Source organism: Musca domestica, unplaced genomic scaffold (assembly GCF_030504385.1).
Source record: "Musca domestica strain aabys unplaced genomic scaffold, Musca_domestica.polishedcontigs.V.1.1 18, whole genome shotgun sequence".
Classification (NCBI taxonomy): domain Eukaryota; kingdom Metazoa; phylum Arthropoda; class Insecta; order Diptera; family Muscidae; genus Musca; species Musca domestica.
Window position 1 is genome coordinate 12,053,366 of NW_026712238.1, and position 60,948 is coordinate 12,114,313.

The following is a 60,948-nucleotide window of genomic DNA, read 5'->3' on the forward strand; positions in this document are numbered from 1 at the left end:
ACCTAAAGACCCGAGCGAGTAAGGGACCATCCAGTTTCGTATTGGAACGCGGCTTATAAACGTCTGTTAGTAAAGGAGTAAAGTTAAGATGTGTGCTAAGTAGAGGACTAACTTTGTATTGTCGTATGTGAATTATTAAATATAGCATTGTGAGCCTTGTAATCTAAACGAACCCTCATTTTTATTACAGCGCCTACATGAGATGAAATAAACCCAAAATTGCGTAACAATATATAACCAGTAAGGAAAGGTCAAAAGTCGGGTGGGGCCGACTATATGATATCCTACACCACTATGCGTATTTAGTAGAGCTGACGTAACAAAAAATTTTATATTGGGAATTTATGTGAAGTAGATCATACCAACTATGAACCTTATTTGAATTCGCATCATGAGTAGTGGTCACAATTTGGAAATTATATACAAATCTGAATCGATTTTAAAAAAATTTGACGGATCTTTTGGTACCTCTTTTACCAAATAACATTGCTGATATGACTTCGATAAGGATTATATAAAAAATATTTATTGGAGTAATAGATATACCTCACTAAATGTATGTCAAAGTGTATGTCAATTTGGGCTGATTTTACATATATGGTGAACAAAAATCTTAAAATCGGATGAAGATGTATATAAAAATCTGAACCGATATCGAGATGAATAAACTGCAACCACTTTCAAACTGCTGTCATTTCTAAGCCACTCGTCCGACAGCTGTTAAAATTATTCCAGTGACAGCTCATTATATTGTTCACAATCGTACAAAAGCATTTTAGTGAGAGTTTTCCAGAAAAAAAGTTATTCGTGATGGAATTGAAGCGTAATAGTGTGATTTGTTTATATTTGGTTGGAAAACCACAAATAGCTATCGTTAGAGCACTCCAGCATTTAATTATGAATAACTTATTTGTGTCTATTAACATCGTTCTTTACCGTGATACTGGTAGCGTAGCCCGACGTCAAGGAAGTGGACGGAAGAGACCAGCTACATCAGTAGAAATGGCTTGAAAAGTAAAGAAGCGACTTAATCGAATCCTACGTCGCATTGGCCGAAAAATGGCTCGTGAGCTGAACATATCGTAATATTCCGACATATTCGGCAAATATTGAAAAATGAGCTCGTCGTAAGGCCATTGAAATTCCAAAAAGTGCAAGAACTTAGACCGCAACTGAAAGAAAAAAGACTCAAAACAGTTGAAGAGTTGCTTCGCTTGGCCGAAAGTGATGAACTGTCGAATTTGGTTTTCTTCGATGAGAAAACATTCTTTGTCCAGCAGTTTGTAAACAAATAAGATGATCGTGTTTACTTGCCAAAGAGCTCAGCTTAAAATGTGCACCTTCGGTTGCCCACCAGAACTCAAGCGCCTGCCATGGTGATGGTGTGGGCCACCATAACAGCCGATGGTCGTTCTCCGCTTGTATTAATCGACCGTGGCATTAGAATAAATGCCGTATATTATCGCGAAAATATTCTGGAGGGTGTATTAAAGCCTTGGGCACGCAAACATTTTGGCCGCAGGCCTTGGACATTCGAACAGGACTCAGCACGCGCCACCCAAGAATGGTTACAAAATGAGGTCCCTTGCTTCAATTCCAGCGTACAATGGCCACGAAAATCTCCGGATACCAATTCGTTGGACTATTGTGTCTGGAGTATTTTTGGAAAGCAAGGTTGGCACTAAAAAATACCAAAGTGTCGATCACCTCAAGCAAGCGCTTCGCCGGGAATGGGCCAAAATACCGCTGAGCAACATTCGGACGGCATGTGACGGTTTCATTGGCCGTTTGAAGGTCATAATTCGTGCCAAAGGTGACCAATTCGATCAAATCTAAACTTATTCTAAAATTTGATGCTATTTTCGACATTTTTGCTTTCATTCAATTAAATTCAAAAAAAAAGGTAAAAATTATGGCGTATTAGTTTGTTGCAGTTTTTTACCTCACCCTGTATATCCTCCGAGTTGATATAATTTAATTTTGGAAGATAATTTCATTCAAATGTTGACCGCGACTGCGCCTTGAATGGTCCATCCGCTTAGTCCAATTTTGGCATACCCTTTCCAACATTTCGGCCGGTATCTCACGAATGCATGCTTACAATGCGCCAATTGAAGCGGCGCATTGTAAGCCGTTAAATCGCACCATCTAGGAAACCGCTCTAGCACTTAAAATGGTCCAATTTTGGCAAACTTTTTCCAACATTTCTTCGGGTATCTCATTAATGCCGATTCGTCTGTATAGACGTGAACTTTAATATAACCTTAAAAAATAGACCACAGGAGTTAAATCGCACGATCTAGGGGTCTATTAAATAAAATGGTCATCGGACTCGCCTCTCTATAAGTCCCTTCTCCGTCTTTTCTAAAATATACGCCATGCAAGTCAAGCTCTTGCGTTTTGGACAAAAAAAGTTAGATATCATCTCACGGTAGTGCTCACCATTCACAGCTACAGCAAAAAATGAGCTGACCAAAAAAAGAAAGAAAGAAGATGAGTTATGGCTCAATTATTGACCAAACTGAAAATGTTTGACAGTCAAACGAACAAACATTTAAAAAAATCACTCTTAAGGTAAGCTTCATCCTCCTCGAAAACTGCTCCAAAAACATAAGAATTTTGATTGGATCAATTAAAATCTGGTATTTTGGGTCGTAGGGAATATACAACCGTATCTCTAAAATACTCCTTTTGACATGCTGCTATGTTGTCTTAGGCAGTATTATTGGCGGAAATCCAGGGTAAATTTGTGTGAAACACTTTAACCTTCAGTCAAGCCAGTAAATAGGTCTTTTTGAAATTTTCTTCAAAAATATTGCAATGACTGTTTTTCCTGCAATAGCTGCTTGGATATGTGTCTTCTTGATGCCCTTATGGCTGTTTTTGTTTTCGTCCTTACTTTATGGCATTCAAGACATAGAATTTCATAAACTTAATGTTTGCTAGACTGACAATGGAGACATTCTCACTTACTTTTCGAACAGTTCTTGATTTCTTCTTAGCTTCTTTTACCATGAACGATTTTGCTAGCCATTTTCGGTATATCAAGTCATCAGTAATATATTCTTATCAGGTGGATTTTTCATGCAAGTTTAAAAAATCAGAACTTTCTAACTGACAGTATGTCTCTATAAGCTCCTTTTTATATCATTTCACATTATTATTAACAAATATTTACTTTCAACATTAAAAACATTGTCTTCATATTTACTTTATTCATATTTTTTATTCTTTTAAGCCAGCTGTCGGTCTCCTATGCTTCTCGTGTCCAGTAGATTTATAACATGACATGATATTACTTTGTGTGTGTCCAGTTTAAAATCACTTTATTATTTTTTATATACTTTGTCAATTTTCACTTAAATTAAATTGCAACAGCAGCAACAACAACAACAAAATTTGCATACATATCTTCCACTCATGGACGAACAGACGAACAACCGACCGGCTGAATAGAGAATGAAGTAGAAAATTATTTATAACTTATGTAAATATTAGTATGGAATTTTTTAATAAATTTTTGTTTTGTTTTACTTTACTTTACTTTCTGTTTTAACTGCAATAACCGAACACTGGCTTTGCATAGACCTTAACTGATATTTACTTTCGCCCCTCCCACCCCCTACTCACCACTTCAAACCCAACATCATGCCATAGCCATCGCCCTTGTCATCATCATCAGCTCAATCTTTTCCTCATCAACATCAGCATTTAATTCTGTTGTTCTTCGGTGTTATTCGCCCTCCCCCAATTTTTGTTTTTGCGCTGGGTTCTGCACTTTTCCCATCTATACTGGAAATTATCTGACATCATTCACCTAAAGCTTTAAAAGTCATTTATTAAATTTGTTTCTAAAGTGTTGCGAACGAACATCCATCCATCTGCAACATGCACGTGTATGTGTATGTACTTCATTGTAAATTTACAAATACTCGTATATTGAAATGTAGGTGTGTGTGTGTGCGAATGAGTGTTGTTTGCTATGTTTTATGGAGAAACTCTCTCAAACATCCAGTGTTTTATGTGAATCAAAGTGTTGTATATTTTTAAAAGGATATCATCGCTTGCTCGAACTACCTCCCCCCCCCCTTCTCGATCCCTCCCTAGCCAGGTATGTTGAAATATTTTGCAAATACCAAATTTTGCAAACATATTTCATTGCAAGAGTATCTATAGCAGATGGCAATGGTGGTAGAATGGGTATCTAGCATCGTTTAAAGGTGTAGTGCTTTAATGGGTTTTTGTGGAAGGAAAAATGCAACACCATGGCATACAATTCTCAAATTTAGTTCGATTATGTAGTGAATAATTTCAAAGTAGGCTTTTATACGACAATTATATACAAGACAAGAAGAACTTACACACATGTGGGGCACACAGGACCAATTCTCTTGACATTAGGTAACCACTAAATGCTAAAATATTTAGCAGTCACTTGCCTAGATCCAAATCATCCCAGATCGATTCGAATCCGATTTGACTAAATACTAGTAAGTGTCCGCTACTTCGTCAGTGAAAAGTCCAGCTTAAAATGTTAGATTCGTCTTTTCGTGTTAGGTCTTTCTTGCTCAAAATGCAAAATTTTTTCAGTTTGACAAATGTTTTTAGTCAAAACTTCATACATCCTACTTAATTTTCAGAATTTCAAGGCTTTACCTATTATTAAAATTTTTCCTTTTTGGGAAAAATAATAGAAAAATGTTCACCTCACACCAAAAAAATCTTCAATTTTTAAGTTTTTTCCGAGGAGGATATTAGTAAAACCATTGCTCAATGGACCCACATCCAATTTTTCTGTCGAAAACTATCTTAAGGCCTCCATATGTTAATCCTAGAAACCAACAGTGATTTCAATGTCAAATTTTCGAATTTCAGCTCTATCCCTTCACCCAAATTCCGAATTTAATAACATTTAGTACTCATATTCACAACAAGTTATCCAAAATTAGTACCATTAGTACTTTTCAAACGATTATGGTACGCATTTGCAAAACCACCACCAAATCTCAACACCAAGAGAGACCTCAATATCAAATTTGAGATTTCCAGCTCTATCCCAACACCCAATACCAAATTTAGTAACATTTAGTACTCATATCCAAAACAAGTGATCAAAATTAATAACTATTAGTACTTTTCGAAGAATTTTAGTAGGGATTTGGAAAACCACCACCTAATACCAACAGAAACCTCAATATGAAAATTCGGGATCCCAGCTCCATAGATTTACCCAATACAAACTTTTAATACATTTAATACCTTTCGTAGGCACCAACAGTTATTGCAATATAAAATTCAGAACTATCACAATATTACCCAATACTAAATTTAGTTCAATTAAGTATTTTCCATACGTTCATAGAATGCAGGGTGAGATAAAAAAACTGCAACCAACTTCAGACTGCTGTCATTTCTAAGTCACTCGTCCGACAGCTGTTAAAATTATTCCAGTGATAGCTCATTATATTTTTTACAAGCGTACAAAAGCATTTTGGTGAGAAAAAAAGTTATTCGTGATGGAATTCAAGCGTGATATTGTGATTTCTTTATGTTTGGCTGGAAAACCACAAGTGGCTATCGTTAGAGCACTCCAGCATTTAAATGTGAATAAAACATTTGTGTATCGTAACATCGCTCGTTACCGTGATACTGGCAGCGTAGCCCGATGTCAAGGAAGTGGACGGAAGAAAACAACAACATCAGCAGAAATGGTTCGAAAAGTAAAGAAGCAACTTGATCGAAACCCGCGTTGCAGTGGCCGAACAATGGCTTGTGAGTTGAACATATCGCAATAGTCCATTCGGAAAATATTGAAAAATGAGTTCGGGGTAAAGCCATAGAAATTCCAAAAAGGGCAAGAACTTACACCGCAACAGAACAGAAAGAAAAAAGACTCAAAGGAGCTAAAGAGTTGCTTCGCTTGGTCGAAAGTAATGAACTGCCGAATTTCGTTTTTCCCGTTAAGAAAATATTCGTTGTCCAGCAATTTGTAAACAAACAAAATGATGGTGTTTACTTGCCAAAGAGGTCAGCTGAAAATGTGCAGCTTCGGTTGGCCACCAGAACTAAAGCGCCGGCCATGGTGATGGTGTGGGCCGCTATAACAGCCGATGGCCGCTCTCCGCTCGTATAAATCGACCGTGGCATAATAAGAATACCGAATATTATCGCGAAAATATTCTGGAGGGTGTATTAAAGCCTTGGGCATGCAAACATTTTGGAAGCAGACCTTGGACATTCCAACAGGACAAAATGAGATTCCTCGCTTCATTTCTGGCGCACAATTGCTGGAACATTTTGGAAAACAAGGTTAACACTAAACAAGTAAAAAAGCAGTAAGTTTGGCCGGGCCGACCTTTGAATACCCTCCACCATTTGGAACGAATTAGAAAATTTTCAAAAAAATAAAATCCATTAAAAACTCTGTTAAAATCTTTAAAATACCTTATATCAGAAGGTGCCGATATATGAGGGAATATACGATAATGTGGACCTATATGGACAAATCTATGTATGGGGGTAAGGTACTCACAAGAAACTCCTTGTGTGGATTTTCAGATAATTCCATTGGAAAATGTGGCTAAAATCATCAAAATACCGAATATCGGGGGTACCGTCATATGGGGGCTAATATTTGATGCTGTTTCCGACATTGCTTGCATTCATTCAATAAAGTTTAAAAAAATGCAAAAATAAAAATGAATATCAAATACTGATCTTTTGTAATCGCGATAAAATTTAAATGTCTCCCATTTTCATAGTGTTCTAAGGTAGAGTTGTGCCAATATAGCTCATATTTCAGTACACCAGTTCCAAAAAGTATGAGTGATTTCATATATTTCATATCATTCATACGAGGAGTTTTCATACAAACGACCAGAGTCCCCGGAACTAGATAAGGAACTAGTTCGTTCCATCGAACTTGATGGGCACAACCCTATTCTAAGAAAGTACAGCCAAATTGGGTTGACCGACACAAAAATATAAATCATTAAAAAATGGAATTTGGAAACAATGTAAGCATCTAAAAAAATGTACATACACCTTCTCTTAGCTTTTTTGGTGCGGATGATTTCACGACTAGACTACACTTCCTGTTCCAAGCTCGGAGTACACACTCTCATTACCATTTGCAATTTTCTTGTTTGATGATCTTCTCTGGTACCATGTCTTCGTCTCTATGCTGAAACCTTTAGATACTGTTGCTGCTGGTAACTGTTGAGAATTTCATCTACAATTTATGCATCATATATAGATTTTCCATCAACCAAAAGTACCCACTCGACATCGTCGTCGCCATCGTTCTCATCGTCGCATATAGAACTTATTAAATCAATGTAATGATGAAAACTTTAAAGTTAGAGCATACCATGTGCCAATGTTAACCCGGCAAACTAGTCAACCAGGCACCTAGTCAACTTCGTACGGGACCAGGACCAACATGGCCATATGTATATCACCACCCCATCATCACATGGCTAAGGGACGAAAAGTCCCTCCATAACATACTGTGGTATCAGAGTCAACATTAATTCGAAATAAATTGAAAATTATTGCTAGTTTTGTGTTATTTTTTGGGGGGTGGGTGAAACGTGTCTTCCATGTGAAAATGTTGTAAGACTAAGGAGAGAGAAAAATTATGTACAACATATCAAGTATACGGCATGGTGTTCCACAGAATTTGTAACCCACGTTTGCTTTAAAGCAGTATTTATGATTTAGGATCTAGTCATGGAAAATTTATATTAGAGGGTTGTTTTTACAAGTAAGTTCAGTATCGTAGAACCCGTCACCGTTTCTCCATTTTCCTTCAGATATCTTTCTGTATATTTATGAAACAGTAGTGAAATAATTGACTGACCAAGAATGAACACACAAACTAAACGACTGAAGCTAGAATTTTGAAGTTTTACACAAGGGTCAGTCTTGGTGGGTAGGCGTGTGATAAGGCTGTAATTTTGAAAATTCGTACTTAAAGGGTACGAAATTTACTAAAATGTACTAAAATTTGAATATTTCGTATTGGACAAAGGGAATGAGAATTATGAAATGGAAATTTGGAATGAGATGTACCAAAGAATTTTCGAAATTGCGAACTATAAGTTAACGATAAATTCGAAAATGGTACTAAACTTCTAAAATCGTACCATTTGGTACTAAGCAGACAGATAGAGCAAAAGCTTGAAATTTGGTATGAGAATCGAGTTTGGAAAATGAGTTTGAAGATGGTTCTCGGAATGTGTACTAAGAGTGCGAACTGTACCACATGGTACTAAATTTGGAACAGTTTGGTTTATGATAAACGAATGGAGCAGGAATTTTGTATTGAATTGTGGAATTTTGTATTGTGGAGGGATAGGGCTGGAATTCCGAAATTTTATGTTAATGTCTCTATTGGTGTCTGTGGTTAAGGTACGGAAATTAGTATAGAAATGTGCACAGCATTCGTTTGAAAGAAATGAATGGTACTAATTTTGATCATATCATTGAGAGATGTAGATTATTTTGTATATGCGTAGTAAATGTTACTAAATTTCATCTGGGCCGAACTTTTAATTCACTTCACCATTTTGAACGAATTTGACAATTTTCAAAGAAATAAATCCGTTAAAAATTCTGTTAAAATCTTAATAATATCGAATATAGGCATTATATTGGGTTCTATACGAAGACTTGAACCTGCATGGGCAGCTTTTGTCATGGGAGATTACTATATTCAAATACGTAGCTAAAATCAACAAAAATACCGCATATAGGCAGGTACCGATATATGGGGCTAAACGAAGACCTGGACCCGCATAGACAATTTTCTGTTATAGATTGTAGTACCCTTGAGTATCTTCAAATGAGAAATATGAAACAATTCCGATGAACAATCAGCAAACTACCGAATATTGTGGATACCGTTATATGGGGGCTATACGAAGACGTGAACCTGCATAGACAATTTTCAGTCGTAGGTTGTAATATGGGCTTTAAACTTTAAATGCGAAATTTGTAAAAAAATCTGGTCAAATGTCTCTAGAATCATCAAAATTCCGAATATCTGGAGGTACCATTATATGGGGCTATACGATATCATATATCTATATTGGCAATACTCTTCCAGGGGGTAAAGTACTCCGAAGGAACTCCTGGTGTTGATTTTCAGACAATTCCAATGGAAAATGTAGCTAAAATTATCAAAATACCGAATAGAGGGAGTTACCTTTATATGGGGTATATACGATATCATGGATCTATATAGGCAATACTCTTCTAGGAGGTATAGCTCTTAGAAGGAACTCATTTTGTGGATTTTCAGAAAAATTTATTGACAAATTTAGCTACAATCATCAAAATACTGAATATCGGGGGGGTACCGTAATATGGGGGCTATACGATAGTTGGACCTATTTAACAATTTTCTTCCAGGGGGTAAAGTACTCAGAAAGAACTCCTTGTGTGGATTTTTCAACAGTTTCATTGGAAAATGTGACTAAAATCATCAAAATACCGAATATCGTGGGGTACGGATACGGTTGGGGGCTATACGATATAGTGAAGCGATGTAGCCCATCTACGAACTTGACTTGCCTACACATAAAGGACTGATCTGTGCAAAATGTTAGCCTTCTATCTTTATTCGTTTTGACTCTAGCGTGATTAAAACAGGCGGACAGACGGACGGACGGACAGGGCTAAGTCGTCTTAGAATGTATGTATTCAAGAATGTATAGACTTTGGTAGGTCTAAAATTATTATTTCGATGAGTTACAAACGGAATGACGAACTTAATATACACTCCATACTATGTATGGTGGAGGGTATAAAAATAAGTGCCTGGGAGATCTGCAAAATCTCAAGATCTATTAAATGTTTTTTAACGGACTCTTGGACCCAAAAAATCTGCAAATCTATCGAATCCCGGATTGGACAAAATGGGTATGTTCGGAAGTCTTAGACAAATCAGTTGTACATAAGTTCCATAAAACTACCATATCACTGTGTATAATACACACATATCCAATAAACGGCAACATTGTGCACGGTGCAAGTGGCCGGGCTAACTTAAGGGACCAGAGAACAAGCACCAAAGGAACCCATTACACAGCTAGAAGGTGTGTTCCATCTACTCTTAAAGATAAGTGTTAAGTAAACGTCGTCCGTGCATGATGTGAGTGTGTGTACGTACGTGTGTGGCTACATGTTTGGCTATGTATAGGTGTGTGTGTGTGTTTGTGCGCCAGATGATGATGGTAACACGAGAAAAAAACACACACATACACACAACGAAGAAGGGAAGAAACTTCTCAACTCTTAACTAAAAGATGATGCTGCAACAACATTTCATTTTCCTTTAAGTGCCTGGTCGTGTTGCTGATGCTGCATAAAATTCATTTTGACATTGCTGGAAGAGCTACAATTTGAAGCTGGAGATGTTTGGTTGCCATGGCTGTAAGGCTAGATGACTGGCTGTCTGGCCAACTGCTTGGATGCTGGGTAAAGCAAAAACTTTCATTATTTCAGGGGGGGGGTCCTTATTTAACAATAAAAATCTAATAACCAAATTGGACGTTTATAGTGTTGCCCATTAATTTCAACGCCTTGTTGTCGATGTGGCCCTTCTTGCTGCTGTTGGCGCTGCTGTCGCTGCCCTCACACTCCAGCTCACGTCTTGGTCGTTGTCAGTGTCGTGCATGACAGAAAATGTGGCGTATTGCATACAATTAACGACAGCCGTGGCAAATGAAATAAAAATGAAATTCTGGTAATTTTTGCCTTTCACTCGCCAAGTGATAGGTATATGTATGAGTATGACATTGTCCTTGTCGTTACTTTACTTCATGTTGCGTTGCGTTTCATCGTCTTCGTCCTTCAATCTTTGTTGTTTTGGTTTGACATTCAATGGTGTAATGTCTTTCTATGGACGTGGTGTGGTCTTGTGCATTAGTGTGTGTGTGCGAGTATTTCATTAATGTCAACCGTACATGATATCGTATGATTTATATTTATTCAGTGCCATGAATGTTACTCATACGACATGTATAATACATATTGTATAAATAGTGTGATGTGAGAGAGATTTAATAATCCTTTTTTTTTGCTGTTGCGCTCAGATTCCCATATAATGTTGATGTAATTTATAGAATAAACTTTGATTTATAATATTATATATCATCGGCCATAAGGTACAGGCGAACAGGCAAAGGGGTCATTTAATTGTTTTTTTGTTTCAATAATCGATTGGAAAAAAATATGATTGGGGAATTTTCACATAAATATACATGACTTCACACGAAATGGAGGGAGTTGGAGCCATCATAAATCATAGTTAGTATAAGGAGACTGATTGCAAAATGAGAGCCTATATAAACCTTCCACCATACATAGTATTGAGGGTATATTAAGTTCGTAATTCCGTTTGTAAGTTATCGAAATAATAATTGTAGACCTAACAAAGTATATATATTCTTGATCAGCATTAAATTCTAGAACGAATTAGCGCTGTCCTTCCCTCCGGCTATTGTAATCACACTAAAGTAAAAACAAATTAAGATTGGAATCTAAATTTTTGCACAGATCAGTTTTTTGTCTGCTGACAGGTCAAGTTGTAAGATGGGTTATATCGTTCCCGATATTGTACCTCCCGATATCCTATATTTTGATGATTTTAGCCAAATTTTTCAATGGAATTGTCAGAAAATCTACACAAGGAGTTCCTTGGTCCACGATATTGTACCTCCCTATATCCTATATTTTGATAGTTTTAGCCAAATTTTTCAATGGAATTGTCAAAAAACCTACGCAAGAAGTTCCTTGTACGCAAGAAGTTCCTACGATGTCGTACATCCCCCATATAACGGTACCTCCCGTTATTCGGTATTTTAATAATTGTAGCAAATTTTTTCAATGGAATTGATTTAAAATCCTTAAAAGGAGTTCCTTGTAAGTACATTACCCCCTGAAAGAGAATTTTTCTGTATAGGTTCACGATATCGTTTTCGGTATTTTGATGATTTAGCGACATTACAGGGGAAGAAAAAAAACGGCAACAAAGACAAACGCATTAATTTTTTTTTTAAATTTTATTGAATGAAAGCAAAACATGTCGGAAATAGCAACAAATCTTTGAATATATTTAGATTTTTTCGAATTGGTCCCTTTTGGCACGAATTATGACCTTCAAACGGCCAATGAAACCATTACACGCTGCCCGAACGTTGCTCTGCGGTATTTTGGCCCATTCCCGGCGAAGCGCTTGCTTGAGGTGATCGACACTTTGATACTTTTTAGTGCCAACCTTGCTTTCCAAAATACTCCAGACACAATAGTCCAACGGATTGGTATCCGGAGATTTTGGTGGCCATTGTGCGCTGGAAATGAAGCGAGGAACCTAATTTTGTAACCATTATTGGGTGGTGCGTGCTGCATGTGATGGTGCTGAGTCCTGTTGGAATGTCCAAGGTTTGCGGCCAAAATGTTTGCGTGCCCAATGCTTTAATACACCCTCCAGAAAATTTTTTTAGCGATAATATTCAAAATTTATTCTGATGCCACGGTCGATTAATACGAGCAGAGAGCGACCTACGGCGGCCCACACCATCACCATGGCCGGCGCTTGTATTGGGAGATGTTAAAGGTTACTACAACCCATTCGAAACAATTTTGTACACAGGTCCACGTCTTAGTGAAGCCCCCATATAACTGTACCTCCCGATATTAGGTATTTTCATGATATTAGCGACATTATTTACCGGAATTATTTCAAATATCGTATTTGTGTGCTACAGGCTATGACAAAAAATTTTTATGCCGGTCCAGGTCTTCGTATAACCCCCATATGACGGTACTTCCCAATACTCGATATTTTTATGATTTGTGCGACATTATTCACCGGAATTGTAACAAATTTCGTATTTAAAGTTCGTAATGAATACTACAGCCTATCACAAAAAAAATCGTATGTAGGTTCACGTTTTCATATAACCCCTATATGACGGTACATCCCGATATTCAGTATTTTGATAATTTTAGCGAAATTATTCACCGGAATTGTTTCAAAATTTGGTAGTTCGAAGTTCGTAGTGGGTACTACAGCCTATGACAAAAAAAAATCGTATGTAGGTTAACGTTTTCGTATATCCCCTATACATCCCGATATTTAGTATTTTGATGCTTTTAGCGAAAATGTTCACCGAAATTGTTTCAAATCTGGTATTTGAAGTTCGTAGTGGGTACTACAGCCTATGCCAAAAAATGTTGTAAGCAGGCCCACGTCTTCGTATAGTCTCCATATAACAGTTTTCATTTAAGTGGTAGTTTCCGGAAGTTTTTTTACATTGTTCAAGTTCCTTCCAAATGGTGGGGGGTATTTAAAGTTCGGCCCGGACGAACTTAGCTTAGCTTTTTTACTTGTTTTCACCCTGTATATGGAAGCTATATCTAAATTTAAACCGATTCTCTCCAATTTCAATAGGGTTCATCCTTGGGTCAAACAAATATTGTTTGCAAAATTTCATCTCAATCGGATAATAAATGCGTCCTGCATTTTGTTCACAAGAATGGACATGGACGGACGGACGAACGGACATGCATAAATCGACTCAGAAAGTGATTCTATGAAGATCCTCAAAAGTAACCAGTAAGGAAAGCTCAAAAGTCGGGCGGGGCCGACTATATGATACCTTACACCACTATGCATATTTAGTAGATCTCTCGTAAAAAGGTTTATACAGGGCATTTCAGAGCTCTATGAGATATTTGGTACAAAATCAAAATCTATCTAATTCTATAGTGCATTTTACGAACTATACCTATCTCTGAACCGGGTTTCTCCGAATTTTACGTATTAGCTTCTAGACTGAATTCGGTCTTATGTACGAAAATTCAGGTGATTTGGGCTGATATTGACCATTTAGTGCACATTTAACCCGAAATCGGATGAAGATATATATGGGAGCTATATCCAAATCTGAACCGATTTCGATAAAATTTAAAACAGTTATTCCTGTGCTCCATCTAATACCTGGTACCAAATATCACGGTTGTGGAACGAATATTACGAATGTAAGGGACTAAAACACTAAATCGGATGAAACATATATATGGTTGCTATATCTATATCTGAACCGATTTTCACTAAATTTGATATACTTGCTTCTAGGCTGAATTTGGTCCGATGTACTAAAATTCAGTCCATTTGGACTTATATCGGCCATTTGGTGCACAATTAACCCGAAATCGGATGAAGATATATATGGGAGCTATATCCAAATCTGAACCGATTTCGATAAAATTACAAACAGCTATTTCTGGGCTGTATCTTATATCTGGTACCAAATATCATTCTTGTGGAGTGCATATTAAGAATGTGAGAGGTTTAAACACCAAATCGGATAAAACATATATATGGGAGCTATAGCTGTTTCTGAACCGATTTTCTCCAAATTTGATATACTTGCTTCTAGGCCGAACTCGGTTGGGTGTGCCAAAATTCAGGTAATTTGGACTGATAGTGGACATTTGGTGTACATTTAACCCGAAATCGGATGAAGATATATATGGGAGCTATATCTAAATTTGATCCGATTCTCACCAATTTCAATAGGGTTCGTCCTTGGGCCAAAAAAATATTGTTTGGAAAATGTCATCTCAATCGGATAATAAATGCGATCTGCATTTTGTTCACAAGAATACATGGACGGACGGACGGACGGACAGACGGACTGACATGCATAAATCGACTCAGAAAGTGATTCTATGAATGTTCTCAAAAGTAACTATGGGTCTATCTCGTTTCCTTCTCCATGTTACAAACAAATGCACAAAGACATAATACCCTTACCACTATGTGGTGTAGGGTATAATTATGGGTCCATCTCGCTTCCTTCTCCATGTCACAAACAAATACACAAAGACATAATACCCCTACTACTATGTAATGTAGGGTATAAAAAATGAGCACAAATATTAGCTAAAAACGCCGAAAATTTAATATTTAAGGAGTTTTGGCCATTTTAAAGTTTTTATTAATTCGTTTAAATTTTAACCATATTTTGAAAAAAGTCTCATTTTCGTGACTATCTTGAAGGTTAAAATTTTCAATCAAAATAATCCTCACATTTTTACCAGTAATATTGCCGAAGACATTATATGTACCTAAATGCACAGATTCCAAGAAATCTTAATCTCAAAAATTTCAAAAGAGGGAGGAACCTACCTCCTCTATTTAATTTACTTTGCAATGTAAACATTCAAAAAGCCGATACACGTGTCTTCTATTTTTGGCTCTTCGTTCATAATCTAATAGATTTTCCTGTAATTATTTTTTTTTTGTGTTGACAATATTACATTATTAAATTCAAATTGGTTATTTTTCCATTGTCATTTGTCAAAATCAGCTCACACTTACTAAGACACCATAAATACCCGAAAATAATACAAGCATACTTGTTGCTCAAAGAAACTGAACACTTACATACACATGTATGTATATCCATAAAAGATAATAATATAAACATTAATTTGATTACCCATACAAACATACTAATCCCATTCAATTAGATTTAATTTCTATTTTCTATAATTGTATATAGCAGTAGTGAATAATAAACATTACTATGATTAAACATTTAATTAAAAAACAACTGTTTTTCGGCTAGTCCTCCTTGCATGCATTTGTTTTGTGTCAATTAAAGATAGAAATGATATAAAGAAATGAATAGATTTATTTAAATGTTAATGTCACGCAACGTGAAATATTGTTGGTGTTGAAAATTGAGACATTAAGCCTTAATCATATTGTCTTTAAAATAAAACAAAAACGTGGTAACAGTTACAAAACAATTATTTTTCCAAAAAAAAAAAAAACCCAAGGGAAAAACTTATAATTAATGCAGAAAACTTTATGTGCCCACATAAATATTTCACCTAAATCAACAGTTTTGAAAGGGAATTAATATTATGTTGAAACTATTTTGTTTTGTGTCTTAATAATAATGATAAATTACAAACAGTTTAGTCCCAAAAATAAAAAACAAGAAAAAGTTGTGAACAAATATTTTTATCATTACATCACTTTGGGGAAAATTATTTTTGGCCAAACATTCTGTTCCGCTTCGAAATTACCCCACCTTTTCTTATCACTAGTCTGATACTTCTCTACGATCAGACCATTTTTCTATATTCGTATATTTTAATAACCTCAAAACTTTCTTTCACCAAGGCAAAGGCAATTGGTCTGAACTAAGGAAGTTTACCAACGAAAATTGTCCAAACCTTCGGATGTTCGAGTAGAAGAAACATCACGAAATCATCCCAGATACGGTCAAAACGTGCCTCATCGAAATAGCGGTTTTAGACCCTAAGTCTCTTTGGACCAAATACGTTTCAGGATGTTTGGGGTCGATCTAGCGTTGTCCGTCCGTCTGTCTGTCTGGCTGGTGAGCACAATAACTCTCGAAGGGAATATCTGATTTGATCCAAACTTGGTACATTGTAATGGAAAATATCGGACCACTCCTTCTGGTACCTCCCCCCAGGAAGTCAAAATTTTGAATATCCATGAAGCTCAAAATACGGGAAATTAACATCCGATTCCATTCCATTCCAGACTTGGTACATTTCAATATTTCAATCAACACAAGATCTGTTATAAAGATGGTAGAGATCCGACCATTCCTTCTGGTACCTCCCCCAAATAGGGCTCAAGATTTTGAAAAATAAAACGCTTAAAGAAAGCGATATAAGTATCCAACTCTCCTCAAATTTCACACATCCAAATATATTTTCTAACGAAGAATATGTTGTTAAAATGATATGTATATGCGAACCCCTTCTGGTACCTCACCCACAAAGGGTCACAATTTTCATTACTTTTATCTGTCATAATCTGCGAAACAAGTCAGCGATTCTTTATAAATTGGATTTTTGTTAATATTTTGATCGGATATAGCTCCCATATATATCTTTGTCCGAATTACCTTTTATTGTGCACCAAACGTGTAATATTGGTCCAAATGGGATGGAATTTGGCACTTTCGACCAAATTGAGCCTAGAAACAAGTATATCAAAATTGTGGAAAATCGGTTCAGATATAGGTATAGCTCTCATATATATTGTTCATTCGATTTGTTATATTTTTTATTTGTTATATGAAGCTCTACTAAATGTCTAAAGGCGTGTAGCGTATCATAAAGCGGCCCACCCGACTTTTAGACTTCCTTTACTTGTTTAAATAATTGAGGAACATTACTCCGAAAATATTCAGCAACGGTACCCCCGATATTTAATATTTGGACTATTTTAGGGACATTAGTCACCGGAGTTGTGTGAAATTTCGTATTGAGAGTTCGTAATGGGTACTGCCGCCTATGACACAAATTGCGTATGCGGGCAAACGTTTTCGTATAGTCCCCGTATAACGGTACATCCTAATTCGCCGGAGTTGTTTCAAATTTCATATTTAGAGTTCGTTATGCGAACCAAAATCTATGCCAAAAAATTGTCTATGCTCCAGGTCTTCGTATAGGTCCCATATATCAGTACCTCCCTATATTCGGTATTTGGACGATTTTAGGTTTAATAATCACCCAAATTGTTTGAAATTTCGTATTCGAAGTTCATAATAGGTACTACAGCCTATGACAGAAAATGTTCTATGCAGGTCCAGGTCTTCGTATAGCCCCGATATACGGGCACCTCCCTATATTCGATATTTAGATTTTTTCTTTTTTAAGTTTCGTATTTAAATATTTTAATGGATATGCAGGTCCACGTATTCGTATAGATCCCAATATAACAATTATATTCGGCATTTTTCAGATTTTAAGAATTTTTAACGGATTTTATTTGAAAATTTCAGGTCCACGTATTGGTATAGATCCCAATATGACAGTTTTATTCGGTATTTTTAAGATTTTAAGAATTTTTAACGGATTTTTTTGAAAATTTCAAAACTAATTTCAAGTGGTAGAGGGTGTTCAATGTTCTCCCGAAGATACTGCGTTTTACTTGTTTTTTTTTTTTCGCTTGGGTTATAATTTGTTATTTAGGGTTCCTTCTGAATAGTATAAGTGTATACAAATACACAGGTTTTATGTAGCCCCGACAGCGCCCTATTTCAGGCACACATTTTAAAGGTTGTAGCCGCATTTGTCAACGGAATTGGTTTCTCATTGAATTCGTCAACTTTGTATAAAAATCGAAATAAGTTTTGGTTTTGGTATATCCCTTATATAAGAAACCGCCCGATTTAGATATCTCCTCGAATTCGATATTTTTAAGGATTTTAACAAATGTGACCAATGTCTTTTATATTAAGGTTTATTAGAAAACCAAATGTGTGCTCCAAAAATTATTCGGATTTATAGCATTTGAACATATTTTCAAATATGTTCCCTCTCTAGTAATGAGCAGTAAGATTTGACTCGGTTCGGTTTCTGAAATTCAATCATCTACATTCTTCAAATTTAAATCCACACTTCTCATAATGAACCCATTATATTTGATATAATAGCCATGTGGCTGTTAGACTTCACCAGATAATACGTTACACAAACAGTCTTGGACTTGTCTTGAAATATATACTCTTCTTAAACCTTAAAATAATGTGGCAAATGCACACATACACACAAATACCTCACATACCTATATTATAAGAAGATATACTCTTCACAAGGCTGACTGATATCCTTATAGTATGTGTGTGTATATGTGCTGTATAGTTAGTTGAAGGGATACAACAGATGACATTAGAATTTATGGTTTGTTGATGTAGCCCCAGTGTTCGCACAAACACACTCAAACTCACACACACACATCATAACTGACTTGCTGACCAGTATGGCTATTGACATTGTCCTGAGTGTGTATATTTTATAGTTCCATAGCCATGTCCACATCCATTCATTTTGTCTGCCAGCAAACATTAGTGCAGACTTGAGAGTTCAAAGTCATTGCTCTAAAATATTTAGTAGCCGAAAAAAAAGAAGCTATGCAGACATCAATTTTTGGGGATATGTATTCTCACAGACACATACATTCTACACATTGCTGCTTTTTTTTTTTTTATTGTGACATTTGTCATTTCAATCCTCCGCGCTATTATAAATTTGTAGCAATTTTAGTTACGAGTTTTTTAATCCTTTAAATCTGTAGCGCTCTGAGAAGAAAATCACATATCCAAAAAAATGGTTTTGAAAAATCTTGTCTTAATTTTTCAAATATTACATTACAAATCTACATCCAAAATACCAATTAAAACTTGTGTTCTAAAAGATGCACACAAATTGGGTGTTACAATAACTAAACTTTAACAAAGTCAAGCTAATCCCTTGAATTTTAATTTTTCGCAATTTTTTTCATGTTGTGTGCATGGAAATTCCTTTGATATCCTTATAACATTCCTCTAGAAAGGTTAATAGCATACTAAAATGTATTCGAACAGAGAATGTAAAAATGTGTATATTTGTATTTTCGAAAATTTTCATTTTCGAATTAAGAGAGCAAATACTTAGATTTTCTCTTTTCTTTTTGTAACTAATGTCTCTTAAAGAAATGTAAATTTCCACGTTCCAAATTGTGTGTTTGCAACATGTTTGGTTGGTAAAAGGACGAAAGAGTTCATCAGTGTTTTGATGTTTTAATCAACGTATTTCGAATGGAAACTGTGAAATTTTTGTCAGGAAGAGGGTTTAACGGATTCAGATTAATTAAAAATGAGTCAGTATTTATAAAATAATTTCGATGTATCCCTTTTTTCGAATTCTTACCAAAATGGGTTTCATCTAGAGTTAAGTTGGGCCGAACAGTTAATACTTTCCACCATGAGAAATATGTAAATAATGTCCAAATCTCTTGAAACATTTGGTTTAGGTTTCTAAAACCTGCAATCTGGGGTTAGTGTTACCTGAGCAAACCTTTACCAAAACATAAAATTTCTAAAACTTTAAAATTTCTCAAGTTGTGAGACACTGTTATACAGGGTGAGATAAAAAACTGCAACAGTGTCAAACGCCATAATTTTTACATTTGTTTTTAATTTCATTGAATGCAGGCAAAAAAATGTCGGAAATAGCATCAAATTTTAGAATAAGTTTAGATTTGTTCGACTTGGTCACCTTTGGCACGAATTATGGTCTTCAAACGACCAATGAAAATATCACACGCTGCACAAAAATTGCTCTGCGGTATTTTGGCCCATTCCCGACGAAGCGCTTGCTTGAGGTGATCGACACTTATTTTAGAGCCAACCTTGCTTTCCTCTTTGGCATGTAAACACGATCATTTTGTTTGTTTACATACTGCTGGACAACGAATGTTTCTAATCGGAGAAAACCAAATTCGGCAGTTCACAACTTTCGGCCAAGCGAAGCAACTCTTAAGCTCTTTTTTAGTCTATTTTCTTTCCGTTGCGGTGTAAGTTCTTGTAATGGCTTTACCCCGAGCTCATTTTTCAATATTTGCCGAATGGAATATTGCGATATGATCAGCTTACAAGCCATTTTTCGCCCACTGCGACGCGGGTTTCGATAAAGTCGCCTCTTTACTTTTCGAACCATTTTTACTGATGTTGCTATTTTCTTCCGTCCACTTTCATGACGTCGGGCTACGCTTCCAGTATCACGGTAACGAGCGATGGTACGAGACGCAAAAGATTTATTCACATTGAAATGCTGGAGTGCTCTAACGATAGCCACTTGTGGTTTTCCAGCTAAATATATAGAAATCACACTATCATGCTTCAATTCCGAATGACTTTTTTTCTGGAAAATTCTCAACAAAATTGTACGCTTGTAAACAATGATCTGATCTGTCACTGGAATAGTTTTAACAGCTGTCGGACGAGTTGCTTAGAAATGACAGCAGTCTGAAGTTGGTTGCAGTTTTTTTCATCTCACCCTGTGTATCCAAATCTGAACCAATCTTTATAAAATTTTGTTAAGTTATTACTTTCCCCGAATATTGTTACTACACGTCTTTCTAGGCTAAATTTGGTTATATGTGCCAAATTCCATCCGATTTGGGATAATTTGAACATTTAGTGCAAAATCGGACGAAGATATATATGAAAGCTATATCTAAATATTGACCGATTATTTCCAATTTCAATAGGATTCGTCCTTGAGTCAAACAAATGATTCGTTCAAAATTTCATCTCGATCGGACAATAAGAGCGACCGGTACTTTGTTTACAAAAATTGATGGACTGACGGACGGACAGACATGCTCAAACCGACTCAGAATATGATTTTGTGAACAGTTAAAATTAGTTTTATTATTATTTAATTTATTTGGTATTCAACCCCCAACACTATGTCGACAAATATGACCCTTTTTATACCCTGATTTTTGCGACATTATTTGCTGGAATTATTTCAAATTTCGTATTTGAAGTTCGTAATGGGTACTACAGCCTATGACAAAAATGTTGGTATGCAGGTTCATGTCTTCGTATAGCCCCCTGTTATTTAAAGGTTTACAAACGTGATTTTTTTTAAATGTATCAACTATTTAAAGGCCTACAAACGTGGATTTTTCAAGGAATTTTTATCAACTATTTTAAGGCCTACAATTGAGGATTTAAAAAAAATATATCAAAATTTGAAGGTCTACAATTGAGGATTTTTTTAAAGAATTTTTATCAACTATTTAAAGGCCTACAAACGTGGATTTTTTAAAGAATTTTTATCAAATATTTAAAGGCCTACAAACGTGGATTTTTTAAAAAAAAATTATCAACTATTTAAATTCCTACAAACGTGGATTTTTAAGGAATTTTTATCAACTATTAAAGGCCTACAAACGTGGATTTTTTAAGGAATTTGTTATCAAATATTTAAAGGCCTACACACGTGGGTTTTTTAAGGAATTTTTTATCAAATATTTAAAGGTCTGCAAACTTGCATTATTTAAGAATATTTTAACAATATTTAAAGGCCTACAATTGAAGATTTTTAAAGAATTTTCATCAAAAATTAAAAGGCCTACAATTGAGGATTTTTTAAAGAATTTTTATCAAAAATTTAAAGGCCTACAATTGAGGATTTTTTAAAGAATTTTTATCAAAAATTTAAAGGCCTACAATTGAGGATTTTTTAAAGAATTTTTATTAACTTTTTAAAGGCCTACAAACGCGGATTTTTTTAAAGGATTTTTATCATCCATTTAAAGGTCTACAAACATGGATTTTTTAAAAGAATTTTTAACAATATTTTAAGACCTACAAATTTGATTTTTTAAAGATTTTTCATCAACAATTAAAGGTCTACAAACGTGGATTTTTTAAAGAATTTTTATCCACTATTTAAAGGCCTACAAACGTGGATTTTTTAAAAGAATTTTTAACAATATTTTAAGACCTACAAATTTGATTTTTTAAAGAATTTTTATCCACTATTTAAAGGCCTACAAACGTGGATTTTTTAAAGAATTTTTATCCACTATTTAAAGGCCTAGAAACGTGGATTTTTTAAAGAATTTTTATCCACTATTTAAAGGCCTACTAACGTGGATTTTTTAAAGAATTTTTATCCACTATTTAAAGGCCTACAAACGTAGATTTTTAATAGCTGGGTACGGAAAAAATTTCAAGTATTATATTGTACGAAATCTTCTTTTATTTGTAATGTTACAGTTCATATCACGCAAATAAAAAACTACTTGAAAGCAATGGCTTCCAATCTCCTTCGGGCTTCCTTGTAAGCCATCATAATATCATCCAGAGTCATGCCACTGGTGCGGCTGGCACATGGATTTAACAATTCACAATTGCGTTGAGTCAGCGCTTGGCATGTCAGTTTCAGTTGGCCCGAATTTCGCATGCGTACACCATAACGACAATGGACTGTGTCTGAGTCCTCCTCCTTCCCGTTTCGATCATCCACAAATCGCACATAATCAAATTTCCGACGTCCTCCAATAAAATAACGATTCATCGAATCAATTAACGATTCAGTTGGCAACAGACATTGTAATTCGACATCGTGACAAAAAGGTTTCAATAGTCTCAGCGTATGGTGGCAATAACCTTCGGTACGTTCTCTTAGCCAGGAATCTATAGAAATCACTTCAAAGTAAATTCTCAAGCAGTCCGATGGATCAAAGTGCTCCTCGCATAGAACGGTGATTTGCCAAGTGTAACCAATGTGGGTTGAGTCACTGTTGTGGGATGCTGAATGTGTTGAGGCTTCTAGCAGACCTTCTTCCAGCAAGGTATTTGGCGGCAATTTAATTGAATATCGAATGTGTATATTGTCATATTCCAAGTTGGAGACTTCCTGAATGGTAAACAAAATGGCACAACGTTGGGTCCTCTTCGGTGGCATAGAGAATTTTTTCGACAATTCATCTTCGTACAACCAATGCGTAGATAATTCGGGTAAATAAAGGAACTCCTCTGTTTCCTTTTTCTCAGGTTTGAATTTCGAGGATATATCCTCTATTCCATAAACATACAGGTGGCGATAATCTGTATCCAATTCAATGTAATATGGCTGTATATCGAATTGATTGAAATCTGGATAGATGTAGAATAAATTCTGTTTGGCAAACCATTTCATTGCGACCAATTGTGTGTCGGGTTTAAGGGCGGCATAAATATACATAGATTCACAAGGTTCGGTGGCGTCCAATAGCTTCTTCGAAACTTTCGAAGAATAAACAGGGTCATCTTTTGGTTGGAAATGATCTGCTTCTATGTAGGAGAATATAATGTTATTCCACTCACTTGCCTGCACTTCTGGAGTATCGATTTTTACGGATTTCTTGTGTCTTTTCTTGCGAGACGATTTTCCCTTTTCTTTCAGGTTTGCCGCCCGTTCCTCTTCCTTGAGTTGTTGATGATACTTCTTATGCTGTTCTAAAATGCAGTTCTTTTCCTCTCTGTAGATTTCTCTTTCCACTTGACTTAGAATTTTCTGCTGCCATTTGAGTGTCACCGTGGTTAGACTGTTGTCGCCATCATCCCCTGAGGTTGCAGTGAAGTTTCCCGTTTTCCATGGATAACCAACTCCCTGTTTGTTGTGAAACTCAAATTTCGGCAATTGAAGCAAGCTGCCGATAGAACGAAAATTCACTTTTATTTGTAGATTTTCTATGCCATCTTTAAGATAATAGACTCCCGAATGTTTTGGATGGGAACTGAACATGGTAATTAAAAGTATTTTTTGTTTTGTTTTTCTCCTTTCGTTTCTGACAAAAATGGGAAGAATAAGTGAAGTAGAATAAAAACAAAATTAAATTGTGTTGCCATGGTAACGGAAATGAAAATACTGAAGCGACATCTTGTGGATCGCACGAAAGGATGTATTGTTAGTATTTAGTGCTAACAGATGGCGCTGCGACATAAATTAAAATAAACGTCTACAAACGTGGATTTTTTTTTTTAAATTTTACCAACTAAAGGTCTGCAAGCAAACATGGAATTTTTAAAGAATTTTTATCCAAACGCGGATTTTTCAAAGAATTTTTATCAACTATTTAAAGCCCTACAGACGTGGATTTGTTAAAGAATTTTTATCAACTATTTAAAGACCTACAAACGAGGATTTTTTAAAGAATTTTTATCAACTATTTAAAGGCCCAAAAACGTGGATTTGTTAAAGATTTTTTATCAACTATTTAAAGGCCTACAAACTTGGACTTTTTAAAGATTTTTTATCAACTATTTAAAGGCCTATAAACATGGATTTTTTAAAGATTTTTTATCAACAATTTAGAGGTCTCCAAATGTGGATTTGTTAAAGATTTTTTTTATCAACTATTTACAGGTCTACAAACGTGGATTTTTTAAAGATTTTTTTATCAACAATTTAAAGGTCTACAAAAGTGATTTTTAAAAGAATTTTTATCAACTATTTAAAGGCCTACAAACGTGGATTTTTCAAGATTTTTTATCAACAATTTGAAGGTCTAAAAAAGTGATTTTTTAAAGAATTTTTATCAACTATTTAAAGGCCTACAAACGTGGATTTTTTAAAAAATTTTTATTAACTATGTAAAGGTCTACAAACGTTAATTTTTAAAGAATTTTTATCAACAATTTAACGCCCTACAAACGGATTTCTTAAAGAATTTGTATCAACAATTTAAAGCCCTACAAACATGGATTTTTAAAGAATTTTCATCAACAATTTAACGCCCTACAAACGTGGATTTTTTAAAGAATTTTTATCAACAATTTAACGCCCTATAAACGTGGATTTTTTAAAAAATATTTATCAAAAATGCAAAGGATTTTTTAAAGGATTTTTATCAACTATTTAAAGGCCTACAAACGTGGATTTTTTAAAGAATTTTTATTAAAAGTGCAAAGGATTTTTTAAAGAATTTTTATCAACTATTTAAAGGCCTACAAACGTGGATTTTTAAAAGAATTTTTATCAGCAATTTAAAGGCCTACAAACGGCCTATCAACAATTTAAAGCCCTACAAACGTGCATTTTTTTTAGGAATTTTTATCAAAAATTTAAAGCTCTACAAATGTGGATTTTTTAAAAAATTCTTATCAACAATTTAAACGTCTACAAACGTGAATTTTTAAAAGAATTCTTATTAACAATTTAAAGGTCTACAAACGGGATTATTTAAAGGTTTTTGACCAATATCGGATATGGATTCGACTTTAAAGCTTCCATTTCTGAACAAATCTCAAAGTGGATACTCACTCAGAATATACTTTCAAAGTAAAGTTTGCAGCTGCGTAGGCGGTCATGGGACGTCAGATAACACATATTCAAATATTGGTTATACATTTTCCCCTAGGAATCAGATATATGTGTTTAGGATTTCTTAGGAAAAATTTCGCTAAGCAATGGTTGAGAAAAATAATTTCCTTAACCTTGATATTTTATAAGGGGTCTGTCGAACAACTTTTTCTTCGAAAATCATGTAATTCCGGCTATGAAGCACGTAGCGCCGTCGGTGTTAGAACCAAATGTTACCAGTATCCTCAGCCTTCGTTGGTTGAATAACGCAATGGAAACTCCTACCACATTTTCGAAGAAAAATTGCGTAAAATGCCTATGGAACAAAATCCGCTTGCGAGTTTTCTGTGTCCAAATGCAACAATTTTGCTTCTTACATACAGAGCTGTCAGTGATTCTCTCCTTCCAAAATCCGTACGCAATTGCACGCATTCCGCAACATTACGTTACATTTGTAATGCAAGTAAAGTCGCAATATTACATGCGTTGTTTTTCCATACTCGTTCAGCAGAAGGATAAATCTAATTATTTTTAAAATAAGATATGAGCTTCATGTTACCAGTCACAAGTAAAAAACACTGTATTCAGTGCCCGATAAAACTACTTTTTATAATTTCAAAATTCCCTTAAGTTCAGACACTTATTTTGCCTTCCCGGGAGTCATTGAACCAAAAAGCATAAACAGACTTTTACAAATCGCCTTAAAAATAATGTATATTTACATACACTCATGCATACATATATGGAGGTTTAATTCTAAAAAACAAGGAAATGCAAAATTGTTCTCTCAAATAATAAACTGGAGTGGATAATTACAAAATAAAAAACACTCATAGCCCTAATATTTGTGGATGATTCAAGTTCATTGTAGTAAATGCCGCCACAAATATCAATCACGTCCAAAATAGTAACGATGCTGCCATGATAACACACGCCACAGCCACGTATGGTGATTTTCGTTCACCTATCCTTGCCAGTTTCCAGAAAACACCCAGCAGCCTAAATCAAAGGAACAGTTTGAAAACAATTAGAATTTTTTAAATCATTTCAAACAAGCATTCAACACCCACCCGGTCTTGTTGCGGTCAATGATACTTGGGAAGAGGGAACGAAGATATGCACAGGTGCAAATCATCAATAAAATTACCGATAACAAACTTTGGAAATTGAATAAAGCACTCTGCAAATAAATACATTTATTTTATTATTTAAAAGCATTATATTATTAGTAAATAATTACCATTTTTATTCGTTTTTATGTGGATAAAAGAAACTAAAAAACTTTGTTCCAAGATGACGTGCCCAAGATGTTGATGTTTTGTTGTGACTTGTCAAATTAGCTGGGCACCACAATCATTCACAATAAGCATGGTGAATGACAACCTAGAACAACGACGTTGCCATGTGAGCGTGTATTAACAAAAAGCCCAAAATACTGGTCGAATGTGTAAATAAAAACTAAAACGATTGAAAAAAACTGGAATTCATAGTTTTTTTGTTTGTTCGGGATACCATAGTATTGTGTTGTTGCATAATGGTCGGGCTTAATCCCTTTATTATTGTTTTTTTTTATATAAAAACAACGTTTGTTTATTAGTGGATAACGATGGTAATGTTTACCAGGGGGTAAGTCAGCGAATACCTAGGTTTCGGAAGAACCACCAATCCTCATCAGTTCTCTTGTTTATTGCCTGGTCAAAAAACTTATTTACCCAAGTGAAGAGATCGTAAGCTCAATAGAAGAGGAACCAAAGAATTGCATAAAACTAAAATTCTTTTGGAAAACTCTTGATGTCATGTTAAAAAGTGTATACCTTTAATATGCGATTTGATTTTAACTAAAATGTTCACACGTTTTGGCATAGCCCCCATATAATGGTTGGAATTTTTACATTTTATAAAGGAGGTAGAGAAAAAATGGTCCACCATCCGGCCAGACAGACAGATGGGCATGGATAAGCTAACTCCAAACTTCATAGATGGGATTTTGTCCGATATTTCAATCAGGCACAGTTTGGTCGTTTAATAGACCATACAATCTGGAAATCAGCCGATCCATTATTGGTCTAATAATCTGTAATTTTAATTAATGCCTATGTTTTTTTGTAAGATTCTGAATTATTATGCTTCGCAGAGTGCACAAAGGCTTTAATCAACATTCAGGTGGTAACATCTAGAAATACAACTCTGTCCTTTTGTTGACAGCACGTGTAATCGCCAAATGTCAAAACAACATTGACAGCAACATTTTTGGAAATAGTTTTAGTGGTATTTCTTTTAAAATATAATAACATTTATTAAATAAAACTTAAATAATGACTGCTTTCAAACCCTTAAATGTCAAGAAGTACCCTAAGACGGGCCAGGTTGTTACGCCAGACACGGAGTATTGGAAACGATTGAGCGTAAGTCTTGTTACTATCTCGTTGGGATATTGTGTTTAAAATTCTTTTTCTCTCCTGCCGATTTAGGTTCCCACCTTGGCCAAGGAATTTGGAGCCATCGATTATATCGACTTTTCACCCATTGAACCACATTATTTTGCCGTAACCTGTTCCGTGAGAGTGCAAATCTACAATCCAATTACGAAATTAGTTGTTAAGAATCTGTCACGTTTCCAAGAGACAGCGTACGGTGGAACATTTCGTCAAGATGGTCGTTTATTGGTGGCCGGCGATGAGCAGGGCCTGGTGAAGCTGTTCGACACGTCGAGTAAAAATGTTCTGCGTCTTTTCAAGGGACACAAGGCTCCGGTGCATAGAGTAAACTTTACATCGGACCTGTTGCATATTGCCAGTTTCTCAGATGATAAAACAGTCAAATTGTGGGACGTAGCAAGTGAAAAGTCTATTCACACCTTTGCTGAACATGATGACTACATTAGAGCTGGAACGGTAAATCCCGTATCCGCTGATGTTATTGTCTCTGGTGGTTATGATGGTAAAATAAATCTGTACGACACACGTACCAAAGAGGTTACCATGAGTGTGGATCATGGCAGTCCCGTGGAATCATTGCTGTTCCTACCAACTGGCGGTATATTTTTAAGTGCTGGAGGTACCGAGGTCCGTGTTTGGGATGCATTTGCTGGCTGTCGTTTGCTGACAAAGCTATCACAGCATCATAAAACTGTAACTTGTTTGCGTCTGGGATCAAATGGCAAACGTATACTTTCTGGCGGCTTAGATCGTCATGTCAAAATCTACGATGTATCTACATATCAGACAGTGCACACTCTAGATTATCCCAATGCTGTGTTGAGTTTGGGTGTTGCTCCCAATGACCAAACAGTTGTAGCTGGTATGGTTGATGGTTTGATATCAATACAAAACATGGAAGCTCCCGCCCGTTCCAAAGAAGTGAAATCACGTCGCATTGCCAAAATAACCGCTTCAAAATCTTCCAATATTGCTATTGATCATCAAATTACCGAAGAACAAAGACAACGTTTAGACAAATACGATAGACATTTGAAACGCTACGAATATAGTAAATGTTTGGATTCGGCTCTGGGCATTGGATTGTCTACCAAATCACCGGAATTAATTGTTAGTGTAATGCAAGAACTGATACATAGAAAGGGTTTGAATCGTGCCCTTTTTCCCCGTGATGATTCTACGTTGTGTCAGATCATTGGTTTCGTTTGCCGGTACATCAGTGAACATCGTTTTACGCGTGTCCTAATTGATGTGGCTACCACTTTGCTCGACGTTTATGAAGATAAAATACACACACTTTCCAATGGTGTGGGTAAAAAGTTCCTGGAATTATCTTATGTTTTGGCACGTGAAGTTGCCTTAACTTATGATTTATTGGAATTGCAAGGCTCTTTGGAACTGCTAACAGCTGCCGCTGATGTTTCCAGCAGTCAGGATGATGTTATACATTTTGTCCAAGATAACAGTAGAACGTCTAATTTGAAGCAATCCGTTATGGCAAAGGAATCATCTGTGGTCACGGTATAATATTTAATAGAAAAGATAAACAATACTATTTTGTTTAGCGTAAATCAATGCTATGTATGTATTTAGATTTAAGTTTTGTTATAGAATAAAAACATAGAGTTTTACACGGAACTAATACTTTTTTTGTTTGTTTTGTAACGTAAACAATTCATTAAATGAAATAAGCTTAGGTTTAGTTTAAGGATGCGCAGCTACACGGGAATCGATGGCTGCTTCACTCGAAGACCTTTGGTCCATTATGTTCATCCCAGGAAGGATAAAAAGTGATGATAGTAAAATATAGAAGCGAATAAGAAAGAAATAAATGTAGCGATGTATTAGTTGTTGTTGTTGTAGCAGCTCATACTGCTGTGTTCATTCTGTCTCTTCTCAATTCAGTTCTACCTCTAAGTCCAGTCTAAAAAAGAATGCATCCTGTACGGGTTGGGTGTAGCGTGTCATGTGGACCTGTGCCACAAGCTGGGCAGGTGTTCTGTACATCACCTTCAATCCGAGTCCAATAGGAATTGAGGCGTCCATCCGCATCTTAACTGAGCCAAAGCGACTCGGGCGAGTCGGGGCAGCTCTCGCTCTTCAGCTTCGATGGGAGGGAGATGGTCTCCTAGTACAGTGTTCACTCTATATCATTTCATGACTTCAGAGACCGCGTAAGAGTGAATACTATTCAGTCCCGCTTGTTAGGCATGGCCCAATCCCACGGCGGCCGGTTCTATGTACCGGATTGACTCGAATCCGCATCCACCACATATCGTTCTCGGTGGGATGCAACGGATGCATGAAGTTGGTGCATTTCCGGAATTGCTCTTGCTTAAGCCGGATACAGGAGTATAGACCCCAGTGAGTCTTCATCTTCGTCGTCCACATCGTCGTCGGAGTAGGAGACTCCCCCGCAATCTCCACAACAGCGAATCGAGCACCAGTTGACGCCACACATTGCGGTTCAAGTTCCGGATACGGCATCATTTCTCCAATTCAACTGTGATAGTTTCCCAGGTAAGATCAACGAAATCGTAAGTTTCATGAGAGATGTATTAGTGGTTTGTCTACCCAGGAGATTCTTTTTACATGTTCACAACTGGCCTAAGCGACCCATTTTAACGTCATTATAATTGAAGTCAAAAAGGTGGACATGTAACCACTACTCGCACTATCTTCACCAAGTATACTCTGACTTATTGGTACGTCCAGGATTCGTGCAATGGCAAAATGTGAAGAGAGCCTTCCCGTAGTCCCCGCGCTAAAATGTCCAATGGCTGGAAGTTTAGCAGCAAGCCCAAGGCAGCTTGGGGAGTGTTCTTGAGAGATCTGGTTGTCAGAAAGGACGCGGCTCTCTGAACTGTGGTTGATTTGGACATGAGTGCCCTAGATCGCATGCCACCAGACGAGGCACCCACATGTCAGAACAGTGGCCGAAAAGTGGCTCGTGAGCTGAACATATCACAATATTCCATTCGGCAAATATTGGAAAATGGGCTCGGTGTAAAGCTATTGAAATTCCAAAAAGTGCAAGAACTTACACCGCAACAGAAAGAAAATAGATGCAAAAGAGCTAAAGAGTTGCTTCGCTTGGCCGAAAGTGGTGAACTGCTGAATTTGGTTTTATCCAATGAGAAAACATTCGTTGCCCAGCAGTTTGTAAACAAACAAAATAAACGTGTTGACTTGCCGAAGAGGTCAGCTGAAAATGTGCACCTTCGGTTGGCCACCAGAACTCAAGCGCCGGTCATGGTGATAGTGTGGATCGCCATAACAGCCGTGGTCGCTTTCCGCTCATATTAATCGACCGTGGCATCAGAATAAATATTAATGCCTTGGGCATGCAAACATTTTGGCCGCAAACCTTGGGCATTCCAACAGGTCTCAGCACCATCGCACTCAGCATGCGCCACCCAAGAATTGTTACAGAATGAGGTACCTCGCTTCCTTTTTCAGCGCACAATGACTACCAAAATATCCGCATACCAATTCGTTGGACTATTGTGCCTGCAGCATTTTGGAAAGCAAGGTTGGCATTAAAAAATACCAAAGTGTCGATCAACTCAAGCAAACGCTTCGCCGGGAATCGGTCAAAATACCGCTGAGCAGAGCCGTTTGGAGGGCATAATTCGTGCCAAAGGTGACCAATTCTAACAAATCTAAACTTATTCTAAAATTTGATGCTATTTCCGATATTTTTTGCTTCCATCCATTAAAATATAAAGAAAATGTAAAAATTATGGCGTTTGACTTTGTTGCACTTCTTTATTTCACCCTGTATTTCGTTAATCACCAGATTCAAAACTGGAGTGAGAGGACTCCCGCCTGCGGTGCCCTTCTGCTGATAGTTTTCCTAGTGGAACTCTCTCTCTCTATCCCGTCTTGAGTGACTCGGTCCTGAATAATAAAACACCTGTGTTGATTTTTTAACTTAAAATGGTTTATATTATTTTCATTTATTTTTTTTATAATTATTTGTGGTTTATTTATTATTTATATTATATAGCTGTTGTGATTGAGAAAATTTGAAAAAAAAAAAAAAAAAAAAATAGACAAAAATACATGAACATTGGTAGTTCATACAAAATCTTGTTTCAAAATCGTCTGCATTTGTAGATCAAATATGAAGCAAAGTGAAGAAATTTGAAGAAATTATTCAAGACTATCCCGATAAATCAATTTATTTGTTCTAGATATATTATAAGATATTTCCAGGCTATGTAGGTCACAGAAGTTCAATTCTCTTTAAATATGAAAAAAAGTGAGAAATCGTAAACAAGTTTTCTAAGAGCATGTTGCTGTATGTAGATACGAATATGAACGGGAAAGAAAAACACCATTCCAAATAATATTCAAATGTTTTTTTGATTAAATTATAAATTCGAAATACATATGTGAAATTGTGGTTCTCTTTCACACTTGCTGCTTTCATGTCGATATACATAAGCAGGGGCTGGATTCTTGTTCTATGAAAATATGAAATGAAAAATATTTTCCTTATAAATTTTTTCATTTGACATTTCTTTTCTTTATAAAAGTTTTCATTTCACATCTTCATAGAACAAGAATTAAGGCCCAGGACCTAATTTATAAGTATTCTCTTCATTTATTCAGGTTCCACCACCTTTGCAATCTACACATAACTTGGAAATATTTTGCAATAGCCTAGCTTTTATCTGCGTTTATATGATAATGCGCTTATTTATTTTCTTTATAGTTAATTAGTTGTTGGCTGGTTGGCTTTTAATTTAAAATTAATTTTATTTATTTACTGTAATGTTGTTGTTGCATATTTATAATATTAACTTAGTTTAATGTATTTTTTGCAATTTTCTTGTTTATTTATAATTCTTGCGTGGTTTTATTCTTTTTGTATGTATGTGTAAAACTTAAATGTTACAGATATTGTTGTTTTTTGTTTGGTTCCACATTTGTTTTTTTTTTTTTCTTGTCAACTTCAATCCTTTTTTGTTTGTTTGCAAAACACAAATAAAAATATATAATTATTTTTGTTGCTATTTTTTAATAATATACTTCATGTGTTTTGTTCATATATATCCATTAGTAGCTATAATTTAAGTAATTTTATTATTTAATATGTATATTTATATACTTGTTTCTCATTTTTGTTTAAAACCAAAAACGTAAAAAACATCTTGGAAAAACACTACTCTGGAGTACATGGTATTGTGATAAGGAGGATGGAGGAACGGTGGAGGAGGAAGGTTTTTGATTGAAGTGATTGTTCAATGAATGCAGTAGCTTCAATTGTGGTGGTGGGAGGAACAGGATAATTAAACAAAATACAAAACGTACAAATTTAAAATAATTATATAATTAAAAAAAAGAAAAAAAAACTTATTAAAGACAAATAATATTACACACTACAAACTACTTTAGCAATATAATCGAAAAGGGATAAAGATAGTATGTTTCTTGTTTTTATATATATACGCATTTGTATAGCAAGTCCAAAGAGAGAAATGACTTGTTTATCCCATTCTAGCTTCACAGCTTTTTTATATCCAAATGTAAAAAGCATTTCCCGTTTTCTCTTGTATACGACCAATTACAGGGTATTGCTGGCTGGCTGGCTGGAGAACAGCAAATTATTGATGACAATGTTTGAAAGATGTAGTTGTAAAACAAGACATCAATGACATATAAATATATAAGAGTAGTAGTACACTATTACAATGAAAATATTTATAATTACACATAATAAGAAGCGCGAGTACACATCAGGAGACATTTTTTTTACTTTAATGAAGAATAAAATAATTATGGTGTTGTTGTTGTTGGCATTCTGTCTGTTGCTGGTGGTAATTTGTTTTGCGTCAAAATACTTCACACAAAGAATAAAAAACAATTTCAAGCAGCTTCGAGGAGGATAGTTATGATGATAGTTATTTTAGGGGGCGCCTTAATGATGGTGGGGTACTGTGGAAATATATATGTATGTGTGGGCTCTATGCTTCATCTCATTAAGTCTTAGCCATCCTCTTTGGGGGGAGTGAACCAACCTGTTGTACATACAGAAAAAAAGAATTTAGAATTACGAATTCGTTGCCAAGAACGCATTATTTTTTTTAACTCACCATTCTTTTCATGTATTTGAACCAATGATTTGAAACTCTGTTGCGCCCTCGCCAAACTGTATTGACCCTGCGATAAGGCCTGAGTAGGTAATTTAGTTATTCATATGGAAATGCGCAAATGCAAAGTAAACCACACCACAAAAGCAGTTTTTTAACCCAAAAATGTAATGAATACAGTTATACTTACCTTGGTTGCCCCAAACTGGATTCTGGCCTTGCCCTTAACTAATGTGGCTGCAATTTGCATAATAACCGCCTCCACGGTGTATGCCGAACTCCAGCCTTGCTTCGTTAGTAGCTCCATGCAAATTGCGCCTCCCAGTAAGACATAGCCACCTAGAATTCGATTACATTATGTCAGAGGTTAAAACTAGGAATGAGCATTCAAGGAAATACCTGATATAATTGGATGTACAACACGCACAAATGGCGGTTCAAATGGATAGGTTTCCTTGAATATTATATTTAGCAGAATACTATCTTTGCCTTCTTTCTCTTTGAGCATTATCAAATCGTTGTGTAATGGACTGTCGGGATCAACGGACTTAAGGCGTATATTCCATTCGTATATGGAGTCATTTACTAATTCTATGGAGTACATATTGCTCTTAAACGAATCAGAACGATAGATATCACGTAATTCTTTCATTAAGCGATCGGTTGCTTGAACGGAACCGGAAACTGAACCCTGAAAATAGGAGAATAAAGGAAAGGAAAATTAAAATTGTTTATTTTTTCATTATTAAGCATTGACATTTAAGAATTATGTAAACAGGGTGAGATGAAAAAACTGCAACCCACTTCAGACTGCTGTCATTTCTAAGCCATTCGTCCGACAGCCGTTAAAATTATTCCATTACTTTTCCAGTGGGCGAAAAATGACTCGTAAGCTGAACATATAGCAATATTCCATTCGGCAAATATTGAAAAATGAGCTCGGGGTAAAGCTATTGAAATTCCAAAAATTGCAAGAACTTACACCGCAACAAAAAGAAAATAGACTCAAAAGAGCGAAAGAGTTGCTTCGCTTGGCCGAAAGTGGCGAACTGCCGAATTTGGTTTTCTCCGATGAGAAAACATTCGTTGTCCTGCAGTTTGTAAACAACAAAATGATCGTGTTTACTTGCCAAAGAGGTCAGCTGAAAATGTTCACCTTCGGTTGGCCACCAGAACTCAAGCGTCGGCCATGGTGATGGTGTGGGCCGCCATAACAGCCGATGGTCGCTCTCCGCTCGTATTAACCGACTGTGGAGGGTGTATTAAAGCATTGGGCACGCAAACATTTTGGCCGCAGACCTTGGACATACCAACAGGACTCAGCACGCGCCACTCAAGAATGGTTACAAAATGATGGCCACTAAAATCTCTGGATACCAATCCGTTGGACTTTTGTGTCTGGAGTATTTTGGAAAGCAAGGTTGGCACTAAAAAATACCAAAGTGTCGATCACCTCAAGCAAGCGCTCCGCCGGGAATGGGCCAAAATACCGCAGAGCAACATTCGGTCAGCGTGTGCCGGTTTCATTGGCCTTTTGAAGGCCTTTATTCGTGCCAAAAGGGTGGCCAATTTGAACAAATCTAAACTTATTTGATATATTTCCGACATTTTTTGCTTTCATTCAATAAAATTAAAAAAATCTAAAAATTATGGCGTTTGACTTTGTTGCAGTTTTTTTCTCACCCTGTACGGCAGTATTTAAAAGCATTCCTTAACTAAAATAAAAAATATACTCACTTTTAGATAGTCTTGTCGTTGACTTTGACGCAGTCTTTCAAGTGTTGCTAAGTGTTCAACTTCCATTTCGTCCTTCTGTAAAAATTAAAAAAAAAAACGTTAATAACAAAATTGCGAGGACTATTAAAATTCGCAATCGCCCTTACTTTATTCGTACTGCGAACATCATCCATTTCCAGGGGAAGATCTTCATCTGCCTCGCTTTCTTGTTCACTGTCTCCAATGGGATCTTCGATATCATCTTGATCTGATTCGATATCCTCAATTTGATTCTGAGCTGCAGGCTGTTGATTCAATGATGATGAACTATTGGGTGGTGGCAATTGAAACGGTATTGTGAGGTTGTCTATATCGGGCGGCAGTGGAACATTATGTAGGCGGCACAATTCTCGTAATAATATGCCAACCTGTGGGGAAGAAAGAAAACATAATTAGCACAGTGTCGTCATCGCATTTAGGTCACCACAAATCACGACAACATAACCTAATAAAAACTCAATCAGTTAAATAAATAAACAAACAAAGCATAGCATAGCAAAATAAAATAACAACAAAAAGAACACACCAAAGAAAGGTCATTTCTGTTGCAAAGTTAGCATTGCAAACTGACCTGGTTTATGACATGGTTATCACGACCATTTGTATTGCTTAGTATTTGAACAGCATTTGTTACACTTGTCTCTTCACTTTCGGCAAACCAAACTGGGGGTGATGATGGATAAGTTTCCTGAAAGAAACAAAAAACCAACAAGAAATGTTAAAAAGTGTTATTTTGTGTGGTATAAAAAAATTTATAGAAATTGATGACAGGAAATCTAATCAGTTAATTTAATTATTAAAGCCTGCAAAGATTAATGGCCTACACAAAATATTTTTTATACATTCATTTTATATAGAAAACAAAGCAGGTATTAATTTCGATTTTTTCATGTGTGTTTTATAAATATCTTTCATGACACAATGAACTTTATCGTATTGTACTGGAATGGTTCATTAAACTGTCATTAAGTTAATAATTAAAATACAAAAATCAATTGTGTTTATTTAGGAGGCTTGAAAATTCTGTACCCAGCCCATCCACGTGTTATTTATTGAATAATACCGAAAAATTCCCACTTTTGCAATCCCACACATTTTTGGAAAAGTCCGTAAATTTGTAAGTCAATGTAACACCACTTTTCAAAAATAAAACAATACCACTCAAGTAATTTTTGGAAAGTTTTAGAGCGAAGTTTGCGAAATTGCTTTTTATCATGAAACATCGCATCTAAAGTAAAAGTTAAAGTAACTAAGATTTTTTTTCTCAACATTTGGCTTGGAAAATCTAATTTTCTGCTATTGGGCTCATCGGAAATGGCTTCGATAGGGCTACGTTGGTGGCATCGATGGCAGTTTGAATGCGAGTTCCGCGACACCTACAGGCTACTCGAATGCAACGCAAAATTATTATCGATTTATTGGCTGGGGATCCATTTTTATTGTTTTTAAATTTTTATACACTCCACCATAGCATGGAGGGTATATTATGTTGGTCTTTCCGTTTGTAACACCTCAAAAAGTATATACATTCTCGATCAGCATAAAATTCTATGTCGATTTAGCGAGGTCCGTCTGTCTGTCCGTCCGTCCGTCTGTGGAAATTAAAGTAGGTTGATAAAATTCTACTCAAATGTGTATTATGTCTGCAGGACTTTTGGTTTTGAAAATGGATCATGTAGGTCCAAGTTTTTTTGTAGCCCCCATCTACCGGTACTTCCGATATTCGGTACTTTAATGATTTTAGCGACATTCATCACCGGAATTGTTTCAAATGTGGTATCTAAAGTTCGTAATGTATGCCACAGCCTATGACAGAAAATTGTCTGTGCAGGTCCACGTCTTCGTATAACCCCCATACAACGGGAGTACCGTTATTCGGTATTTTGATGATTTTAGAGACATTATTTACGGGAATTGTTTCAAATTTGGTATTTGATACTACAGTATATCTGTCATAGGCTGTAGTATCATGCAGCCTATGACAGATCAGGTCTGGTCTGTGCAGGTCCACGTCTTCGTATCACCCCATATAACGGTACTCCTCGAAATTCGCTATATTGACGATTTTAGCGACTTTATTCACCGGAATTGTTTTAAATTTGGTGTTTAAAGTTCGTAATGAATACTACAGCCTAAGATAGACAATTGTCAGGGCAGGTCCAAGTCTTCGTATATCCCCCACATAACGGTACCTCCCGATAATCAGTATTTCCATGATTTTTGCAACTTTATTCACCGGAATTGTTTTAAATTTGGTATTTGAAGTTCGTAATGGATACTATAGCCTATGGTAGACAATTGTCTGTACAGGACAACGTCTTCTTATAATCCCACGTATTCTTAAACGGTTCCTCCGATATTTGTTATATTGATGATTTTGGCTACATTATTCACCGATTTTTTATCAAGTTTCGCATTTGAATATTGTAATGGCTTATGACAAAAGTCGCCTATGCAGGCTCACATCGTCGTATAGACCTAATATAGACCCCAATATATCGACTACATTAGATATTTTTATGGTTTTAACAGAATTTTTAACGGATGTTATTTTTTTGAGAATTGCCGAATTCGTGCCAAATGGTGGAGGGTATTCAAAGATCGGCTCGGCCGAACTTACAGCTTTTTTACTTGAACCATTTGGTTTAACCTAATCGCTGCAACGGATCGATGTGGTACCACATCCGTTCATATGAATTGTCATTAAAGCAATCAACAGAACAAAATATGTGGGTGTGAAAAGTTAAATGCAAAAATCGATGGCAAATGCCTCCTCAAAGGATGGGATTGTCTGCAAAGTCAGGAATGCTTTTAGCAAACTTGTAGATGATGATCTATGTCTGGAAAGAACTTAAGAATTTCTATCTCCCAAGTTCCAAATAAATAGCCTATGTCTCTTGTTAATTAATATTGTCTCTTATAAACGACAGCAGACTGAAGTTGGCTGCAGTTTTTTTTATCTCATCCTATATATTGACTGGCCACTGGATGGAAGAAAACAGCAAAATCAGCAGAAATGGTTCGAAAAGTAAAGAAGCGACTTGATCGAAACCCGCGTCGCTGTGGCCGAAAATGGCTCGTTTCTGAACATATCGCAATATTCCATTCTGCAAATATTGAAAAATGAGCTCGGGTAAAGCCATTGAAATTCCAAAAAGTGCAAGAACTTACACCACAACGAAAAGAAAATAGACTCAAAAGAGCTAAAGAGTTGTTTCGCTTGGTCGAATGTGGTGAACAGCCGAATTTGGTTTTCTCCGATGAGAAACCATTCGTTGTTCAAAATGATCGTGTTTACTTGCCAAAGAGGTCAGCTGAAAATGTGCACCTTCGGTTGGCCACCGAAACTCAGGCGCCGGCCATGGTGATGCTGTGGGCCACCATAACAGCCGATGGTCGCTCTCAGCTCGAATTAATCGACCGTGGCATTAGAATAAATGCCGAATATCATAGCGAAACTATTCTGGAGGGTGCATTAAAGCCTTGGGCACGTAAACATTTTGGCAGCAGACCTTGGACATTCCAACAGGACTCAGCACCATCGAACTCAGCACGCGCCACCCAAGAATGGTTACAAAATGAGGTTCCTTCATTTCCAACGCATAATGGCCAACAAAATCTTCGGATACCAATCCGTTGGACTATTGTGCCTGAAGTATTTTGGAAAGCAAGATTGGCACTAAAAATTACCAAAGTGTCGATCACCTGAAACAAGCACTTTGCCGGGAATAAGCCAAAATACGGCAGAGCAACATTCGGGGAGAGAGTGACGGCTTTATTGGCCGTTTGAAGGCCATAATTCGTGCCAAAGGTGACCAATTCGAACAAATCTAAACTTATTCTAAAATTTGATGCTATTTCAGACATTTTTTGCTTTAGTTCAATAAAATTAAAAAAAGAATGTAAAAATTATGGCGTTTGACTTTGTTGCAGTTTTTTTATGTCACCCTGTATGTACCGCGATTCTTACATCAGACTTACTAAGTGAAGGGAGCTTGTTCTTCCTGTGCATCTATTTGAGAAACCAAGTTATCTGAAATGCACCTCATAACTATTTTCGTTTGCCCAATTAGCCAAAAAAAAAACTTACCAAGTAAAACATACATGGGAGTAGATCAGGTCTACTTAGAATGACTTTAGTTGTGTAAAGCATGGCTAAATTTATTTGCATTTTTTATTTTTCAAGCAATTGTAAAGTGTTGCACAGTCTCTCTTCAAAAATTCCCACATCAATGAATCTGACTTTGCGCCAGGGCAATCGGTCTGTCGCATATCACCTAACACCTTAATGTTTATGGACTGCTGAAAATTGTTTATTAAAAATAGAGAAGCAACAATGTTTGATGTTAAACATTTTCTGATTTTTTTCCTGAAAGTTTAATGTTTGGTTGTACCCAACATCTCAATTGCCCCGGACTATTTTTAAAAGCAAAGCAACAAAGTTTTATATGGTCTTTTGTTCCATTGAAATTAAGATTTTTTGTTGGGAATCCTCGGTTTGGCTAATTTACCGACGAACAAAAGAAAAGCGTCATATGGGATTTTATCCCTTTTCATAACTTCGCCTTGAAATATAAGACATGTTTGTTCGCAGAACAAACAGTGCGAGCGAGTGAATGACGCCGCCGCCAGCAGTACCTACATAATCGGATATGAATCACTAAAATGAAGGGGGTTAAAGTACTGATGATTTTCATCTCAAAGGCCAAAAAATGGACAGAGAGAGAGCGCGCAAAAAAGTAGAATGCCGTTGTGTAGGAGCTAAGTTTTAAATTTCAATAAAGCAAAAAAACATTACATGACAGAAGGGTTAACATGATCAAAAAAACAACAAGAACAAAAACGTATAAATATGCAATTTCACTGTGACCCCCATACATTCAGCAACAATAAACAAATAAAAAAGGGTAATGACTGCTGCTGTTACTGTGGAGCCATCCAGGAACAATTTCACAGCATACAAGGAGAGGTGGTAAAGCAAAACATTCAAGAATGGAGAAAGCAACAAACAAATGTCCGGGCAGTGACATACACCACAGCGCGCTAACCAATCAAGTGAAATTGTAATTTAACCTTTAATTAGAGCATTGAACCAGCAGCGGAACCATATGACAATGCACTCACATACACACAATTGCACACAGCGTATTATATTCCGGTTTTTGTACTGCCCTAAAAAACCTTTCATCATCAATAAAAGCAGCCTGTGATAAGATGAATATATCTACCTTGGAGCTGGGTATATGGCCAAAAGAAGGAGATCACCATGGTCAAAGCCTACTTTTCTCGGACATTTAACTTCAGTACCCTAATTCGTGTACATCGAATGTTGATTGTGGTATTTTCCAAGCGAGAATTATTATCGTCCTTAATGCATAATAATGAATATGGTATAGCTATAGCAGCGATCTGAAACCGGGGTGTGTATTTTTCCAAGCCAAGCTGAAGGAGATCACCTTGGACACACAAAACAGTAGAGGATTCCACAAAAACAATCGCCTTTGCAACAGTCCCATGATTTACACGAGAGTCGGCAACTGCTTCACTCAAACGCCTTTGGCCCATTGTGTTCATCATAGGAAGAATAAAATTGTTGGTGTTAGGGGTGATAGAAGGGTTAATAGAGAAAGTACTGTTAGTTGTTGTTGTAGCAGCTCATACCGCTGTGTTCGATCTGACTCCTCTCAATCGAGTTCTACCTCTAAGTCCAGTCTCAAAAAGGATGTAACCTGTGCGGGTTGGATCCATAACGAGACTGGATAGCGAAAAAGGTGCAGCCTGTTATGAGGTCCTGTGCCACAAGCTGGGCAGATGTTCGCTATCGATCCGGGCCCAATGATAATGATGGGATCTATGTTTGAAAAGAACGTTAGAGTTTCCATTTTCCATCTGCAAAATAGCCCATATCTCATGTTGGAAAACATGTTCAAATCGTCTCTATCTCTTCTTCATTTTCAAAAAGTCTACAGGAACACATCTTGAGGTCAGATAACTGATCCTGTTGCAGTGGTCAGTCAGTATGCTCACCAAGATTCTTAGATTAGACCTACTAAGTGATAGATGATAGCTTCTTCTGCTCCTTGAGATTACGGGCCAAATGGCCTTAAATAGCCTGTAACCGGTTTCTATATACCATCTTCTTCCAACTTCTTCGATGAGAGGTTTTTTAAGCAATTAACGTAATAGCTTATTGCTGACTTAACAGTTACATCAATTGGTAGGTCAATCGACTCATTCCTCACTATTTTCCTATGTCCTGGAATCCAACAAAAGCTTAAATCAATCTCGTATTTCAATGAGGGCATTATTGCAGTCAAGAGTGGCTTTCGATTTAATGATACTTGACTTGATTAGTTTGAGGAGCGAATCTCCATCTGAAGTTGTCAGTAAGCATATATGAGTATGCTCACCAAGATTCTTAGATCAGACCTACTAAGTGATAGAAGATAGCTTGTTCTGCTCCTTGAGATTACGGGCCAAATGGCCTTAAATAGCCTGTAACCGGTTTCTATATGCCATCTTCTTCCAACTTATTCGATGAGAGCTTTTTTAACGTAATAGCTTATTGCTGGCTCAACAGTTCCATCAATCGGTAGATCAATCGACTGGAAACCTTCTCGAATTAATTCATCAGCCACCTCATTCCCCACTATGTTCCTATGTGCTGGAATCCAACAAAGCTTAATGCAATCTCGTATTTCAATGAGGCCATTATTGCAGTCAAGAGTGGCTTTCGATTTAATGACACTTGACTTGATTGGTTTGAGGAGCGAATCTCCATCTGAAGTTATCATTAAGCATATATAAGTTTTTAATCATTGGGTTAGGACAGAATACGTCAGCACTGGTCCCTTCATCCATCTTGACATATGAAGGGAGACCGTCCGATGAAGTTTACCAGCGGCCCTGGCGATCCTATCAGGCATCTTAAGGCCAATATAATTGAAGTAGAAAAAGTTTAACAATGACTTCTCGAAGTTCTTCTTCCAGTTTAAACGTTGGTCCAATATCGTACCCAGGAATTTGTGGCACAAAGAGAAAGATTCAGTGTGACAGCAAAATTTAATCAATTTTGCGTTTTATAATAGTAAGAGTTCATTCTTTGCAGAGTTTACCCAGAGACCATTGTCAAGGGCCCAAACAGACAACTATACTAGAACACATTGCAGAAATAGTTGAAAGAAGTCTCCCAGTTAAGAGCACCACTACGTCATCGGCATATGTGCCTGTCTTTATTCAAAGCTGGTCGAAACTCACAAGTATTTCGTTAATCACCAGAAGCCAAAACAGGGCTGAGAAAACTCCTCCTTGCGACGCCGTTCTGCTGACTATTTTCCTAATGGAAATCTCTCCCAAACTCAAACTGGTTATTCTGCTTTTTAGTATCCTATCAATCTATTCAATCAGGATAGAGAAAATACCAGAGACATAGAGAGAGCATAATGATTCCAACTTAAAATTGTTAAAGCCATAGCGGGGCTCAAACAAAGCTGCCAAACTAAATTTGGAGCTTTCTTATTTTTCGGAATACATTAGACAACTTGGGGTATGACAGTCTCCACTGACCGACCCTTGACATAGGTATGCTGGGATGTACTTATTATGTTTACATTAAAATTGGAACCAATTTCTAGGTCCAGATATCTGGAATAATTATACAACCATGAATGTTATATTAGGCCACTAAATGTTGAATGGCTCCATTCACCTGGAGTAAAAATATAGCTCTGAATGTTGTATTAGGTACCTCATTGTCAAACGTAGATCCTTTGTGTTTCTATCATGAAATTCTTAAGACATTGTAAATTGTATACATTATTACAACATTTTTGAAGATCCTCGCCCTTTCAGGAATATTTACCTCTTCACACTTAAATGCCAATATAAATTTGCTACACGACAAAGAAAGTGTCATGGATATACCATTCGAATGTGTCACATACATTTAATACAAATGTACACAATTTGTGTGATTGTCTAAAAATGGCATCAAAACGGTTGTATCAACAAGGAAACCATCACAATAACAATAATAATATCGCATCATAATCTTAGCACTCTTTATGATGTTGAAAAATGGAACAATGTTAATATTTATACTTCACTTGAGCTCTTTTTACTCTTCATTTCTTTCATTTGTAATCCCTTCCGTTTAACCCCCTAGGTTGTACCTCATCCACCCCCACCCGCAACCAACATTGACAAGTTTTGTAAAATAAATGTATCTGCAGTAATAAATAGGCTGCTTGCCGCCGCCGCTACTGTTCGTTCGGTAAGCCTATGAAAGCGACAACACGATAGAAAAAGAAAACGGATGAAAGAAAGTCGACAACATTATATGGTAGGTAGGTGGATAAAATATTTGTAATGACAATGTCAAGTTTGTTGTACACCAACCAACAGTATACGGATGCATGGATGGTTGAATGGTTGGTTGGATGGATGGATGGATGGTCGGCTGGAAGGAAGGAAGAGTAAAGAGGTGGTGTATATAACTACTTAGAGACGCATTTTTATACGTGTTCAAGTGGTAATGATGCAGTTTAGGATTATCAATGTAAGTTCTTGGCAAATACTCATGTATGCGTAAATGGAGGGTAATACACTTGAGCAAAAGTTTCTTTTTTATGTGTGGGCGATATAATATAATAAAATACTAAACTAATATTGCAAATAGCAAGAAAGATGTTTTTATGGAAAAGTTTATGTTGTGGTATAATTTATATGATTCCGGGAAAAGTATTGGAAGAATATTTGAGTTTCAGGGAGTATCGGACACATTCCACAGCCCAGTAGATATACTGGGATTGTCTGGAAGAGTTTCATTGAAAACCGGGAACCTCAACGAATATCAGGCTTAGATGTTAATATACTGAGTGTCTACGTGTCGTGGACAGTCTGACAGAGTTTTAACCGATATCAGGTTTACAGGGTGAAATAAAAAAAATGCAACACAGTCAAACGCCATAATAATTAAAGAAAAAAATTCGGAAACAGCCTTAAATTTTAGAATAAGTTTAGATTTGTTCGAATTGGTCAACTTTTTGGAACGAATTATGGACTTCAAACGGACAATAAAACCGTCACCCGCTGCCCGAATGTTACTCTGCGGTATTTTGCCCCATTACCGGCCAAGTGCTTGCTTGAGGTAATCGACACTTTGGTATTTTTTAGTGCCAACCTTGCTTGCCAAAATACTCCAGACACAATAGTCCAACGGATTGGTATCCGGAGATTTCGGTGGCCATGGAAATGAAGACATGAACCTCATTTTGTAAACATTCTTGGGTGGCTCGCTCTGAGTGCGATGGTGCTGAGTCCTGTTGGAATGTCCAAGGTCTGCGACCAAAATGTTTACGTGCCAAATGCTTTAATACACCCCTTCAGAGTATTTTCGCGATAATATTCGGCATTTAATCTGATGCCACGGTCGATTAATACAAGCGGGGAGCGCCAATCGGCTGTTATTGCGGCCCACACCATCACCATGGCCGGCGCTTGAGTTCCGGTGGCCAACCGAAGGTCCACATTTTCAGGTGACCCCCTTGGACAAGTAAACAGGATCCTTTTGTTTGTTTACAAACTGCTGGACAACGAATGTTTTCTCATCGGAAAAAAACAAATTCGGCAGTACACAACTTTCGGCCAAGCGAAGCAACTCTTTAGCTCTTTTGAGTCTATTTTGTGCAAATTGAGAGAAATCCAACACATTGGTCCCTAGAAGCCTTAAAACGTCCCTGGCTGCAATGGCCTAAGCCCAAAATTGCATGTCGCTCATATGTCAAAATTACAAATATACACTATTTACTTTATCTAAAAACTTCAAGTGAAAAATTCAACAAATATTTCTAAAACATTCAAAGTGCGGCAATTAGTAGTAATATTCATATTGTTTTTTATTACTAAAACAATTGCAATGAAAATTAAAAACGGTAGTTTTCCATATTTGTACTAATTTACATACAAATGAAAATTACAATTAATGTAACACGATATCTGACATACAGACAATATGTACGAGTGTACGCTATGAAAAGTAAGCTGTGTAAAAAATGCAATTAGAATAATGTAATTTCTTTTTTCAGAAATACACAAATTTATATTTTGCCTTTGCATGTTAATTGCAATATCATATTGTGATTCATGAAACAATCAAATTGTTTGCCAAAATAAGTGAAAGTGTTTTGAAATCAATGAATTAAATTATTATTTTTTTTTCAATTGTTTTGTTTATTTAAAAACTCAAGTTGGGTAGAGTATGCCTATTTGACAGTCTAGTCCCCAGCTAGAAAATAGGACTAGAGGGTGATAACACTATTTTGTGTCTAAATGCAGGATACCCAGTTCAAACAGAGAAGTGCAATATCTTACCAAAGATAATCCAGTTGTTAGCTGCGAACCAACATCGATTTTTTGTCATGAGGCAAGGAAATCTCTTCCAAAAATTAACATCCTTCAATGCAGAAATGGGTGAAAAAAAAAAGAACAATAGGCTTATTCAGGTTAAAAGTTCTTCGTTTCTCCGTTAATAGCATTTATTATAGAGCTCTGATTACTACGGTATATAATTCTTGAGCTATTGACGTTAGCATTCCCTTAGTTCCTTACATTTCTTATAGTTTTTAAGACCTAATTCTGGTAAGAAGGATCTCAAATCGTTCGAGCAATGGGAAAACACTGTTGTCTTCTCACAAAGTTATTAAATGAATGCCTAGGAGACTCTAGGGTTCATGATTTAAAAATATATCCGAAGGTAAATGCGATAGATTAAGAGTAGCCGAAGCAAACTCGATTTACCATGACTCTTTCAGATGACCTAAATTTGTATCGCACCTGAATTTAAGGTACGATACTTAACTTTTGACTAGCCTTTGGTATGCCCATAAATTAGTCCTCACATCTCTTAATTCACTTTGCACGCCACTAGTCCAAGTATTCGAATTTCTAAATTTGGATCCATACTACCCAGCTACATGTATTGCATGGTTACAACTGACCCTATGATAGATCTTATTCCAAAGAGAATTTTGTGAATCGTCATTTTTATTTAGCATGTAAAATACATAAGATTTTATTTAAAAAAAAATTGATGCACAGGAACTTTTTTTATCTATTAATGGGTGGTGGTAAGTGTTAAGCCGCGACCGAAAGTCTACAGTGCATGAAATATTTTTTCAGAAGAAATTTTTTCCTAAGCCAGTGTTCATTCTGTCCATCGTCGAAAGTCTAGGCGGAAACCCCATGAGAAATTTGCATCAAATGGGGTGTTACAGGTGTGGGAACAATTCGTGTTTCAGAGGTAGGAATTTTAATACTAATTTCAGAACAGGTGGAGGCGGGAACGGATACACGAGCATTTGAATACAAAATTAAGGTTCCAGTTCGCATAGACTATCTAAACCGATTTAGGAGTTATTAAAATTCCGATTTTTTGTAGTCGTATTTGGAATAAAACCCTGCAGAAAATCGAAAAATGATCTATCATAGGGTTTCATTAAATCTGTGCCAAATTATTGCTGATGTTCAAATCTTTCTAAAATGCTACAGTATGTGGTATTAGCTTTCCTGGGCATTTGACATTGACAGCATTTTATTATGCCGCTGCACCGGCAAGACCTTGGTCTCGTCGTGTAGATGATCAACGGGTGTCTTATGGGGTAACTTTTTGCGGTTTTTGAGGTTGTAAGGGACCAGATTATTTTTCGATCCCCAAGTACTACCTAGCAGTGGGATGCTTTTAGCAAACCCATAGATGATGGAATCTAGGAATCTGAGAAGAACGTTGGAGTCCCACCTACCAAATGACAAATGTCTCCTATTGGATAACACACCTGCATTGTAGGTGTTCAATCGTTCCCCAGCTTCGTTCACATTGTCTTCAGTATTCAGGACCACTGCTATCTCATTTTGAGGTCAGAAATCCGATACTACAGTGGCCAGATAATATGCCTTCGCGATCTTTAGGACAGACATGCTAACTAATATGAGGTAGCAGGATTTTCTACTCGAGACTACAGGCCAGATTGCCTTAGATACCTTTGAAACCGGTTTCCAAGTGCCATCTTATGTCAGCTTATTCGTGCAGTGTCTTATCGGGAGTTTTGTTCCCATAAGACAAAGTGAGTCGACATTATTTGGACACGCCTTCCCAATTTTTAGGTGAGACCTGCTAATTAATAGGAGGCATCAGGATCTTCTACTCGAGACTACAGGCCAGATTGCTTTAGATACCTTTACAACCGGTTTCCAAGTGACATATTATATCAGCTTCTGCCATGAGAGCGTTTTTGAAGCAGTTGATATGTCTGTGTCATGAATAGTTAGAGTAATCGGTGGGGAACATCTCGAGCTAATTCGTCAGCCATTTCATTTCCCAAATTTTCGACTTTGAGGTATGTCCAACATCAACCATATATTTTAATATTCAAAACGGTTCGAAACCCCATATCAGTACATTCAGGAAAGATATTGACTATATGGTTACAACTTGGCTACATCTATTTTCTGGACCCTGTTTGTTTTATACCCTACACCACAATGTGATCAGGGTAATATGTCTTTGTGCATTTCTTTGTAACAGGCAAAAGGAAACGAGATAGACCCACAGTTCCTTTTGATGATCTGCATAGAATCACATTCTGAGTCGATTTATACATATCCGTCCGTCCGCCTGTCTGTCCGTGTATTTTTGTAAACAAAGTACATTTCGCATTTATTGCCCTATCCAGATGAAAATTTGCACAAAACATTTGTTTAGAGAAATTTGGAGATAATCGGTCAAAATTTAGATATAGCTCCCGATTTGCCTTTTATTGTGCACCAAACATGTAATATCAGCCCGAATAGTATGCAATTTTGCACATACAACCAAATTAGGCCTGAAAATAAGTATGCCAAATTTGTCCCAAAAAATATGGCAATATGGTTAAAGTTGCGATTTTCCCACCTTAAAGTGGACAAAAAAGAGGAAATCAAAAAAAAAAAAAAAACTAAAATTCTAAAACAGCTGTTTCAACTTACCGTGATGTTTGCATGGATGTCATAACGTTTGCCACTCTTTCCGATAAAACGACATGTTAACTCATCAACACTGGAGTTCAGTATCTGAAAACGTTCGTGGTTCTTTGTGAAGATTTTTTCCAATGTTTTTATTTCCAATTTCAGGGTATTGAGACACGCCATTGTGGTTTAGGCAACGACGATAAATACTGCTACCAAAAATCGCACGCGCGATTTTACGCACTGAATAGTTAAAGGCGCGCGCGTGTTGTCACCTCGTATTTTTTTGTTTTCTTCGTCGTTGCGACAAGACAGGCAAAAAAGTAGGACTGTTACCGTAGCCTAGATGCACAATTATAGAAAAGAGGTAAAATTAAAAACATTATTTCACACATTTTTTTCTCAAAGATTTTAATTGATGGACATCTATGAACATTGGTTGTAAACACCGTTTAGATTGTGGTAGGGTAGTTTAAGGCGATATTAAGTCTGTTTTTCATTTCATTTTTTGTCTTCATAGCCATCATTGCTTTGTCACACACACACATATACACACGCACAAAGACTGCAAAGTTCCATGAAACAAATGTTTCATCATTTCTTTTTCACTTTTTGTGTTTTTGTTCCACCAAATCGTTCTTTGTTGCAGACAATAATATTTTTTGTCAGTTGGTTTACTTTGAACGTTGTCAAGTCGAGAGTTTGGTTTTCATTTGCACTTTGTTTTTTTTAAGTTGATTTGTTGTTGTTGTTTTATTATTTCTCTGTTCAATCATGTCTATGTATTGCGATTTACTGTTAAACGCGTAGGTCTTGTCATTTTGTTGTTGCGTGGATGACGATGATGATGATAATAATAATGATGTCTCTGCTTTGAGGCTGCGTTGCGCAGCTGCTGCGTGTATCCAAAATGATTCCTTGTCTTGATGTGTGCAGCACTACCAAAAGAGAATACATAAACAGTACTTTAACTTGTTATTGTTCGAAATTGTCACAAAACAGAAGATTGCCAACAAAAGTTTAGTTGGTTTTGTTTGTGCACTGTCTTATCGGGAGTTTTGTTCCCAAAAGGCAAGGTGAGTCGTTATTATTTGGACACGCCAGAGCATACACACACGCCTCATAAAACATCAACTTTACTTTTTGGGTCGCCCTCGTCACCATCGATGATGGCAAGTTGTATGTCGTCTCCCTTTTTTTTCAATCGATCTTCCGCAAAGGAAACTCAGACGAGACGACAATGGCGAGAGGTGGTACGCTACCTGCGTCACGTCGTCGAATAAATTGTACTTCGTTAAAATTTATTAAACGTGAATTTGTTGTATTTTCGTGTTTTTGCAACACTGACTGATTTCTTATTGGATATTGTGGGGGAAAGTATTGCCAACATATGTAACCGCAGAAATAGGTCTTTCATTTTTAAGGGAAAATACATTTTTTTACTTAAAACTACATTACAAAAAAACCACTGCAGTATTTCACAAATTAATAAATAAAGTCTGTAAAATAACAACAAAAAAATCACACCATGGGGAAAACACAACATAGCGAATGACGATTTCATTTGCTATCAACGAATACGACACAGCAAAAAATAACAAAAACAACAACAGAAATATCATCCATGTACTCCACCATCAACAATACACCAAAAACAACAACAACGGTACCAAGAAATCAACGAAACCAATGTTCGTCGCTCACGCACACACACAAAGAAATGAAATCTGCAGCCACAGTCTGGATGGCGAACAAGTTTTTTGCCAATAGAAAACTTTTTTGTTTGCGAAAACTTCCGTAATATTTTTCAAAATGTTTTACTCATTTGCAAATATTTGATTAATATGTTTTTGTTTTCGCGTTGGCCTTTCCGTGGCATACACTTTTGTGCAATTTTACCTAATTTTTTTGTTATTTGTTCGCTTTTTTGTAATTTATCAAAACCCGATGCTTCTGGCGATTTTAAAGGAAAGTGACAGAGTGTATAGCCGAATCATTGTGGTCAACGGCGACAGCAATAATAAACGCATGCATTGCCAACTCTCTGGCTTTCGTCAATATATTATGTGCATGGGTGCTTCACATGCATTAATTTATGTTATCGATAAGCCGTTGTTACATTCAATAAAGAGGCACATAAAACTGCATTTACCACAAAAAAACTCAAGGTGCCAATAAAAATTGCAATTTTAGGCATTATTCCAAATTGTATTGTACTTTTTTCTTTAATTTCCCATTTTGTTAGTTTAAACATAAAACTTTAAATGTACAGTACTTAGTTACTATATATATTTTTTATTTGTGTATTTATGTCAATAGGCCTATTCGTATGTAAAAACTGAAGGCTTGTTTCATACCGTATACACGAAAACTTTAGATAAATTTTACATTTCAAACGAATATATTTGTCAATATAGAAATAGGTATTATATATTTTTATTGAAATATTATATTTGACAGCAAAGTTAAACAACAACGTCGAGTTTCAAGCTGAAAAATATCTGAATCACCGATTTTAGACTATGGCATTAATTCTATCATGATAATAACACTGCAGATTGAACCAACAAATAAATATTTTTAAATAAAAATATGACTTACAACATAAATTTTTTTATCATATATTTTTATTTATTGTATATTTTTGACAACAAAGGTGGACATCAGCAGAGGCTCAATTCTTGTTCTATAAAAATGTGAAATGAAGACTTTTATAAAGGAAAAAAATGTCAAACAAAAAAAAATATAAAGAAAATATCATTCATTTCATATTTTCATAGAACAAGAATCCAGCCCCAGGTAATCTTAAGTTTCAAGTTGAAAAAATATTTGCTTTACCTATTTTAGACTGCGGCATTAATTCTACTATGATAACAACACCGCTAATTGAACTGACTAATAAATATTTTTATATGAAAATATCATTTACAACATTAATAACATTAAATTATGAAGTATCGAAAATAGTTCTATTTTGAATTTTATGCGGCGCATTTATTGTGGTGTAATAACGAGAAATCCATTGCATGTGGGTTGGCAACGCGGCACTTTTAACGGAACTGCCAATCGCCATATACGATCAACAAAAAGGCGCAAAAGCTTGGCGTTTCCTTTAGAAAAAATGCAAAATTTGTAGTTTGTCGCGAAATTTCATACGAGTCGGTTGTATCTAATTGGAAAAATTGAAATAATAACCAAAATCAATTAAATTAAAGTGAAAAAATTGTAAAAAGAGAAAAAAATACTTGTTCATATTCAAATTATTTACGGCAAAAGTCAAATAAATATAGATTCTTATGATATTTAATAGAAATTTCATTGGTTAAAAGTGTTGTGAAGCTGAGCTGTGGTGCAATTGCTCATTGAGATGAATTTCCAAGTACCTCAAGGAATTTCTTCTGATGTAATGTAACTTTAAACAATTGTCAGTGGTTAAATTGTCAAAAGAGAAAGAAATATTGGTTCATATACAAATTATTTACGACAAAAATCAAGTAATTATAGATTTGTGAGTTGGGATTTCTTTGGTAAAAAATGTCCTAAAGCTGAGCAGTGCTGTAGTTGCTTAATGAGATGAGCTTCCGAGTGCATAAAGACTTGGCTTTTGATGCAATATAACTTTAAACAAATGGAAATGGTTATATTTTCTTGACTTAACCAACAATCCTTGGCCCCAACATGGATATGCACACCAGCACTTCTTCATACGAAATAAACCGTGAAATGCAATAGTGTAATGTTGAAAAACTATTTTTTATTCTTAAGAAGATTGCAATACGATTGCATCGTATAAAATAACCTAAAAAGAGTAAGAATTCAAAATTAAATTACAACTCAAACGCAGTAATTTTTCCAATTAGTTTAATCGGTAAAGTCGTGGTCGTGTTTTGTTTCCGTCGCGTCGCGTCGCCGGGAAGAAACAGAATCCTTTAATCTTAAATGATTTGGCTGTGCAAAACATTTATTATTAAAAATGTCCTATGAAGTTGGTCATGCCGTCTTGAAAGATCATGTGAGATCCTATTAAGAATGCGAAACATAAAGGAACACCGAAATGAAATGTGCAGAAAACGCGTTTAAATAACCCATCTTGGCCAAGAAGAACTCAGGTCGTTAGGGACCATCGTGGGAGAATCCGTCAAGAAAATAAAGTGAATTTTAATAAAATAAGTTAAGCCAAATAATCTGACGGTGAACGTACCTTATAAAATGCCAAATGTTTTAACTTTTTGCAAACGCGAATGAATCGGTAAAATTTTGATCGTGACGTTCTAACAGTCGAGCCGATGAAGAAATACGTTATACAAAAGTGTGTTAAAATCGGTTGCAAACAATTAAAAAAACTCAAGTGTCCTATAATGTGTAAATTAGAGTTATTCTGAATCGACGTGGAAGATGGTGGTGTTTGCGAGATTCAAAAGGTATACTTTCTATAATTAGTTTGCTTACCATACTAAATCCCTAAACAATTTAAATAACTGCCTTATAGTTTAAACATCTTCATACCGGCCACAAAACTGCTGTTTTTTAATAAACTGATGATACTGGGTAATTATAATTCTGAAAACTATTTCCTCAGTATGCATTTGAACCTACAAAAGATACTGTTTCGAAAAAGGAGGTATAAACCCCGAGTTTGAAACCATTATTTTACCCATTCCATATAAAAAAATTTGGAACAATTTCTGAATATAGGGAGGTACCTCATTTTCAATACTATCCTCGACACAATACAAACTACTGTGTCAAATTTATAATGTGGGCTAATCGTGAGCAGACGGGCAGACATCGTTAAATCGGCTTAGAATTTTATACTGAACATGGGGTCTTTTATGCTTTTTGCTTTATCGGGACTGCGACGAATATTTAGAGGTGCTACAAAAGGGATTGACAAAGTAAATACATCCTCCGTCCATGGTACCATAAATTCGAACTTAAATGCAGATAAACCAATAGAAACTGCAATCTACTACGTCAGTATCGAATGCGAAAATTAACCCAAGGAAGATTTTATTTACAATCCCCAGACAAATATGTCATAAGCTCAATCCTTCTTCTTTCTCACTTCGCAAAATTCTAGCCTATTACAAAGAACATAGCAATTAAGATGTACAGCTCAAATTGACAAAAAAGTAGAATTTTGTGGGAAAACCATCTTTGAAAATTCTCAATAAAAATTCAATTCAAATTCTTAACAGTTTCACACATTTACATTTTTTCCAGTAGTCCACCAAAAGGTGGTCAGGCCGTCCTGCAGGTCGCATTTATTGTCCGATCCAGATGAAATTTTGCACAAATTATTTGTTTGGCGCAAGGACCCTATTGATAATATAAAAATTCCAAATAGTATGGAATTTTGCACATACTAGCAAATTAGACCTGAAAATAAGTATGTCAAATTTGATAGAAATCGGTTCAAATATAGCTATAGCTCCCATATACATTATTCATCCGATTTTTTATTTTTGTCCTCCGCAGCTGTAATATGCACTCCGTATCAACAATATTCTGGGAAATATATCAAATACCTAGGCAAATTTAGTCCTATGGACTTGAAATTATAATCATAGCTGGTATGATTTAATTCTCACAAATTCCTCATAAAAACTTTTATTTGTTATGTGAATCTCCACTAAATATACAAAGTGGTGTAGGGTATCATAAGTCGGACCCGACCAACTTTAAGCCTTTTAATACTGGTTTCTATTACAGAGAGAATTATCTCAATACCATATAGACCAAAGATTTCCCCCTGTTAATTCAATTACTACTGCTTGATGCTACTACTAATGATGCAATTTTGTCACGGACATAATTTCGATTGTCCCTTGATTCAATTATCTGAGATCCATCTTCATCTACAAAAGAGTATTAATTTTTAACAAATTATTTGTAATTCAATATTTTAGTATCATCCCTTTTTAAAGATTTTCAATTTCCAGACAAATTGACTGATATGATATTGGACAAGACATAAATATATGTTTTAATTTTAAAGGTATATTTGTACGTGTCCCCTTTGGAGATTGTCTTACCAAATTAACGAGTTGTTGTCAGATTCTACATTTATCTCTTTGATATGTGGTCCCCTACTTATCAACGCCACTAAATATTGATAAGCCATAAAATTCACTAAATAACAATTCTGTGTCATAATGGCCCCTTTATACTCAGTTGTCTTCACTATATCTTTAATTTGAAGACTGTCTTTAAATAATGTTCTCACCCTCTTTGGTAATTACTTACATTTCGTCGAAATAAAGAGAAAACTGTGTAGAAATAGTTTGTCTAATGTATTGATATTTATTTATGTTTCTTTTATGTTTTCTATTAATTTAAGTGGATTTTTGTTTTTGTTTTAACTAATCAATATACTTATAATAAATAGAAAGGAAAACTGTCTAAATAAAGTTTAAATTACATTATTACAAACTGATGAAAAACTATGAAGATTGTATTTTACGTTAAGATCCATTTAATGAATGTTGCTTTGGAAAATTTTGGTTAAATCAAAGAGACGGATCCAATTCAAATTGAAAAAAGCTGTTTTTGCTTGATTATCTTTAGATGATATTGCCAATATTTATAGAAATGGAAAATTTATTTAAAGACTTTCGACTGATAACTATTGCAACTAGTTAGAGATAGAGGAAAAGAAGGTATAGAAGTTCTGTGATGACGGAATGGTTTTGTTGTTGGTTTTTATTCTTTCTTTTTTTCTCTATTTTTGTAATTGTGGTGAGTTTCATTCTAAATACAAAAGATCAATATATAAATTATGTATTAAAAAATTGTTTAATTACAAATAAGAACTTAAATTATAAGACCCAAAATGTTGGTTCTCGCCTTCTTAATACCTTTGATTTGTTGGCGTTGTTTTGCATGAAAGGGAAAATAGTAAGAAAACAAGTGTATGTTTGTTGTAGATAAATACCAAATGATGATGTTTATAAAAAAGTGTCAACAATAGTTTGCGCCAGAAACTCAATAGAATTTTTCATTTAACAATTTCGTGATTTCCACCATAGTTTCTATCATTTGGTCTATCTGTCTTTGTTTGCAGAAATTGGCTTCTTTACTTATTTTCAGACTATTCGAATAGTAATGTCTATAAAGATTTCTTGCATAGCCCTTTTAAGTGTTGGTTTTTTGTTTTATTGTTTATATTTATTACTATTCGAATTTCTTTAAATAAGCATACATTTTTGTTTAATATATGTAAGTTTTAAATACCACAGTCTTTCAATTAATTATTATTTTTGTTAATTATTTTTTCTATTTAAAGATCTGATCGTGGGGTGTGATCTTCTGTGGGTGTTGCTTGGGGAACTTCTTCCTTTTCGGCCTCTTCAGTTTTCTTTTCAGTTACGGGGAGTTCAACTTGTTCTTCCTTGTTTGTGTCCTCTGTTTGTTCGGTGACTTTTTCTGTTTCGTTGTTACCATCACCACTGCTACTGCCCTCTTCTTGTTCTTGTTCTCCATCTTCCGATTTCTTTTCCTCACCATCCTTCTTAGCCTTCTTTTTGTCCTTCTTGGCTGGCTTGACCTTGGGCTTCCAAAGATTGATTTTGGTCACCAAATATTTAACTTCACGATCTAGTGTGGACATTTTATTGGTAATTTCCTTAACGGTGAGACGAACATTTTCATAACGCTTCAGCTTATCTTGGGCTTGTACTTCGGTTTTTTGCCATTCGATTGTGTCTGTAATCACCTTGGAGAGTGAATCGATTTCAACTTGTGTGAAAACATCCTTTTCGGGATTTGTGTCCTTGGTCAAATTCTTGGCACTGTTAAGGAAACCTTCGGCACCCTCAATCATTTTCTTCAAGGCCTTTAGGGCTTCGGGGCGTTCCTCATGTTCCCAATGGCGAGCCATAAATACATCGGTCAACTTTTTCAATGACTTGAGTTTATTTTCATACATTTCGGGTGTTGGGTTTTCAATGTCTTCATACAACCAGTCAGAAGCAGCGGAGCATTCAGCCAAGATCTTTTCCTTTTCCTCTTTGGTGGCACATGAGGAATATTCGTCTTCCTCCAATTTTTGTTGAATATCAATGATGTGGGACTCCAAGGCATTGAAGGAGGATTCCAATTGATTTCTTAGGTTTTCGGCCTTGTTGATGGCATCAAGTTTTTCAGCAGCCTTTTCATAGGATTTACCACTCAAGGGTTGAGTGAACTGCACAGTTAGACTGTGCGCCACTGGCTCCTTGACAGTAACAATTTTAACGGTTTCATTCTTTTTGGGGGCGTCAGTCTCACTTGGTTTGGTTTCATTCTTCTCTTGTTCCTTGGTCTTGTCATCTTTACCACCAGTTTCTTCACCTTCAGTGGCATTTCCACTGCCTTCTTGAGCGTTTTCTTCCTTCTTTTCATCATCCTTATCCTTGGAGAATAATTTACTAATGGTACTGCCTAATTTGGCCAATGTGCCTTCATCATCTTCTTCGGTTTCAATTTTTTGTTTTTCATAGACATATTCGACGCCAGTACAACGGAACAAACCCGAATCGTCCAAAGTGAAGAAGGCCTTAATACCCTTGGCATCGACAGATTCATCTTTAGTTTTCTCCAACAATTCCTTGATTTTTTGCAATTCAACGCGAGAAATCTTCAAGCTACCCACAAAGGATTGCTCTTCGGCAGTCAAATGATTCAAATCACCATAATGGACAAAGAAATCAAAGTCTTCGGTGTGTTTGTTGAAGGTAATCACCTTCTTTTGGGGATAAGAGTTCATTAGGCCAAACAAAACACGTTTAACTTGTCTGACTTCAGCACCCTCTCCGGGGTCACGTTCAAAGGTAACTTGAATTGGATAAAGGACAGCATCCTTGACAATGAATTTCTTTACCTTAAAACCAGTGGCCAAATCAGCGGCCTTGTAGACAGCACCAATAGCAGCAGCTTCATCGGCATTCAAGCTCTTGCCCAATTCTTGTTTGATATATTGTTTCAAGGTCTCTTGAACTTTGGGTACACGAGTACCACCTCCAAACAAAATCACTTGAGAAATAACATCCAAAGTCAAGCCAGAGGTAGACAAGGCCTGTTCCAGGGGCTTAATTACTCTGGGCCACAGATCAGAGCAGATTTCTTCCAACTTTTCGCGGGTAACTTGCAACTTAAAGTTTTGATCCTCAATTAAATTTTCAATTTGGGCATAATGATCGTTGTTGGCGGACAAAACATTCTTCAAACGACCAGCCTCCTTAAACAATTTAGCCAAGGCTTTGGGTGATTTAGTTACATCGGTGGTAGTCTTCTTCATGGCATTGAATTCAGCGGCCAAATAATCACGCAATCTCAATTGAATTTCCAAACCACCCAAGGTACGATCGTAACCAACACCCAAAACTTGCACAACAGGATGTGTTTCCTTGGTATGTTTATCCTTAACCAATTGATAGCTGACGACAGCACTGGAAGTGTGACTGGCACCCATATCATAGAATACATAATATTGAGCGGTTTCATTAATACCCGATGGATGGAAAACGCCATAATTCAGGGCAACGGCAGTATAATCGTTGATCAATTGTAAAACTTTCAAATTGGCCAATTGAGCAGATGTCAATAGCGCCTCACGTTCGGCTTGACCAAAGTAACCGGGTACGGTAATAACACATTCGGTGATGGGTTGATTTGTGGCTTCCTGGGCAAATTCCTTGGCCTTAACTAGAATTTGTGCAATCAATTCTTCAACCGAGAACTCTTCGGTATCACTTTTCTTAAAGATGACAGTGTTGCGTTCAGGATCGGCAATGATGTTGTAGTAGGGAAAACGTTTTCTGTAAGAAAAATAACGATGAAACATTTTTAATAAAGGAGTCGATGGAATAATTGGGAAGGGGTTTTAAAGATTTGCTTGTGGATTTTAGGTTGCTTTGATTACTTCTTAAATATATTTTCAGGTTTGTTTGTGGAAAGTGGTATTTTTGTAAAATGATTTCATCTTGGGCCCTAAAAAATACTTGAGACTTATTCGAGTATTTTAAGACTTATTATGGATTTTTATAGACGATTCTGCTCACAAAATAGCTGATATTAAATAACTTTTTACAGAAACGCGGTAGAATTTTTTGTGAAATATTTCACAATGAATCGGAGATATTTTGAGGAGTACTTCTTGAAGAGTCCTGTCCTACGAACCCTTTGGTATTTAGGCTGCATGATTTTGAGGATTGTGAATGTCGAGTTCACGCTCATATATGCAAATATTCACGGTCTTATAAGTAATCAAGAATAGGTATGATATTCAAAACAATTACGCAAAGTAAGTTTGGGGTTCCTTCGCTGGACATTTTGGACATTTTTACCACTTATGAGTGGTAAGGCAAGTTAAGACATGTACGTATGGGCAGTGGGTGTATGTACGGTCCCTATTTCAAACATTTGCCTAACGACATATTCTCATAACCGATATGCAAGTAAATCTATTTGTGGGTAAACTGGTTCTTACTTTTAAGCCAATATTGATATGGATGGTTTTAAAAACTATAAGAAAATATAAAGGACTTTGGAGGCCAATCTCAGGATGTAAAATACATTATGTTTTTGTAAAAAAGTTCTCATTTTGAAGCCAATATTGATTTGGACGGTCTTAAAAACTAGAAAAAATATTTTTTTTTTTCAAAATATTCCGCGAGGGGACATTAAACTTTACTGAAGCAAAAACTGGTTTAAAATACATGCTTCATAAATAATAAGTTACTGTTTTGAAGCACGAAGAAAACCTTGCTAGATCTGGATTGAACATAACGTGTACTCATATATACAAATACTAGACAATTTCACTTTAATTCAATATCCCTTAATGATATTTTATCATTTCATCAGCCATCACTCACCTATACAAATCAACAATGGGGTTATCGATTTGCTTTCCCAACAAATCCAATAGATAACTATAGGCCGATGCGGGATCTTTAATGCCATCGGTGACGGCATCTTCACCAAATGATCGAACACCATTGCGGAAGGACAGTGTAACCGGTGTCTTACGTTTCGATTCACGATTCAAGGCAATTTCCATGGGTACACCAGGTGAGACGATGCCCACCTTCATCCACTCCGAACCCAGATCGACAGACATCACAGCAGCTGCTTCAGCGCCACGTAGGTGAGTGGCGGCAACAAAGAGGAGACAGGCAATTACTGCCATAGACCAACATGACGTGGTCTTTTTCTGCATCATGTTTTCTTTTAGAAGGCGGAGTTCAAACTTTCTCGATACCTACAAATGAAATTTTCAAATTGTTTTTATAATTCACAAAATTTAAAAAAATCAAATTTTCTTTTTTTGGATGTTAGGTTATTTTTGCCGGAAAACTTTCTCTTCTCCTCTTCAATATGTTTCTTTTTTTCTGTGTGCAATCTTTTTGTGGGTTTTGTACGAGAGAAGGGTTTTGCACACACACAATTTCTGTTTGTTTTCTTACACCCGCACGCACATACAATCTGGTCAAGTGTTCTCGATAAGAATTTCGTTCAGTTTTGTATTTTATTATTTTCGGAAAGTTTTTCTGCGGTAAATTTTCATTCAGCGATATTACCTTTTGAATTGTTTTTAAGTTTCTAGAATCCCAGGTATGAAAAAATCGTGCATCCACTGCCTGCCAACAATTCAACTGACGTGTTCCTCTGTCGGCAATTTTGATAGTTTCTTTTGTTCTGACATTCGTACAGCTGTATTCGTCGTTGGTTTGTTTACCTTCTTGTTTTTCTTTTGCCATTCACTGGGAATGGTGGGCTTAACTATAATTAAAAGCCGTTAGTTAGCAGGTGTATGTTAAAAATGGAAATATTACATTTAAGTATATTTTACTATAGATCCATAATTACTAAATCCAATATAATTTGGTCAGTAAACTCATCCGACTACTAAGTTTGCAGTCAAAATACATAATTGGGATTAAAAGTTCAAAGAATTAAAACAAGGT

General features: G+C 36.0%; 5 protein-coding genes across 8 annotated transcripts; 1 reads left to right on the plus strand and 4 right to left on the minus strand.

Moving 5' to 3' along the window:
* Positions 1-22,596: 22,596 nt before the first annotated feature.
* On the minus strand, positions 22,597-24,364 carry LOC101887275 (tectonic-like complex member Mks1). The gene has a single exon (XM_005179556.3). The coding sequence runs from the start codon at positions 24,130-24,132 to the stop codon at positions 22,642-22,644; it is 1,491 nt and encodes a 496-aa protein (XP_005179613.1). The 5' UTR covers positions 24,133-24,364; the 3' UTR covers positions 22,597-22,641.
* Positions 24,365-26,385: 2,021 nt separating this feature from the next.
* LOC101900892 (protein kish) lies at positions 26,386-27,086 on the minus strand. The gene is made up of 3 exons (XM_005179550.4): positions 26,930-27,086; positions 26,760-26,869; positions 26,386-26,688 (listed from the first exon to the last, which is right to left on the minus strand). The coding sequence occupies exons 1-3, from the start codon at positions 26,930-26,932 to the stop codon at positions 26,583-26,585; spliced, it is 219 nt and encodes a 72-aa protein (XP_005179607.1). The 5' UTR covers positions 26,933-27,086; the 3' UTR covers positions 26,386-26,582.
* Positions 27,087-27,881: 795 nt separating this feature from the next.
* Positions 27,882-29,765, plus strand: LOC101901074 (U3 small nucleolar RNA-associated protein 15 homolog). Its single transcript, XM_005179551.4, has 2 exons — positions 27,882-28,094; positions 28,161-29,765. Exons 1-2 carry the CDS (start codon positions 28,005-28,007, stop codon positions 29,652-29,654), a joined length of 1,584 nt encoding a protein of 527 aa, XP_005179608.1. The 5' UTR covers positions 27,882-28,004; the 3' UTR covers positions 29,655-29,765.
* A 2,283-nt stretch (positions 29,766-32,048) lies between these two features.
* Positions 32,049-51,053, minus strand: LOC101901243 (ubiquitin-conjugating enzyme E2 Q2). 4 transcript variants are annotated; one of them, XR_009341943.1, is made up of 10 exons: positions 50,900-51,053; positions 49,022-49,342; positions 36,573-36,689; positions 36,109-36,369; positions 35,963-36,037; positions 34,625-34,916; positions 34,416-34,564; positions 34,229-34,295; positions 32,713-34,153; positions 32,049-32,583 (listed from the first exon to the last, which is right to left on the minus strand). XR_009341943.1 is itself a non-coding variant. In XM_005179552.4 (9 exons), the coding sequence occupies exons 2-9, from the start codon at positions 49,181-49,183 to the stop codon at positions 34,122-34,124; spliced, it is 1,167 nt and encodes a 388-aa protein (XP_005179609.1). In that variant the 5' UTR covers positions 49,184-49,342; positions 50,900-51,053; the 3' UTR covers positions 32,049-34,121. The 4 variants fall into 4 exon arrangements, 1 of the variants encoding a protein (XP_005179609.1); XR_009341941.1 differs by having other exon boundaries at positions 34,229-34,307; XR_009341942.1 differs by lacking the exon at positions 50,900-51,053 and adding an exon at positions 50,141-50,165 and having other exon boundaries at positions 34,229-34,307.
* A 4,615-nt stretch (positions 51,054-55,668) lies between these two features.
* On the minus strand, positions 55,669-60,745 carry LOC101901407 (hypoxia up-regulated protein 1). The gene is made up of 3 exons (XM_005179553.4): positions 60,562-60,745; positions 59,857-60,242; positions 55,669-58,797 (listed from the first exon to the last, which is right to left on the minus strand). Exons 1-3 carry the CDS (start codon positions 60,739-60,741, stop codon positions 56,280-56,282), a joined length of 3,084 nt encoding a protein of 1,027 aa, XP_005179610.2. The 5' UTR covers positions 60,742-60,745; the 3' UTR covers positions 55,669-56,279.
* Positions 60,746-60,948: the final 203 nt, after the last annotated feature.

What these genes read in the sequence shown, in the direction of transcription:
- LOC101887275 (XM_005179556.3), bottom strand. Translation starts at nt 24,132, where the DNA reads ATGTTCAGTTCCCATCCAAAACATTCGGGAGTCTATTATCTTAAAGAT.
- LOC101900892 (XM_005179550.4), bottom strand. An exon ending in ATTGACCGCAACAAGACCGG is followed by an intron (nt 26,689 to 26,759) that starts GTGGGTGTTGAA and finishes CCTTTGATTTAG; the next exon opens with GCTGCTGGGTGTTTTCTGGA.
- LOC101901074 (XM_005179551.4), top strand. Translation starts at nt 28,005, where the DNA reads ATGACTGCTTTCAAACCCTTAAATGTCAAGAAGTACCCTAAGACGGGC. An exon ending in AGTATTGGAAACGATTGAGC is followed by an intron (nt 28,095 to 28,160) that starts GTAAGTCTTGTT and finishes CTGCCGATTTAG; the next exon opens with GTTCCCACCTTGGCCAAGGA.
- LOC101901243 (XM_005179552.4), bottom strand. Translation starts at nt 49,183, where the DNA reads ATGGCGTGTCTCAATACCCTGAAATTGGAAATAAAAACATTGGAAAAA. An exon ending in ATGTTCGCAGTACGAATAAA is followed by an intron (nt 36,038 to 36,108) that starts GTAAGGGCGATT and finishes TAATTTTTACAG; the next exon opens with AAGGACGAAATGGAAGTTGA. An exon ending in TGTACATCCAATTATATCAG is followed by an intron (nt 34,565 to 34,624) that starts GTATTTCCTTGA and finishes ATCGAATTCTAG; the next exon opens with GTGGCTATGTCTTACTGGGA.
- LOC101901407 (XM_005179553.4), bottom strand. Translation starts at nt 60,741, where the DNA reads ATGGCAAAAGAAAAACAAGAAGGTAAACAAACCAACGACGAATACAGC. An exon ending in ACTTAAAAACAATTCAAAAG is followed by an intron (nt 60,243 to 60,561) that starts GTAATATCGCTG and finishes TTTCATTTGTAG; the next exon opens with GTATCGAGAAAGTTTGAACT. An exon ending in CCCATTGTTGATTTGTATAG is followed by an intron (nt 58,798 to 59,856) that starts GTGAGTGATGGC and finishes TTTTTCTTACAG; the next exon opens with AAAACGTTTTCCCTACTACA.